At 43.2% G+C, this 71222-nt stretch overlaps 2 protein-coding genes across 7 annotated transcripts; one reads left to right on the top strand and one right to left on the bottom strand.

Moving 5' to 3' along the window:
- Positions 1-11066: 11066 nt before the first annotated feature.
- SEC22C (SEC22 homolog C, vesicle trafficking protein) lies at positions 11067-26234 on the bottom strand. Of its 2 annotated transcripts, none has more exons than XM_080974266.1 (7): positions 26100-26234; positions 22975-23184; positions 22021-22184; positions 20247-20426; positions 18494-18612; positions 16842-16907; positions 11067-16033 (listed from the first exon to the last, which is right to left on the bottom strand). In XM_080974266.1, the coding sequence occupies exons 2-7, from the start codon at positions 23154-23156 to the stop codon at positions 15833-15835; spliced, it is 912 nt and encodes a 303-aa protein (XP_080830392.1). In that variant the 5' UTR covers positions 23157-23184; positions 26100-26234; the 3' UTR covers positions 11067-15832. The 2 variants fall into 2 exon arrangements, with proteins under 2 accessions (XP_080830392.1, XP_080830393.1); XM_080974267.1 differs by lacking the exon at positions 26100-26234 and adding an exon at positions 24322-24913.
- A 7465-nt stretch (positions 26235-33699) lies between these two features.
- On the top strand, positions 33700-67842 carry NKTR (natural killer cell triggering receptor). Of its 5 annotated transcripts, none has more exons than XM_080973982.1 (16): positions 33700-33791; positions 38922-38996; positions 39568-39675; positions 41139-41183; positions 43116-43203; positions 51959-51988; positions 52604-52749; positions 54511-54736; positions 56832-56984; positions 57946-58033; positions 58869-59014; positions 60034-62886; positions 64048-64143; positions 64383-64442; positions 64788-64889; positions 66507-67842. In XM_080973982.1, exons 1-16 carry the CDS (start codon positions 33734-33736, stop codon positions 66583-66585), a joined length of 4353 nt encoding a protein of 1450 aa, XP_080830108.1. In that variant the 5' UTR covers positions 33700-33733; the 3' UTR covers positions 66586-67842. The 5 variants fall into 5 exon arrangements, with proteins under 5 accessions (XP_080830108.1, XP_080830107.1, XP_080830106.1 ...); XM_080973981.1 differs by having other exon boundaries at positions 64785-64889; XM_080973980.1 differs by lacking the exon at positions 33700-33791 and having other exon boundaries at positions 38819-38996; positions 64785-64889.
- Positions 67843-71222: the final 3380 nt, after the last annotated feature.

Below are 71222 nucleotides of genomic sequence, written 5' to 3'. Positions count from 1 at the left end.
AGCTGGTGTTGCACCTCTATAGGAAAGAATTCCCTGAACATAGAAAAGAAGCAGGTCAGGGTTCTAAACTAGCCATCTCCTGACACACAGAGCCAGTGTGATGTAGTGGTTAAGAGCAGTAGATTCGTAATCTGGGGAACCGGGTTCGTGTCTCCGCTACTCCACATGCAGCTGCTGGGTGACCTTGGGCTAGTCACACTTCTCTGAAGTATCTCAGCCTCACTCACCTCACAGAGTGTTTGTTGTGGGAGAGGAAGGGAAAGGAGATTGTTAGCCGCTTTGAGACTCCTTCGGATAGTGATAAAGCGGGATATCAAATCCAAACTCTTCTTCTTCTTCTTCACACTAGGTGTCAAATGATGATGACGATTCTGCTTTTCCACCAGTCAGTGGCACCCTAAAAGTGGCTTAAAGGTAAAGGGACCCCTGACCATTAGGTCCAGTTGTGACCGACTCTGGGGTTGCGGCGCTCATCTTGCTCTATAGGCCAAGGGAGCTGGCGTACAGCTTCCGGGTCATGTGGCCAGCATGACTAAGCCACTTCTGGCGAACCAGAGCAGCGCACAGAAACGCTGTTTACCTTTCCGCCGGAGCGGTACCTATTTATCTACTTGCACTTTGAGGTGCTTTCGAACTGCTAGATTGGCAGGAACAGGGACCGAGCAACGGGAGCTCACCCCATCGCGGGGATTTGAACCGCCGGCCTTCTGATCGGCAAGTCCTAGGCTCTGTGGTTTAACCCACAGCGCCACCTGCGTCCAAAAGTGGCTTACAACCAATAAAATTAATAAGAGCAACATGCCCACTGATTAAATTTCAAGGCACCTCTAATGAGAGGTATCTCCAACAAAATGTTGCAGGGTGAAGGCCTGCCTGTTTAGGATTCCAGACTCTCCATTCCATTTTCCCATCCCTCTCTTTTTCAACACCTTCCTTGCACCTGATTTTAAACTGATATTATTGTAACCCAACCTGGGTTCTAGCAAGGGGAGGGTATATCTAATCATAAACTATTTGGCAATAACAGCAGCAAGAATATTATTAGCCCAAAAATGGAAGCAAGAAGAACTACCGACGATTGAAGAATGAAGGATGAAGTTAATGGACTATGCAGAATTAGATAAATTAACAGGAAGCATTCGAAACCGGCGGGACCAGAAATTCATGGAAGACTGGAGTAAATTTATGGACTATTTGAAAAGTATTTGTGAAGACCAGACGACATTTGTTGGTTTGCAAGAAGTTCTGTGAGGAGTATTATTGGAAGTATTGCAAAAATAGATAAGGGAAAGGATAATTTGTTAAGAGACTTAAAGGCAATATAAAGTTAAGAAATGTATAAGAAGTGGACAAAACGGTGGATTATCAGAGGTGCTGATGGAAGTCTAAAAAGATTGTATAAGTGATAAGTTTCGTGGTGCATTCTATAATTTATATGTTAAAATCAATAAAAATTATTATTAAAAAAAAGAAAAAGATCATAAACTATTTGATTCACCCGGTTGGGCAGCTTACATGTTGCCCTGAATTGGGTCCTTGATGTTAAAAATGAAAACAATCTTGCAGGGAAGGAGGCCTTAGAGCAACCTTTTTTTTTTTTGTCACTGAATTAGTCAAGGGTTGCCGCCAAACGAACTTTAAAAGCAGAAGCCGTTGATCTGGAATGAGGGCAGAAATCCTGTTGGCTGCACTGTACCAAATTTCCAAGGATTCTGGGGCGGGGGGCGGAAACAGATACAAAAATAAAAGTTGACAGTGAAAAACATTGAACCCTGTGGAATTTGATGAGGAAGATGGACGACATTGTCTCTCAAAACCTAATTTTCATCATTCTTATTGGGGGGGAGGCCTCTTTCTCCTTCCTCAAATATGTAATGCCTATAGCAGGCAAAATAAATCCATCCATCCGAAAGAGGAACCAATTTTTCATTTTTCTAGGCATGCCCCAACAGGCATTTTTGGTCCATATGAGAATCTCTCTTAAAGTAACGGGTAATTTTTCCCCGTTCTCTTTCTCTGTCAGAAAAGAAGACGGAAGGATCTTCATTCTGCCATCGCAGGTTTTCCCTGACAAACGATTTTGCAAAGAGCAAAGCTACATGTTATGCCAAAAGGAGTTTGTTCTGCACTCTCGCGGAATCCATCTCTCAATGTGGCATCTCTGGAACTCACTGCCCATTGATGTTTGGCAGTCACCTTCCCTGTACGGTAGTAATAATAATAATAATAATAATAATAATAATAATAATAATAATAATAATTTATTTATACCCCCCAGCCACTCTGGGCGGCTTCCAGCAAAATATTAAAATACAATAGTCTGTTAAACCTTAAAAGCTTCCCTAAAGAGGGCTGCCTTCAGATGCCCTCTAAAAGTCTGGTAGTTGTTTTTCTCTTTGACATCTGGTGGGAGGGCGTTCCACAGGGCGGGTGCCAGTACCGAGAAGGCCCTCTGCCTGGCTCCCTGTAACTTGGCTTCTCACTGCGAGGGAACCACCAGAAGGCCCTCTGTGCTGGACCTCAGTGTCTGGGTAGAACGATGGGGGTGGAGACGCTCCTTCAGGTATACTGGACCAAGGCCGTTTGAACATCTTACACCAGGGGTCAGCAAACTTTTTCAGCAAGGGGCCGGTCCACTGTCCCTCAGACCTTGTGGGGGGGCTGGACTGTATTTTGGGGGGAAAATGAATGAATCCTATGCTCCACAAATAACCCAGAGATGCATTTTAAATAAAAGGACACATTCTACTCATGTAAAAACACGCTGATTCCCAGATCATCCGCAGGCCAGATTTAGAAGGTGATTGGGCCAGATCCAGCCCCCAGGCTTTAGTTTGCCTACCACGTCTTACACCGATTGTGGCCCAACTGCACTGGATATCACTTAGTTTCCAGGCCCAATTCAACCTATAAAGCCTTAGATACCGCAAAGGCCACCTCTCTCCATATGAACCTTTATGAACTTTCCCCGTATGAACCTTCCCCATAAAAACCTTTAAAGAATGTTCACAACGGCTCGTGAATCAGCCTGGGTGGGGTTTGGAACTCTGCTGTTTCTAAAGCTTTCCAGTAACCTTTGAAAAATATACTAGAAAAAGACTGGATGTGGCTTCCTCCTACGAAGGCCAAAAAAACTAAGGGCTTTGTTGATGTCTTCCAGACCTGAAAAGTTTTAGCTTTTAAAATGTCGAGCGGAAGACAGACTCAAACCGGAGGCCAGAAGGCAGGAATGTTGACCTTGTGTTGTTCATTCTGGATCTCTGAGAGCTGTGGGTTCTCACCATTGTAGAATCACATCTCATCATGAGTTGCAGGAGTTGCAGAATAGGAACTTAGCAACTGACCCATCAGAGGACCTTTTTCATATGCCTCCTCCACGAGAGGTCCAGAGGGTGGCAACGTAAGAATTGGCCTTTTCTGCATTGGCTCCCCGTTGGTGGAATGCTCTCCCCAGGGAAGCTCGCCTGGTGCCTTCGTTTCCATCTTTAGGTGCCAGGCGAAAACATTCCTCTTCAACCAGGGCTTGGGCTGATTGACATCTGATGCCCTTTTAAGTGTGTTGTGGCTGTTAGGATATTTGGTTTGCTTCGTTCTTACTTTTGTTATGCATCTTGCATGTTTTTATACAATGGAACCTTGGTTCTCGAACGGCTTAGTTGACAAACAAATCGGCTCCCAAACGCCCTAAACCCTGAAGTAAGTGTTCCGGTTTACGGACGTTTTTTGGAAGCCAAATGTCCGACGCAGCTTCTGCTTGAGTGCAGGAAGCTCCTGCAGCCAATCGGAAGCCGTGCCTTGGCAGACAAAGTTGGTGGAGTACGTAGAATTGGCAAAGCTGTCGGGGAAGATCCGGAATCGGCGTGACGAACTGTTTCAAAAGGCCTGGAGCAAATTTATATTTTACATGAAAGAAAATTGTAAACATTTGAAAACGTTTGTAGGTATGAGTTGAAATGTTTTGTAATGTTAAAATAAGGAGCTGTGTAAGGTGAGATGTTAAAAGAAGATAGAAGGTAAAAAGTGGTTATAGAAATGGTAAGAATTTATTAAAAGTTGTTTGGAAGTCAGAAAGAAGGAGGGAAGGAGGCCGATGCTCTGTCTGAGCATTGCTCAAATATTGCTTAAGCATTGCTTAAGCATTGCTCAAGGTTATAGACTTATGTAATAAATTGTGACTAAATATGGAAAACTCAATAAACATTATTATATAAAAAAAGGAAGCTGCGTCTCGGTTTTTGAATGGTTCTGGGAGTCGAACAGACTCCGGGAACGGATTAAGTTTGAAAACCAAGATACCACTGTACTATCATTTCACGTTGAGATCTACAGATGTAGGGTAATATACAAATTTAATTAATAATAATAATAATAGAATAAAACACAGCCACCTTAGCCAGTCGCTACTGATAGCCTTTACCTCCACGAATTAGTCTGATCTTCTGGCAAAACCATCCAAGTGGGTGCTTCTTGTGGAAGTGAGTTCCACCGTTTAACGACGTGCTGTGTGACTTAGGGGTTTCTTTTGTCTGCCATAAATCTTCTAACCTCCTTCATGGATCATTGCCTTGTCATGGCGAAGGGGCTTGAATAACTCAGAGAAGCTATGAGCTATGCCATGCAGGGCCACCCAAGACGGACAGGTCATAGTGGAGAGTTTTGACCAAACGTGATCCACCTGGAGCAGGAACCGGCAAGCCACTCCAGTATCCCTGCCAAGAAAACTCCATAGACAAAGACAACAGGTATATAAAAGTTCCATGATCACTGCAGATGGTGTCAGCAGTCACAAAATTAAAAGACGCCTGCTTCTTGGGAGAAAAGCAATGACAAACCTAAACAGCATCTTAAAAAGCAGAGACATCACCTTGCCAACAAAGGTCCATATAGTTCAAGCTATGGTTTTCCCAGTAGTGATGTATGGAAGTGAGAGCTGGACCATAAAGAAGGCTGATCGCCAAAGAATTGATGCTTTTAAATTCTGGTGCTGGAGGAGACTCTTGAGAGTCCCATGGACTGCAAGAAGATCAAACCTCTCCATTCTGAAGGAAATCAGCCCTGAGTGCTCACTGGAAGGACAGATCCTGAAGCTGAGGCTCCAAGACTTTGGCCACCTCATGAGAAGAGAAGACTCCCTGGGAAAGACCCTGATGTTGGGAAAGATGGAGGGCAAAAGGAGAAGGGGACGACGGAGGACGAGATGGTTGGACGGTGTTCTTGAAGCTACCAGCATGAGTTTGACCAAACTGCGGTAGGCAGTGGAAGACACTGGCGTGCTCTGGTCCAGGGGGTCACGAAGAGTCAGACACAACTAAACGACTAAACAACAACCAAATCTTCTAACGCTCGCCCTCTTCAGATGTGCACAAGCTCTAGAGTTAGGAGACAAAATTCCTGTCTGCTTTTCCCCCACCACGCCTAATTCTAGGTATCATTCATGCCCCTCACTCACCTTGCAAACCGCTACGGTGCCCGAAAGGCACTTTCTGATATTCGTAGGCCAGAAGCATAACTAAATTTACAGTATATTATTGTTATTAAATAACAGGGCCATCTGCCAACATATAAAGTGAGTTTCAAATATCATAAATGGAGAGAGAGAGAGACCCAGCCTTGACAAAAAAAAAGTGCCATGCCAGTTAAGATTGGGTGTGTGTGAATTTTATTAAATTCTAGAGCACAGAATTTTAATATGTTCTGCACAGCTGGGAAGAATGGGGGGAGAACTCGGCTTTTTAAGCTAATGAAAATAGAATTTGTCTCAAGAGCCCTGGAAGAAAGCAATATTACTTCTGAGGCCCATGGGGTGTACATTGCTTTTTTTAATCTTTCCCCAGACGTAAACGAAATCTTTTTCTACCCTCAGTCTCTCTCTCTCTCTCTCTCTCTCTCTCTCTCTCTCTCTCTTTAAAAAAGAACTTCTGTAACAGAATTTAGACATAAATGGAGCTGGTTGAAACAGGATGGAGGTCAGCATGGGTTGCCAACATTTTCACTGGCTCTGCTCCTGTGCCTTTGCTAGCATCCTAGGGAGCTGGGGGTAGTTGAACACCATCCGTTAACATCAGGAGAATATCCCTTGCAAGTGCAGAATAATAAAGAATGGGGGAAGTTTATAATTTAGTTGAAAAGCTATTGTAAAGAGTTACATACATTGGTAGGATTGACAGAAAACTTGTAGTAAAAATTTGAACTATGGATGGACAAATGATTTACAAAAGCAGAGTTATGGAAGGGATGCAGAGGGGGAAATCACTACATTAAGATGCTGCACTGGTTGGAGGGGATGCTAAGCAGCATGTTGGGGCTGCTGTCGTCCTGGCGCGAGGAGTTCCATCGGCCCTTCCCCGCCCGAGAGAGAGGGGGGAAGGGAGAGAGACTCTCGCCCACACCACCCGCGAGCCCGGCATGAGGTAGTTGTGGCGCCGTGGCGACCACTGAAGCGTCCCTCCCCATCCCCTCCACTTCATCCTCCCTCAGGCCGCCTCCTTAGCCGCTGCCGCCTCTGGCTTCCCCTGGCAGTGTGGCAGAAGTCTCGCGAGAGAGGGGCTGCCTGCCCGCCCGCCGCCACCCGTCTCCTCACGACGCGCCCCTGAGGGGGAAAAGGGAGAGACGGAGACACGGCAGCTCGTGCACGCGCTCTCTCTCGTGGCGGAGAACCCCAAGCCGCTGCTTCCCTCCCGAGCCGGGCGAGCATGAAACCCGGGAAATTTAAGGGACATCATCAATAAGGGACAGCAGCGGGACACGGTGCTGGGATAAGGGAGTTTCCCACGGTTGATAGCTATGCCAAGAATCCTGGCAGATGTAGTTTGCTAAGGGTGCTGGGAATTGCATCTACAGTTCCCAGGATTCTTGGCGGGGTGTTCTTTAAATTTATTATTTGTGTGCAGCCTTGATCTCCAGCCAGCTCCATTAGGCCACATCCGTACCACATATTTAAAGCACTACAAGACCACACTTAGAGTCATAGCTTGCCCCAAAGAATCATGGGAATTGCAGTTTGTTAACAGCGCTGAGAATTGTTTGGAGACACACACACACACACCCAATTTTGTTACAGCTGGTGGTGTCTGGTTGTACTGCTGCAGATGCAACCAGGCCTTCTCGGTGGTGGCGCCCGCCCTGTGGAATGCCCTCCCATCAGATGTCAAGGAAATAAACAACTATCTGACTTTTAGAAGACATGTGAAGGCAGCCCTGTTTAGGGAAGCTTTTAATGTTTGATGCATTATTGTATTTTAATATTGTGTTGGAAGCCGCCCAGAGTGGCTGGAGAAACCCGGCCAGATGGGCAGGGTATAAATAGTAAATTGTTGTTGTTGTTATCTGAAGGCAGCCCTGTTTAGGGAAGTTGTTAATGTTTGATGTTCTATTGTGCTTTTAATTCTGTTGGGAGCAGCCCAGAGTGGCTGAGGAAACCCAGCCAGATGGGCAGGGTATTAATAATAATAATAATAATAATAATAATAATAATAATAATTGCATAGGGGATATTATTATGGTGTTTCTTCTCTCGGCACTTCCTCCTCTGGCAACTGTCTGTCTCCAGACACTGCAAGGAAATGTCTGTAAGGAATTCATTTATTAATCAATAAAAATTTATACACCACTTAATCGGGACCTGCTAGGGACGGGTGGGTAATAAATGTAACAGGCATCAGCAAGCATCCCTATACCCATCCTCATATTAATAGCAGAAAGACAAAGCAGACTTCAGCTCCATCCCTTCTCTGCCCTACCTTGCCGTTGTGTTGATGGTTGGTGTGTCACTGCCCTCTGCTGCCCAAGAGGATATTACGCAAAAAAGAGTTCCCCCAGATTCTTTTGCACAAGACGGCTGTTTGTTTTAATCACATGTCATAGCTGGAGAGCTGGGGGGCAAGGAAAGTGGCTTTCCTGCCTTTTAGCCCATGCTTGTGGACAGGGTGGATAAAAAGCAATGATTAAAAAATATATATATCAAAAAAATTTTTTTATTGAAATTGGATTTTTTTATTTAAATCGGCTTTTTTTATTTAAATTGGATTTTTAAAATAAAATGCTTTTGGAGGGAAAATCTTTCTAAAGATAGTTTTCTATTTAAGTTACATTATAGTCCAAAGGCTATTCATCAGGAAATAAGGATTTAAGTTTTTCATGTGTGGTAGAACTCAGTATAAGGTGTGTGTTGTTGTTGTTGTTGTTGTTTAAAAAAAACAACTCATTTAACCACATCAGTTAACAAACAGATTCTATCATGGATGCTATAATGTTATTGTTTTAGTTAAATAAATTGTTTAAATTGTTATTAAGGAAACGATTGTTTTCCTCCTTCCAATAAAGTACAGCAGAAAAGCTGTCCAAATATAAACAGTTAACTTATTAAACCTCACAATAATTTCATAATTATTTGTCAATGTATTTCTTATAGTATAACCAAATCAGTAATGTTTGATATAATGGTAAAAACTACTCTGAAAATTTGTTATTCCAAAAATGAAACCTTCACCTGGTTGTAAATACAGTGGTACCTTGGGTTACATACGCTTCAGGTTACAGATGCTTCAGGTTACATACTCCGCTAACCTAGAAATAGTACCTCGGGTTAAGGAGTTTGCTCCAGGATGAGAACAGAAATTGTGCTCTGGTGGGGCAGCAGCAGCAGGAGGCCCCATTAGCTAAAGTGGTGCTTCAGGTTAAGAACAGTTTCAGGTTAAGAACGGACCTCCAGAACGAATTAAGTTCTTAACCCGAGATACCACTGTATTAAGATTATTCTGGCAAGAATTAGTTTTTCTGTAAAAAAAACACGATTTAAATCAAGTCTTACAGACTAGTGATTTAAATTGTGATTTAAATCGATTTGATTTAAATCAAATCCACCCTGCTTGTGGGTGGCACTGGAATGCACAGGTCTTTAACTGGTGAGTTGGAGCCCGCCAGCGTGTTACGGCCTGATCCCCAAAGGTGGGTCGCAAGAGGAGCACTTCCCCCCATGAAAAAAGGGGTCCCCAGATGCCTGTTTGGGTTAAAAGTGGGTCCTGGGTGGAGTTCACTGAAATAGCATTATTATATTATTCTGTGGCCTCCCAAGCTCTTTCCTCAGTAGCCAGTAACATATCTAATAATAATAATAATAATAATAATAATAATAATAATAATTTTATTTCTACCCCGCCCTCCGTGGCCAGAGCCTGGCTCAGGGCAGCTAACACCAGTAAAATTTCAATAAAAACATAATACAGTGGTATCTTGGGATAAGTACTTTATTCGTTTTGGAGGTCTGTTCTTAACCTGAAACTGTTCTTAACCTGAAGCACCACTTTAGCTAATGGGGCCTCCCGCTGCTGCCGTGCTACCGGAGCATGATTTCTGTTCTCACCCTGAAGCAAAGTTCTTAACCTGAAGCACTATTTCTGGGTTGGCGGAGTATGTAACCTGAGGTACCACTGTAGGGAGGAAAAACCAATTTACAATACAGGTTAAAATACAATTTAAAATGCAGCCTCATTTTAAAAGTAGCCCATAGATCAAAACCATAAGGGGAGGGAAACATAAGGGTCAAACCGAGTCCAAAACCAAAGGCGAGGCAGAACAGCTCTGTCTTGCAGGCCCTGCGGAAAGATATCAAGTCCTGCAGGGCCCTAATCTCTTGCGACAGAGCGTTCCACCAAGGCGGGGCCAGTATTGAAAAGGCCCTGGCCCTAGTTGAGACCAATCTAACCACCTTGCGACTTGGGACCTCCAAAATGTTGTCATTTGTGGACCTTAAGGTCCTCCGCGGGGCATACCAGGAGAGGCGGTCCCATAGGTACATGGGTCCTAAGCCGCAGAGGGCTTTAAAGGTCAAAACCAGCACCTTAAACCTGACCCTGTGCTCCACCGGGAGCCAGGGCAGCTGGTAAAGCACTGGATGAATGTGATCCCGCGGCAAGGACCCCGTAAGGAGCCTCGCCGCGGCATTCTGCACCCGCTGGAGTTTCTGGGTCAGCTTCAAGGGCAGCTCCACGTAGAGATAGTTACAATAACCAAGCCTGGAGGTGACCGTCGCATGGATCACTGTGGCCAGATCAGGGCGAGAAAGGTAAGGGTAAGGGTAAAGGTAAAGGTACCCCTGCCCGTACGGGCCAGTCTTGACAGACTCTAGCGTTGTGCGCTCATCTCACTCTAAAAGCCGGGAGCCAGCGCTGTCCGAAGACACTTCCAGGTCACGTGGCCAGCGTGACAAGCTGCATCTGGCGAGCCAGCGCAGCACACGGAACGCCGTTTACCTTCCCACTGGAGCGGTCCCTATTTATCTACTTGCACCCGGGGGTGCTTTCGAACTGCTAGGTTGGCAGGCGCTGGGACTGAACGACGGGAGTGCACCCCGCCGCGGGGATTCGAACCGCCGACCTTTCAATCGGCAAGTCCTAGGTGCTGAGGCTTTAACCCACAGCGCCACCCGCGTTCCCTAAAGGTAAGGGACCAACTGCTTAATGTGCCTTTTAATTTCAAAGCGGTGCAGCGTGCTTCAAAATTTCCAACCGTCCTCAGAAATGTTTTAATCTCCCCATTTCCCTCTGCGTGTGGCGCTCCACTTCTGACGGTTGGAACACGCCAAGGTCGCTTTTATCCACAACTTCAAAAGGGAAAGCAGCTCCTAATTGCTTCCTCTGCTGACATCAACCGGTGTCCCTGTTTCACAAGCTCAAACAAGAGAAGCGACAGGAGTGTTGTACATACAGATATCTGGAAGAACAAACCATTGAACGCATCCAGGCCTTGCTTTCTTTTTCAGAGTGACGGGAGGTGCAGGGCCAAGAGGGAAACAGATCAAACGCACGAAGGGCTTTGGACCAATTCATTCAGGATCTCATAAAGGAAAACTGGGGAGCGACGGTAGTTTAGTGGCAAAACACATGCTTTGTGTGGGAATGTTCAGGAAGGCAGGAGAGGGTATATTGTTTATTAATATCCTTCCTAACTTGCGCTAGCAAGTTCTATAGATCTACAGATCTTTCAGGACCCTGAAGAGTTGCAAGAGGACTTAGGAAAGAGGCAGGACTTACCAGCCCGATGCTGTACAAATCACAGGTCACAAGTAATTACAAAAAGGTCATTTATTCTTTGACTTTTAATTGTCCGTTAGTTTATATACATATGTACACCCATGCAAAAAAAATGACTTCGACAGCGACGAAAGATCAGTCTTTTTATAATACAGTGCAAAAACATCTCCAGAAAAATTGTACCTCTTTTTCCACACGCAAAAAAAGTATGAAGAATCTCTTTGGTTTGAAAATAAAAAAGGGATGGGAGCTTGCTTAAAATCCTAACCTGCCTGTTAATTGTACAAATCAAAATGTGGCATTAGCTGGCTGTTACTAAAACAAAACTCAAGTGTGAAATGAGGAAGCAGGAATGGGCATCGTTTACTAAAGAAGCACAAAACCATCCTATATGTGTCCTTTTCAAAATACATTCTTAACTCTGCCCCTTTTCAGCATGGTTTTAATCAATTTGTTGGATTGAGTTGTATACAATACCCAATGAAATTAATGGGCACGGCCAACTTAGTTCCATTCAATTCAATGGATCTACTTTGAGTAAAACTTGGTTGGATATAATCCCGTTACATAAACGAGATACTGTAATGGCACTGCAGTTAACACAGGGAAATTGTTCTAAACACTGCTGTAAAGAGTCAGCGTTCAGTAACGTGATCTACTCAACATCTGGGTTTTGCTGCTTCAGACCGTAGGTTGTGGGGCTCACAGGATAAAACATTTCATTAAGCAAAAGAAACCATCTTATCAAGTTGTTAGGAGAAGGGTTCTACTCTAGCCTTCTCCCTTACACGCTGGTTTTCCATGAGCAGGGAATTTATTTAGCATTGGGGGAATTTCCACCCTGAAAGCCCCCACCCATAGACAAACTCAGGGACAGACCACCTCAGTGAGACCTAGGCTCATAGAATCAAAGAACTGTAGAGCTGGAAGGGGTCTCGAGGGTCATCTAGTCCAACCCTGGGCAATGCAGGAATCTTTTCCCCCAGTGTGGGTTTCGAACCCACAACCCTGAGATTCTCATGCTGTCTCATTAATTTCCCCAATCAGCCTAGCACATGCCCTTTTTATTTTATTTTTAAAAAACTCAAAATATGTGAAATCAGCATATCAAACTTGCACTTCTCCTTTGTAAATGACACAGTATCAAAATAATGGTGGCCGTTATGGTCAAGAGGATGGGGCTGTGGGTTTCCGCCTGGCAATCCTTGGCTCGCCTTGAGGTTGGTTTGGGCAGCCTGTTAAAGGTAAAGGTAAAGGGACCCCTGACCCTTAGGTCCACTTGTGACCGACTCTGGGGTTGTGGCGCTCATCTCGCTTTATTGGCCGAGGGAGCCGACGTACAGCTTCCGGGTCATGTAGCCAGCATGACTAAGCCGCTTCTGGCGAACCAGAGCAGTGCACGGAAACACCGTTTACCTTCCCGCCGGAGCGGTACCTATTTATCTACTTGCACTCTGATATGCTTTCGAACTGCTAGGTTGGCAGGAGCAGGGACTGAGCAACGGGAGCTCACCCCGTTGTGGGGATTCGAACCGCCGACCTTCTGATCAGCAAGTCCTAGGCTCTGTGGTTTAACCCACAGCGCCACGCGCGTCCCGGGCAGCCTGTTACCCCATCTGTAAAACCAGGAGGCACTAAGCACACTGGGCTAAGAGGTTGCAGGGAAAAGCAAGACCATAAAGCACTTGCATTGTGTATGTGGCTTCCCTGCAGGTTGCAGATCACCAAAATGAAAGTGGCTGACCAACAGCAGTGCCAGCTTTGAACCAGCCAAGGGGGCCCAGGTGGAAGCACAGAACTAGCTGCGCAGTTGGTTACCCACATTGCACAAACTTCTGCCCTGCATTTGACCCTCTGGATTCCCCTATGTCCTGTGGAAATCTGTACAGGGATTGGCACTGCTGCTCAGCCTCATCAAAAACCTGAACGCCAAATATGTCGGCTTGAAAAGAAATCTTGCTGATTTCATGCGACGTTTCTGTGCATGACGTAATTACACAATTGGAGAAGGAAGCATGCGCGTGTGTGAATGCCCCACAGGTGAAAAGAAAAAAGCGCGTTCCTAAAAAGAAGAGAAGTGCACTTTCTGGCATACTAGTTTTCTATGCTGAAGGGAGTTTGTGCGTTGGTTCATTCAAAAACGCCATCCCCACCCAATCGCTGTACCAAGAGATTTTTCTGACTCTTTGGATAATCTCTAAGCTTGCTGAGGGTCACAGGCTAAGTTTTGAAGACCTTTCCTTTTAAGAAAAAAAAAATGAAAACACAGATGGAGCGCATTCCACTGATATGCTGAAATTAGAAGGGGAACAAGATGTATTTGGGATAGCTGGCAGAGGAGAGGCAATGGTTTTGGTAGTGAAGGGGAAGCAGGAGATGATGTGAGTTGCTTTTGTGACTTGAGGTGGGTGTCAGCTATTAAACACACAATGAAGTCTCAGTGTGAGCTACCAGCAGATTTTAGAGAATTATTAGTTTCTTCAGCTCGCACCTCAAGCTGTCTGCAGACTAAGAAAGTTAATTCTCTTCATCCTTTCCCCACCACTCTCATAGTCAAGAGAAAATACAAAATCCTGAGTAGGGGGATGAGTCCTGCAGGACATGCAGTAAGGATGAATGTGAGAATGGTTTGAAGTCCAACAAATTACTCTAACCCCAAACTACCACAAGTAAGAGAGTGTCCTGGAAAACATCTTAATCCGTCACCGAGAAAAACTGCATCAAAACTTTACACGACAAACTTTGTTCCAAAAGTTATCAAAAAGGGTTCACAAATGGTGTAAACGCTGGCATATTTCTACACGTTAAATACCGGACTGTACAGTGCAGCAGAGGCTGAGAGGAGCACAGGTTCTAGTTACTACTTTCAAAAGTGCATGCTCTTAAATTAAACTCTGTTCACAAATCTTAAATACATCCAATGAGCTGCAATAAGAGTATCAGGAGAGAGAGAACCTGCTCTAGTCTCAGTTAAAGGGCAATAGCTTCCATTAATATAAATCATATATTCTTACAAAAGTTAATAAATGTGCCTGAATTGTATCAGGGCGGACCATGAAAGGGAGATTCAAAGTTCCTTCGGGAAATTTTCTGCACACGGAAAGCTGCATTAGGGAGGCTATTGGGAGCCCCTGCCATAGAGCAAGTTGCTTTTTCTTTTTTAAAGGTGTGGGCTGCAAGACAGGAAGGCAGAGAAGCTGGAACTGGAGTCCAGGCTTGTTTCCCTTCTCTATAGACTTGTCAGAAGACTATCTCTCTCTCTTTTTAGTCTCATTTCCTCAGCCCACACGACTAGAAACATTTTCGTTTATTTAAGTGAAAGCTAGAACTCTTTAAGAATCACAACAGATGCACCAGTTGCCAGAAGCCACCCTAAACCAGTGCTGTTGCTGGCAGACAACTTGCACCCTGGTCGCTATTTAAAAGCTGTCCAGTTCAGCTGAAATGTTTTTATCTGCATGGGGAGCAAATGCGGGGGGCTCATTTGTGCTGCCTGATCCCCATCAGTGAGACAATGCCTAGTACTGATATCTCCCACTTGTCTGTTCTGCCAACGGACCTCTTTTTTTTACCCTGTTCTACCTTCAGTGCCTTTGTACAAACAACACACAGGCCAGGAAGAAAAAGTGCTGAATAGGATGTGCAAGGAACGTCCGCCTGGATGATTTGCAAAGGAACATCGACACCGCTGATGGGGGGTGCATGTTGGGACTGGTAGGGCAGAAGTCAGGGAGCCCAACAGCAGGTGGCGCCAGAGCCAATGACAGGCAGAACCAATCAACTCTATTTTTGCCCCTATCCTCCTTCCTGCCGAGTTACACAAGAGCAACACTGAGATGGAGGAGGAGGAAGCTGACAGACAGAGCCAGTTTCTGGACAGCTTGCGAGCAAGAAAGCAGGCAGGTGGGGCCTGGCTGAGAGCACACCTGGGCTGGTGGGGCACTGCCTATTTGCCCCAATGGACCACCTTCTACTGATAAACCTCCTATTCAGCTCTTTAGCCTTTTCCTCCTGTTACCTCTAATACATACAAAGCATTTGCCCAACAAGTCGTTCATTACTATTAATCTAAATGCATGCAAACGGCATCTATAATCTGCATTCGAGATTATATCAGTTGCTACTCCCCTAGCGTAGTCACAATAAGCTGCCTACCATTTAAAGCCATCTTTGCCATAAAAAAGCCACGAACCATTCTATTAGCTCTACCTGTGTCTTAAACTTGTAGGAGTCAAAAGCCTGGCCTTTGTGGTGCCATGTGGGTATTTGACTGACTGGAACGTATTTAGGGGGGGGTTTCAGCGTGAAAGCAACAATCACCATCCCTGTATGGCTTGCCTTCTCCAGTGGGGCATGGACTGATGTTCTGGGGTTGTCTAGAGCTCTCCTGCTCTCTGCTTGCAGGACACTACAGATCAGATTATTTGTTTTATGGTTGCTGGAAACTGCAGCCTATCTTTCTCCCGGAATCCCAGAACAGGAAGGACCTATCAGGCCCTCGGCTCTGCTTCACTCCGGCAAGGGCATCCAGATCATTCTCTAGATTATGTGCGTTGATCTGAAAAGGACTGGTGCTCAAAGGACCCTGCCTTGAGTTGAACACAGTATATGCCTGTTCCCTTGAGCTTCTATAAACCCACAACTGTGGGCTAAAACCCATTCTTCTGGGAAAGGCTGGGTGACAAAAAAAAACCCTCGCCATTTTACACAAGCTGGTTTTGACCAGCGTTAAACACCCCCTTTCCCAAACCAAACATTTTTTTAAAAAACAACAACCCGCAGCTGGTATTCCACGATCGTTTTCATACTCCAAAGTCTGGCTGTTTCTCCACAACTTGCCGTGTCAGTATCTGATGGGAAGAAAGGGAAGCCACTCCTATGTGGAAAAGTATCTGCCAGATGTTCCTTAACCCATACAGGTAGATGTTGCATAGACAGATTGTGACGAAAAGTACAAAGACCTTTATCTTCCTGGCTGAACTGTAGAACAGGTAAAGGCAGCACTGGAAAAGGAAGAAAACCAGAGAGAAGTTTAGCAAAGTTTAGCAACCAGGCTATGAAAGGAAGGGACATAGCTTCATATGCGAGAGTTCCTAGGTCCAATTTCTGGTTTCTCCAGATAACGCCCAGGGTGCAGGTTCGATCCCCATTTGGGACAGCTGCGTATTCCTGCATTGCAGGGGGGTTGGACTAGTCTAGGGGTGGCCAGCTCCCAAGAGACTGCGATCTACTCACAGTTAAAAACTGGCAGTGGGCTAACCGCTTTTGGGGGGTTCAGGTCAAAGTTGTTGAGCTTTTCTTAGGGAGGGGGAAAGCCCTCTACCTGTTGGACATGCCTGGACTAGACAATCCTTAGGGTCCCTTACGACTCTATATTCTATAAAGGTAAAGAGACCCCTGACCATTCGGTCCAGTAGTGACCGACTCTGGGGTTGCGGCGCCCATCTCGTTCTATAGGCTGAGGGAGCCGGCGTTTGTCTGCAGACAGCTTCCGGGTCATGTGGCCAGCATGACTAAGCCGCTTCTGGCGAACCAGAGCAGCGCACAGAAATGCCATTTACCTTCCCGCCGGAGTGGTACCTATTTATCTACTTGCACTTTGATGTGCTTTTGAACTGCTAGGTTGGTAGGAGCAGGGACTGAGCAACGGGAGCTCACCCCGTCGTGGGGATTCAAACGGCGGACTTCTGATCGGCAAGTCCTAGGCTCTGTGGTTTAATCCACAGCTCCACCCGCGTCCCCTGCCCCCCGCAAGACTGCAAATCATGTCACGTCTGATTTTCGTGGGAAGAAAACAGATAATATACTTACCAACAAAAAGCAGGCTACAAAGGGAAGGAGAAATGCTATCACATTTCCAATTCCTTTGCGGTCTTCCTGTTGGAAGATGACATTTGAAGGTCAAATTAACTCAGTCGGTGCAAATAAGTCCACAAAGTTATTAGACCATAGGAGGAAAAAATACTCTCTTGCCTGCCAATCTATATCTGTGTTAAGTCATGTGCATCTAAAAGGAGGGGGCACAAAGCATTTGGAAAGCCTCCCTGACTGTGTGCAAGCCTGAATGAATTTGTTTCAAGAAGGTACACAGTGGTCTTTATTTTATTACTTCAGCACTCAAAACAACAGAATCAGGAAGGAACTGAACTGGTATTTAACTTACAATTAAGACTGTGTACACAGTGAGTCATGCCACTGAAGAAACAAATGTAAACCAAAGTACTCATCTAGTTCAAAATTATTCCACAGCATTTAAATAAAAAAGGAGTTTGTAAAACAATATATTTTTATAGCTCTGAACAAACAACAGCCCCATTTAGTGGGAAATGGTGTTTGCACTCACATCAAACCCATCAAAGATGTCAAGAGCTCTTCTGAGATAGATCAGTTCATCTATTTTGAACGGAGTCTGGTTTAATTGGTTCACATTTGACCAGCTTTCAACTTGCACAGAACTTTGCAATATCTAAGTTACTCTTGCTCTGTTAAAAAGACGGAGTGGGGGCCCCCACTGGGCAAAATATGTAAAATAAGCCTAGATATTTATTTAACTCTCTTACTGGTTTCATTACTGTCTTGGACATTGATTCCACAGATGCTTCCCAGTCGAAATTTATCAGTGGCCAATTTGCAGGTATTAAGTTATTATTTTAATCTGTATGCCGCTCTCCCACATAAATGTGCCCAAAGTGGCTAATGACACAAAAGCAAAAATTGCAAATCAACGCATCATTACAATTAAGGTCTAAATGCCCGATAATGTCATATAATAATCCAAATAAACAATTCATGTTGAAAATATGGATATTATAACATTTTAAATTTATAATAAAGTAAACTATCAGAAAACTGATATTGGTGGGTTAAAATATATAAAGCAGAGTCAAATATGATAAGTGCTTCTGCTGCAATCAGATACTAACGAAAGTATAAACAGCAGCCAATGCCAAACAGCATGAGAAACAAATAAAGTGCTTACATTTTCTTTTCATAGAGGCTTAACATGCGCACAGTTCCTAGCAGGTTCATTGTGTACTAGAAAGTCTCAAAAATTGAAGTTGCTAACCTTGACATCTGATCTTAAGTAATTATATTTACAGTCACATGGCTGTTGTATAAGCAACTAATGTTCCCTTAACAAAGATCACCACATTAACCCAGCAAGATTAAATTACATTGTGTTGTTGATGATTATTATGATGATGATTATAGCCCACCCATCTGGCTGGGTTTCCCCAGCTACTCTGGGTGGCTTCCAGCAGAATATAAAAAATTATCATGTCAAACATGACTGCGGAAATCAACCCCGCTTGTGGGTTTCCATTAAGATATATATCTTGGCCGCTGTGAAAACAGGATACTGCACTAGATGAGCCACCGGCCTGATCTCGCAGGGGTCTGGACAGGTACCAAAGAAATTCCTACCTCCACCCTCCTCGTCCCCACGTCATCTCCCCAGTTACCTGAAATGAATACTCTGCAAGGTGGACGCCTCGGATGAGATTCAATGCTCCACACATAATGTTGAGAACAAGAGATAAGATTCCCAAAGCAGACACAGGTTGCATTCTGTGAGCAGGAGCTTCAGGCCAGTTCAAAGAAGGAAGGGAATGAGAAAGAGAGAGTGAGAATGGTGAGCACTGCTATGTCATTTACAGCCGTTTCTCATGTTTCTTACCTACCCTGGTGTCTGAATTAGTTCCACACAACATCATTTGCAAAGCACTTACAGTGGTGCCTCGCAAGACGAAATTAATTCGTTCCGCGAGTTTTTTCGTCTTGCGGTTTTTTTCGTCTTGCGAAGCACGATGTCGGAAAAGTTTTGGAAAAGCTTCAAAAATCACCAAAGTCTTCAAAAACCTCAAAAAAGGCTACCACACCGCGTGCTATGAGTTGCTCCTCGAAGTCAAGTCGCAACTGTATTAACTGTTTTAAGAAAAAGGAAACAAACTTGCAAGACGTTTCCGTCTTGCGAAGCAAGCCCATAGGGAAAATCGTCTTGCGAAGCAACTCAAAAATACAGCCAAAAATACAAGAACAAATAAGAGCTTGCAAAGGCATCCTATTCACTTCTGTAATAGGCCACAGAGAAGTTAGGCTGGCCTCAACTAGAGCCAGGGCTTTTTCGGCTGTGGCTCCGATCTGGTGGAACACTCTGTCACAAGAGACCAGGGCCCTGCGGGACTTGACATCTTTCCGCAGGGCCTGCAAGACAGAGCTGTTCCACCAGGCCTTTGGCCAGGGCACAGCCTGACTCCCTCCCTCGGCAATCTTCGCGGAGCTCTGGCCCAATAGTTGCCAGTGGCTTGAATTAATTAATTTTATAACGAATGATTTTAGACTGTTGTTTATGCTGTACTTTTGTACTGTTTTATTGTTGTTAGCCGCCCTGAGCCCGGCTTCGGCTGGGGAGGGCGGGATATAAATAAAATTTATTATTATTATTATTATTAAAAAACCAAAAACCCTTTCGTTTTGCGAGCTTTCCTCTTGCGAGGCACTCGTCTTGCGAGGTACCGCTGTATTCCTCTTGGGAGGAATCCTCTTGGGAGATCAAGATCTGGGTAACAATACTGATCTACCCAACAGGGTTATTTAACAAAACAAGTCACGTGAACCACTTTTAGTGTGCTTAAAGTTTCACGTAAAGTTCTGATAGTACTATAAAGTAAAGGGACCCCTGACCATTAGGTCCAGTCGTGACGGACTCTGGGGTTGCGGCGCTCATCTCGCTTTATTGGTCGAGGGAACCGGCATACAGCTTCCGGGTCATGTGATTAAGCCGCTTCTGGTGAACCAGAGCAGCGCACGGAAATGCCGTTTACCTTCCCGCCGGAGCAGTACCTATTTATCTACTTGCACTTTGACGTGCTTTTGAACTGCTAGGTTGGCAGGAGCTGGGACCGAGCAACAGGAGCTTGCGGGGATTCGAACCGCCGACCTTCTGATCGGCAAGTCCTAGACTCTGTGGTTTAACCCACAGCGCCACCCACGTCCCGATAGTACTATAGCATCCAAATAATATGCCACAACTATTACAGAAGTGAATAGGATGCCTTTGCAAGCTCTTATTTGTTCTTGTATTTTTGGCTGTGACTATGGCCTATCAGCTGGAACTATTAGTGAACTGCAGTAAAGTTAATTAGCAAGTAAAAGTATCCAACCAGCTCCTGAGTATGGCTGACAAAGAATCCACCTTTGTGGACTGTGACTCACCAGATTCCGTGTGGAGCTCCGTGTGGCCGTTCACAATCCCATTCCTCAGCTCCGCATCTTCCAACTTCACAAGTGCAGGAGGCCGTAAGAGGAGCTCTTCCTGGATCTTTTCCAAGTTGAACTTCGTCTGTGCGCAGTTTGTGTAATTGAAACGGCCTTTGACTTTTTGAATGACATTGTCTGCATCAGAGAAGCAAGAAAAGAAATCACTGAAAGTAGGAAAATTGCCATGGGACTGGCTGGATGCAGAGGAGTGGCAGGAAGCACACGTGGGGAACTGCCCCCCCCCCCCAAGAGAAGAAGGCTCAGAGCAAGGGAAGAGGTGGTGGGATGAAGATGGGAGAGAGAGAGAAGAGGAAGCAGACTGGGAATAGGAGGCATCAGAAGCTGAAGAGGTAACAGGGTTTCGTGAGCAGGGGGAGTCTGTGGTAGAAAGCAGCCCAGAATCAGAGACAGAAGCGGAGGCTGGAGTGGAGTGGGCAAGAGGCAAAAATCAGGCAGGCTGCTGAAAAAGCCGGGGGGGGGTTCCCCCTCCTGTTGCGACCAGCTCTCCTCCCCGCTGGTCTCTCAGAACCAGAAGAGGTGTGAAGAGGGCAGAGCAAAAGGCAAGATGACAAAGTCTCAGATTGCTTGGGAAGGACACAAGCAATCGGTGGGAACGGTGGGAAGGCAGGACTTTCTGTCCTCACAACTGCCTCATTGGGGCAAGGTCTACCAGAAAGGGTTGCTGTGCTCACTAGGCCTGGCCTGCTGAGCTGTTTTGTTTCTTTGGATAAAGAGTTAACTTCACTGACGCCACGTGAGTCACGCCTGACCTGCTCCTGACAAAATGCATGCAAATATGCTCCCTTGGTGAAACATATGCAGCCAGTGAAACTAAACTTTTCCAAGTGCCAGATTTGTACAGAATTGGCATTGGGCACAGAATAGATGCAGCCTGGTCAAATGTGCCACAGCTTCCATGGAATAAGTACTGGCTGCTTGCAAGAGAAAACAATAAGGAATGTACCTTCCCAGGGGCTGGCCAGGGTGGGGGGAGAAGGAGAAGCACTGACTGCTTGATACTACCATAGGGCTACTGGAAGTACACAAGTACATCCATCAGAAATCACTGGGAGAGGGTCTTGTTTGCCTGGTGGCAATGACCTACTTCCACCATTAGAGGCAGTAGGCCTCTGAATACCAGTTCCTAGGAAACACAAGTGGGGAGAAAGGGCTGTTGCACTGAGGTCCTGCTTGCAGGTCTCCCACGGGCGTTTGGTTAACCACTGTGAGAACAAGATGCCAGACTAGGTGGGCCACTGATCCAGCAGGGAACTTCTTATGTTATTATGCAGAGGAGAAGGACACACAAGGAGTTTCTACAAAATTAAGAACTGCTGCTTTCAGCTGAACAAGCAGCTTATCTGAAGCAAATGGTCCTCATCCATAACCTAACTTGGATGGGCTTAAGTCCTTGAATACTCCAGCACCACATATGTGGGCAAAATGTTCAATGCCTTCTACTTCTTTTACCATCAGCAGTCTCCAAGGGCAACCCCAAATAAGTATCACAAATAGATTATTTCACTGTTTGGGCAGGATGGTTATCGCTATGCTTCCTCTCTGGCAGATACCATCAATTGAGGTTAGGGCCATTAAGATATATCAGCTAGTATAAGGCAGAATGTTAGCCGGGCTTCTTGATTTATTTGAAATGCGATGCTTGCTACTGATTCCTGAAGAGGAGGAGGAGGAGGAGGAAGAAGAGAGACAAGGCAAGCATGGTACGCACCAAATTCTAGAAAAGCATACGGTCTGGAAGCCAGGCCCACACTGGTGGCATCATAGGTAGTGGCAAACTCCCACTGGAGCTCTTCCAGAAAGCAGAAAGCCATGGCAGCTGGGAAACTGCTGGTGCAAATCCCCATGCAGGCCACGTCTCCAGAAGAATGAAAGCTGAGAAGAAGAAAAACCCAGGATTCACTACAAGCACCAGACACAAACTTAACTAAGGGACCAGAGCAGCAAAAAACAAACAAACACCCAATAGCTGTAGTCACAGCTCTGCACCTAGAATCCCAGCAATGTAGGAGATGGGTTTGTTTGCTGTTCAAGCACAGAACTGCATCCCTTGCCTGAAACAGACAGACTGTGAGCCTTACACTTCCACTGATTTTAAAGAATATCTCTCAATATGCAGGGGGTAGGCTGCTGCCCAGAGTTGTAAAAACACTACCCTTTGCTGAGCTTGCTGCTATCAGAGACCACAGCTATGGATGAGTGCTTAACTTGCATGTTATCAGGAAGTAACCTTGGACAAAGCAGAAAGAGGTTACAGAGAGGCTTGGCCAGACGCCCTACTTGACTTTAGCACCCCTCAATTTTTGGAATAGGAAAAATCTAATATGCTCTACGAGTCTTACATGTCATCTAAGAGGCATCAACTGTGGCATGTTCATCCACTTTAAAAAAAAACCTGTTTGTTTATTCAGGCTTTCCCTAATGGCTCTAGGTTGTTGTTTTGTTTTGTTTTTCAGATTGTGACACTATGCATCTCTTAAATTTTAGCTGGGATTTTATTACCATACCTTTTCTTATAACTGTAGATATATATTTTAATGAAGCAAAGTACAAATTGTGTAAACACATAAATAAAATGTTACTATCAAGGGAACACACATGAAGCTACCCATAAAGGCAATTTCAGGGAAAACCTACATTTCTGCCAAGCTGAAACATGACTTACTGTATACTGAGGTCACGTTCTTTGGCTGTCCCACGCTCTGGATACTGTGTCAGAATGGATGACAAGGTCTTGAGCCTCTTCCTGCATTCCAAGAAGTCCTGGTCTAGGTGGAAGTCCGTGGAGGCAGAGAGTGGAAGTCCATCCCTCACCCGAACCACGCAGGCAAAGAGGATCATGGACATCCTCCACAGGAGAACTCATGGGGGCAACCTGGAAATAAGTATTTCGTTTACTCAATGTATTCATTTGCTCCTCTTTGAGCAAAACCTCCCACCGAGGCTAATACGGTTTAAAATGAAGAGTTACAATACATACATACACACACACAATATATATAGCAGCATAAAACAGCAGCAGCAATGTGTTGCTGTTTTTCCCCAAGCCTGACTAAAAGTGGAACTGTCTCTCTCAGGAGGTTGTGAACTCTTTTTCCTTGGAGGTTTTTAAGCAGAGGTTGGATGGCCATCTGTCATGGATGCTTTAGCTGAGATTCCTGCTTTGCAGGGGGTTGGACTAGATGACCCTTGGGTCCCTTCCAACTCTACAATTCTATGATTCTACGGAAAGCAATGCAGAGCTCCACACTAGAGAACCACGCATGGCTCCTTGGACTATAAGAGTAACACTAGATAAAATAACTAATGTATTTTTGAACACCACGCAGCAGCGAAAAGACATCACCAAGCTGTGGAGAGCATTCCAGAGTCGGTGTAACACAACTGAAAAGGGGGGTTTTAAGTAAGCAGAGGGATTCAGTGAAGGACCCGTGAATATATTCTATTTAGTTACTTTTACACATCAAATTTAAGAAAATATATCGAAAAGGAAAGAAAGTTCAGCGACAATAAGCGTGGTGCGCTCACACTGAAAAATAAAAAAATGTGAATATCTTTATCACCAGGGAAGTTCAGGAAGAAGTGTCTTTTCTGAAAGTGCAACAGGGGTGGGTTTGATTTTGTTTTTAAATTCAAGTAGGCTGTCATTCCAATTGAGAATAATATTCTGTTGGGAGCCGCCCAGAGTGGCTGGAACAACCCAGTCAGATGGGTGGCATACAAATAATAAAAGTATTATTTACTATTATTATCAGCATCAGCATCATCAGCATCAGAACTATCTACTCCTCTCTGCAAGTGCCCTAAGGCTAAAGAACACAAGCAGCACTATCAGTGGGTTGGGTTTCTCATATTTTGTAATAAAAAAAAAGGAAAAGAAAAAGAAACCACATTACTTAACCACACATCACAGTCTATAGAACAGAAGCATAACTGTCTAATCTTAAATAATCCACCACGTTGCACAAGACTTCAGCCAGGTTCCAAAGGATAATTCCAACTATGAACTTGCCTCAATGAATCTCAGTTGTCTGCAGCGCTGTATTGAACAGGTTGAACAGGCCGTTCCTAACAACTTAACATGTTAATGTTCTGTTTAGAGCTTGATAAGCTCTTTAATCCTGCAGACATTGAAAAGCTCTTTAATCCCAGCAGGTTCATATATATCCAGTTCTAAATGGGCACCGAATGCATTGTTATGAATACCAGGGCATACAGGTAGCACTAAACTAACTCATTGCTTGCCCGCCCTTTCCTTCCAAACATCAGCAGTTCTGCAGCAACAGGATCCCTCCTCAAACTGGATTTCTACACACACTTTATCCAGAACAAGCTGAGCTACACCTTAAACCAATACATTTTTCCCCCATTTTAAGCCACTCTTTCCCCACCTACAGTTCAAAACTATCTAAATACCCTTTCCATAGCTTTGCCTTGATACTGTAAACCAACCCATGAGCTACTGAAAGTAATGGGGCCCTTTATATACCCAGCTGTCCTTTTTCAAAAACAAATTGTCATTGTTTTTTGTGTTGAGTGTATCTGGTAATTTGCGGACCTGATAGGTATCGAAAGCCATTTGCACATAACAAAATAAGTATTTTATCAAAGTAATTGTTGAACTGAAATACAATTAAGAAGTTTATCTTAGCGTTTGGAAATGTACATTCAGGTGTGTTTTTTCCTTTAAATTTTGGGGGGGCCCCCAAGAGAGTGGGGCCCTAAGCTGTAGCTTGTTTAGCATAAATCCGGCACTGCATTTGCTACACGTGCAGAGTGTGTGTGTGAGGGATTTATTCATGCAATTTGTTTCACAACCTTCACCCAGGGCCGGATTTAGGTTTGAGGAGGCCCTACAGAGCCTAGGACTTGCCGATCAGAAGGTCAGCAGTTCGAATCCCCGCAACAGGGTGAGCTCCCGTTGCTGGGTCCCTGCTTCTGCCAACCTAGCAGTACAAAAGCACACCAGTGCAAGTAGATAAATAGGTACCGCTCTGGCAGGAAGGTAAACGGCGTTTCCATGTGCTGCTCTGGTTCGCCAGAAGCGGCTTAGTCATGCTGGCCACATGACCCGGAAGCTGTACGCCGGCTCCGTCAGCCAGTAAAGCAAGATGTGCGCTGCAACCCCAGAGTGGGTCACGACTGGACCTATTGGTCAGGGGTCCCTTTACCTTTACGCTACTGAAGGTAATGGGACCCTTTCTAAGTGATATTTTAGGGAGCAGGCTAGCAGGCAGGGCCCATGGCTTACATCATAGGAGCCTACACAACACAAACACTGCTGCTGTATGTAGGTTTTATTTTATTTGTTTTTCATCTTATATTTTGGAAATGTACATCCAGGTTATTTTTCCTTTAAATTTGTTTTTTTTTGGGGGGGGCAAGAGAATGGGGCCCTAAGCTATAGCTTGTTCAGCATAAATCCGGCACTGCATTTGCTACACGTGCAGAGAGTGTGTGTGTGTGTGAGGGACTTATTCATGCAATTTGTTTCAGGCCTTTCACCCCCAGAGTGGCGCACGCGGCCCCTCCTTTCTCCCATTCAGCCTCACAACAGCCCCGCGAGGTAGGCTTCGCGGGGACAGAGCGCCACCCGGAGACCTCTGTGGCCCAGAATTGCGCCCATTCCCCCTTCGGTCCCAGCCAGGTCCCTCTCTCTCTCTCTCTCCTCCGCTCGCCGCGCCCCCTTCCGACGGTCACCCCCGCTGCGTGACCAACGCGCTTCCTTCAGCCAACGGCCCCATTCCCCGAGGCCTCCCTCCCCTGACCCTCTCGGGGCTCCCGCCTCACCTCGCCCTCTCCCCTCGGGGCCTCGCCGTCACAGCGGCCGCGCAGGCAGCGGAGGAAGCGGCGTCCACCACAACAAACGCGCCCGGCCCGTCCATTTCCGGCTACAGAGATGGAGGTGGCCGGAGCGGATCGCCATAGAGGCGCCGGCGGGAGAGCGTCGCGCGGCGGCCGCCTCCCGTTGCAAAGTCCCGCGTGCCCTAAGAGGTAGAAGCCGAATGCGCAACCTGCACTTCCGGTTGTGAGTCGAGGACACCTCCACCCGCATAGGATTATAATAAGACACACAAAGACGTTGTTTTAGGTTAATGGGCGAAATTAGGCCACAACTTTTATTGGTTACAGCATGTGAGTTGTATTGGTTTAGGCCGCGGCAGCGGCCGCCTCCCTTTGCAAGTCCCGCGTGCCCTAAGAGGTAGAAGCCAAATGCGCAATCTGAACTTCCGGTTGCGAAACGGAGGGGCGCCTCCGTGAGAAGAGTCCCTGCGTAGACAGAGGAACGGCGCCTCTCCAGTTGTAGTCCAACATGTGGACTACAACTCCCATCAGCCTTGGCTGTTGGCCGTACTTGTTGGGGCTGAAGTGTCATCGAATCATAACACTGTAAGGTTGGGAGGCATCCCGAGGGTCATCTAGGCAAACTCCGGCCCTCCAGATGTTTGGGACTACAATTCCCATCATCCCTGACCACTGGTCCTGTTAGCTAGGGATGATGGGAATTGTAGTCCCAAACATCTGGAGGGCCGGAGTTTGCCTATGCCTGATCTACCCCAACCCCTTGATGCTCCAACTCTTGGCAATCTCTCTGATGGAAAACGGCATAATGCGGCGCCGTTACGAAAGGCTGCTAGCTATTTTGTGGCATTTGGGTTGGACCTCATAAAGGCCATGCGCCGCTGAGGATTTTGTCATCGTCCTCCCTGTCCCGCGCATTTGTTTTCTATGGGCAAATGAAGGAAAGGCCAGGGCTGTAAGCAAGGCTGCGCATTTTGGACAGCGCCCAAGAAATGAAAAAGCCAGGATCAAAGGGGAACGGGCCAAGACCATTGCAAGGGTTCAGATACTCTCATCCCGTCCAATATTTCTCTGATGAAAACTGGGACATCCTAAGGAAAACTGGGACATTGCGGGATCAAATCAAAAACCGGGATGGCTTCTCTAGGGTCACCATAATTCCTGGAGCTGATCTCTGCTCCTCCCAGTATTTCCCAGTGGTCACCATGGACACCTGGTGGTACTGGAAAGGAGGAACAATCCAGGGCCTGGGAGTGAAGATCCACCTGGGGAGCGCTCCAGAGAAGCAACCACCCACCCATCTTAACTGCAACACAGAATAAATAAATAGCATACTTGAAACCACATTTCCTAAATATCATCATGTCAGGGTAGCAATATTAACTAGGGTTTCACATACTGTGGTTGAAAGACTTGCTGCAAGAGTCAGGCTTCTTATGGAATAAGGACAAAGTGAAAACAAAGGTATCAAACCCTCAACATTGCTCAAATTTTGTTATATTGTGTGATCAGGTGCAGAAATCTACTAAAATTGTTGGGGAGTCATGGAATCAAATGGCTTTGTATAATTCTGTGGGTTAAACACAAAATGAAACGTGAAACATTCTAGTGGAGAGATGCCAAAAATTAAGACTTCTCTGGTTGTCCCGTGTTTGTGAAGTGCCCCGTGTATAAGGATGTTCATAGCAGATTTCTGGTCTAAACGTCTGTCAAAATTAGGGCACTAAACGGGGTATTTGGAGTTAGATCTTGCCCTTAAAAAACAAACCCATTGCCTCTGTCTTTTTTACGTTGAGCAGCTGCAAAGCAGTACTGTCAAGCTGGCAGGGCTGATGGGAGTTGATGTCCAAAACATCTGGAGGGTACCAGGTCAGTGAAGTCTGAAGTGATGCAATGCCACATACTGTATACTTCTTAAGCCAGCTGCTGCCTTTTTTATCTCTATAAAACAAAGCAGTGATTAAAGGGGAAAGGCAATGACCTTGGTTGCCTAAGCCTTTGAGAGTCTCCTGTAGCGCAGTTAACACATATAAAAGCATTCACTGGGAACAGTCTTTCTTTGTCTCTCTTTTTTCCTGGCTTGCAATACCATTTCTCTTGGCTTCCACCAAGTGTCACTCTCTATGACACTAATCCTCCTCCATCTGCAGTCAGAACAACAATAACAGTACTTAACATTTATTTAGCTTATCTGAAATGTTCAAAGTGCTTTTCATCCGTTATCTCTTAATGGATCTACCTACAGCAAAGTACTCAAGCTTGCTTTGCAAAACAGAAGGCCAATGCTTTTCCTTGCAGTGAGGCACTACACTGAGTTTTTTCCTTATAAGTGATTCCTTTTCTGCTTTACACATATGCAAAGAACTGGGCAGGAACATACTGTACAATAAGAGGGTTTAGAAGAAGAAATCCTTCTCCCAATCAGATCTTGGTTGAAATGCCCATGTTCTCTTCTTGAAGAGGTTTAGAGGAATACAGTGGTACCTCAGGTTAAGTACTTAATTCGTTCCAGAGGTCCATACTTAACCTGAAACTGTTCTTAACCTGAAGCACCACTTTAGCTAATGGGGCCTCCCGCTGCTGCCACGCAATTTCTGTTCTCATCCTGAAGCAAAGTTCTTAACCCAAGGTACTATTTCTGGATTAGTGGAATCTGTAACCTGAAGCGTATGTAACCCGAGGTACCACTGTATTAGTGAACTGCAGTAAAGTTAACTAGCAAGTAAAAGTATCCAACCAGCTCCTGAGTATGGCTGGCAAAGAATCCACCTTTGCACTATTTCTGGGTTAGCGGAGTCTGTAACCTGAAGCGTATGTAACCGGAGGTACCACTGTGCTCCACTCATGTTGGATGGTACAGCATGGGATAGTCCAGCTTCTAACAGTCATAAGATTTCTTTTAAATTATATGCAATTTTTACAGGCGTAGCCAATGTGGTGCCCTTCAGATGTTGTTTGATTCTAACTTCCATAATCCTTTACTATTGGTGATGCTGGCTGAGGTTGATGGGAGTTGTAGTTCAAGAATGTCTTGGGACAGCCGTGTTGGCTACCTGTTTTACAAGGTAGACTCACAAAATACTGCAAGCGTGTGTGTGTGTGTGTGTGTGCTAGTTGTGTTGATTCTATGAAACAATACCAGTCACAGTTCTATAGAGGCCTGTGATACTCATGAAAACATTGTCCAGTGTCCACACAACAGTAGAAGTTCCAGCAAGGTGAAATAATGTATTTCCTGATTGCAAAAAAAATACTTACAGTGGTGCCCCGCAAGACGAACGCCTCGCAAGACGGAAAACCCGCTAGACGAAAGGGTTTTCCGTTTTGGAGGCGCTTCACAAAACGAATTTCCCTATGGGCTTGCTTCGCAAGACGACAGCCCATAGGGAAATCTCCGGGACAGCGGGGAAGCGCAGCGCGTCTTCCCCACTGTCCTCGGACCTCCTCCCCCGCCCGGCATCGGAACGAAGCTCCGATGCCGGGCGGGGGGGGAACGCCTCCTCCCCCCGCCCGGCATCGGAACGAAGCTCCGATGCGGGGGGGGAGGAACGCCTCCTCCCCCCGCCCGGCATCGGAACGAAGCTCCGATGCCGGGGGGGGGAGGAACGCCTCCTCCCCCCGCCCGGCATCGGAACGAAGCTCCGATGCGGGGGGGGAGGAACGCCTCCTCCCCCCGCCCGGCATCGGAACGAAGCTCCGATGCCGGGGGGGGGGGGAGGAACGCCTCCTCCCGCCGCCCAGCTTCGGATGGCTTTCCTGAAGACTTGGGGTGGGAGGAGGGTTTTCCTTCCCACCGCCAACATTCAGAATGCTGTTCTGAATGTTGGCGGTGCGGAGGAAAAACCCTCCTCCCACGCAAGCCCCGGGAACAGAGGGAAAGCGCTGCGCACCTTCCCCTCTGTTCCCGTACCTGTCCTGAAGGCTTGCGGTGGGGAGAAAAGCCCTTCTCCGCACCGCCAGCCTGGCAAGCGGTTTGCCAAGGAACGCATTAATTGATTTTCAATGCATTCCTATGGGAAACCGTGCTTCGCAAGACGAAAAACTCGCAAGAAGAAAAAACTTGCGGAACCAATTAATTTCGTCTTGCGAGGCACCACTGTATTATGGTTTGAGTTGCAAGCCTTTCTTCCAAAAAGAGACACAATCTCGAATGAAGTCATCTGGCAGTGCCAGCATAACTGGAGGGCAATGATTTCTGCTGCTACTGCAGAAGCAGAATAAAAAATACGGGAAGGTCTTGGCCATTTGGGGTGCGTATTGGGGGCCAACTAGCTACAATGGGTTTGGGGCCCCCGGAATTCTGGCACCAGTCAGGCTGGATCCCCTGCAACAAATTGCAGAGTTGCACAGAAGGCCAGTAACCAAGTAGTGGCAGTGCAGTTTGTCAGAAAAAAGCACAATTTTCTGAAAAAGCCCTGCCACTTTACTTTCACCCTCCCTATTCGTCAGCAATGCACAACAGTCACCTGGTGTCTGGATTTGTACCAATGTAAATCCTTGAGATGAATGGTTTAGTTTCCGTTTCCACTGAGTTGCCATTTCCCCAGGCTATTAGTGTCCTTTTGAGATTACAAAACTCTCAAGAGATGGCAAGGAAATGTTTTAAGTCCTCTTCACCTTTTCAAGATATCTTTAAGACATGCCTGGAGGCTTTTTGCTCTGACCTGTCTGTTTCACAGCACTGAGCTTCATAATCAAATTAAGATAAGATGTGCTTCATATATACCGTAGTACAGTAGCTGTTTTAGTAAGCTAGTATTATATACTAACTGAAGTTTCTGAGATGTCTTCAAAGGCAATAGTACGTGCATTTTAAGGATGCCACGTCTTTACCTAGAAATGGCAGCCGCTCATTTAAAGCTGCAATCCTGTGCACAATTACTTGGGAATAACTCCCATTAACTTGCAGCTGGAATTCTGAGGGTGCATCTAAGATGGTTGCTCATTATGGGGTGGGAGCAGGTTTTTTGCAGTGTCCTGTATTTTTCATAAAATGTGTACCCCACTTAACTGGGGGACAACTCTCAAAGCAGTTTACAATGCTACACTGGAAAGCAGGGTAAGAACAAGAACATGAACTTTTTAACATTTCCAGGAACAGAGTTTTCGTGGCCCATCTTGGAATTTCATTCCAGAATGGAAAGATATAAAGCCAGCACTTTTTTTGCATTTAGCATTAATGCAGCAAAGGCGTAAAGCCATGGCCAGAGGTTTGCACCTAAGCCTTGCCCTTTATGTTGGGAGCAGGAGGGGGCACTTTGCACATGCTCAGAGGCACGCAGGCCACAGAATGCATTTTCCTCCAAAAATAAGGCTTTTGACCTGCGCAACCTCCACAACGTTCAGAGATAACTGACATTTCTAAAAAATCTTCCTGAAGGGAACTCTGCACACGCCCAGAAGCAATGACACAGAGGAAACAGTTTGCACGCATGTGTGAGAGGGAGAGAGGGCTGTAGGAAACAAAACATGCCAACCACTCTGGCGAACCTAATTTTAAGCATCTGGTTTCCTAAAGAAGACAGCATTTGAAAAACGAAATATAATTTTCAAAGCTATCCCCCCCCCTTGACGTATTTGCCACATCCCCAAAAAAGGCGGGAGGGGACAACCGCGAGACTAGACTTTTTATCGCGATATTACAACGTGGCCGCCGTCGCCGCCTGCTTATTTATTTATTTACTCCTCGCGCGCTCCCGCCAAGCTCTCTGCTAATAGGGAGAGCAAGGTGGGCGGGGGGCGGGGCTTGCCAAGCGTCACCTCGCGGGGCGCTGCTGCTACTGCGGCTGGGAGAGAAATAAAGCGGGCGCCAGCGATTGGAACCAGGAGGGAAAGGGGCGTGAACCTTTTGCAGCCGGCCAATGGGATTGCGAGAGGTGGGTTCGGGAGGAAGGCGCTCGCGCGGGCGCGCGGCCTAGAGGCGGAGTGGGCGGGGCCGCTCCGTTTCCTCAGAGAAGTCCGTTAATGGCGTCCGGCGGGTAGCAGGGCTGCTGCTGCTGCGTCTCCTTGTGGAGTCCCCCCCCCTTGGGTGGTGAGGGGAGGCGGGCGAAAGGGTCGGGCAAGGGGGGCGTTTTGGGGTGGGGAGCGGGAAAACAAAGAGCAGGTTCCCTCAACGCCAGCGCGGCCAGGTAAGAAACGCCGCCCTGACTCCCCGGCGAGGGGCGGTTGACTTCCCGGGTGCCTTTAATCTCCTCAGGGAATCTCCACACCACCCGCTTTTGCACAATGGCTTCCCGCCCCGCCCCATTTTTTAATTTTTTGCTATTTACTCCCCAGGCCTTATCTAGGCTAGTGTTGTCGGCTCTGGCTGGCAGCAGCTCCCCAAGGCCTCGGGTTATTGTTGTTTTGGTGGCAGGTGTGGGGAGCTGGTATGGTAAAGGCCTTGGGTTTCAGCCTACTGCCTGGTTGCTCTTTGCCTTGCTTTGGAAACGCCCCATGGTCCGTCCCCCCCCCCCTTGCAGGGAGCCCTCCTCTTCTCCGAGGATGACGGGCAGCCCAAAATATAAACATTTAGCGGAAACAGCTCCCCTTTGAAACGATAGGGACTCCTCTCCTCCCCCACTTGTACGTGGTTTTGTCCGTTTAATAAAAAATTATACGCTGCTTGAGGGCTGGAAGCAAAAGCAAAGTAAAACAGTAAGATCAAGGGGGTGGGGAAGGACAAACATACTTTAAAACATGCAGAAATGCTAAAACATAAGATTAAAATTTCTCGAGAAAGTCAAATTCTGAATGGTATTTATAGAGGAGGAAGCCTTTTGGGGCTTACAGTAATATATTTCCGTGTGATCTTGAAAGAGTACGGTATTTAGTCCTTGGAACAAATCGCATCCTCCTTAGGATTGAGCAATCTAAATTTTGCTACTGTGTAGAAATTAATTCAGCTCTCATGGAGTTCGTGGTATGCCAAGCAGTGAGGCATATGTCTCCTTCATATGCCCCAGAAATGTGCTGTCTGTTATTAAGAAATGTGCTGTGTGTTTTTAAGTATGTTAACTGTGAATCACCTTAAAATGCTTGTAGGAATAGGTTGTAAATATTGAAGGACTAGGAAGGGCCTCTGTCACATGCAGATTCCAAAGAGAGGAGAGCAGTATTTTTTATCATCCTCTTTCTAAGGTGATGCAAGGGAAATATAATTTGCCTTGCAAACTCCCTCCTCAAACAAAGTTGGGGGTGCAAGTGTTCGCTTTTCCTTTTAGCAGATGAGGAAAGCTAAAATAGTACATCTCCACTCATAAATTCCTTAAGGGGCTTGAGTGCTTGATACTCTGTTCCAAAAGCTGAATAAAGCTCATTGTTCTCTACCCTGGAATCCTTAGTGCTAGAATTAGCAGGCTCTTCTTTCTACTTCCTAACAGAATGTGGGAGCTTGTCTCCTCCCTTGTTCAATTTTTCATTAAAAATAGAAAATGTAATTTCCATGTGGCTCCTGCGAAATCTGCGGTACCCCTTATCATTGGCTGCTACGTCATGTGGGTGGAGGATTGTTTTCAAGCTACAATAAATAGCCTTCAGCTTCTCTGTGATGTTATGTACAACTATTATTGAGCAGCTGGAATTCTGAAATGCTTCTCTTTTTCTCAAGGTGGTGAGGAGAGGTGCTTGGGCTTCCTGCTGCCATGGGGGCGCAGGATCGGCCTCAGTGCTTCTTCGACATAGAAATAAATCGGGAACCAGGTAAGAGTTGGAGGGGTTTAGAGATTGCTGTATGATTGAAAAGATGTCTGAATTAGGTCAAGCCCTGAAGCAGAAGTATGTGCTGCCAGTGTGTGCCTTTAGGTTAAATGTCTAGATAGATGACTGCCATATTTCACATTACTGTGGAATTGTCTTTTCCCCCTCTGTGTAGCACTCTGAATATATAATAGGCTTTGTTAATTTTTAGCTGTGTATAGTGACTTGGCGAATTGTTTCGGTAGTCATATGTGGTGTCTTAAGCATTTTAATATCAATAGATAAACTGAACTGGTGTTATAGGATAGTGTAGTAAAAACCTGTCTGTAATCCCTGTGAAATGAGAGAGCTTTGTACGCGGGGTGGGGGATAAAAATATACATCAGGATAAGGAAGGATTTGAATTTGAGAAGGGTTGATAGGGTAGGGTTTAAACACTTGTATGATAAAAATTATTTGTGTGTATTGTGAGAGGCAGGAATTAATTTAGAGAACTGCTGGGGGTAAACTCTAGAACCTCTCAGTGTGATAGCATGAACAAATATTGTAAATTGATGTGTAGGTGACTCCGCACTTACATGGGGCTTAGTGGTTTCAGTGGCGGGTGAGATTGAAAAAAAATAATTTCCTGGATGCCTACTTCTGTTCCACTTGCATTATTATTTTACCAAGTGCATAATGCTGAACACGCCCAAGTTGAACACAGTGGGGGATGCCTGTATTTGTAATTTTGAGGATGCATGCTAATCCCTAAAGAGTTTGTGTTTGCTCTCATGGCCAGAAGGGAAAGCAGAATCATGGAAAACATTGACAAGGGATTCTCACTATATTTATACCCCATTTCTCAGGCAAAGGTCACAAAAAGTAAAATTTAATTTTTTTTTTAAATGATATTTATTAAAGTTTCAAAAAATACAAAAACAGAAAATAAAAATAGAAGAAAATACAAAATACAGAAAAAAGGATAAAGTTTTTAAGGTATAGCAAAAAAAAGAAAAAGAAAAGGAAGCATACAAAATAAAAACAATTAAAAACACATCGTTAGTTTTCCATAACATATCCTCCTTTCACTTATTTCCCCGGACCTCCTCGTACCTCCCTTTTTTGTATTCCAGTTCAGTTTGTTAGTTCAGCAAGTCCTTACCATTAAGCTTTTACCCATTTATAAAACCTTTTTTCGTATCTCTTAAAGCATTACAGCTGGAAACCACTTAGTTTCTATCCAACATACTTCTAAAATTCCTTAAAAAGTAAAATTTAAGGATATGTGGTCATGTTCTCTTCTGGTCTCTGGCAGTCAAGTTTCTCGGTTGTTCCCTCTTGGTGGGAGGCGACAGGGGAAGCTGCTGATATTCCATCAGATGGAATATTATTACTATTTTTTAAAAAGGCACACAACAGGCACTGTGATATTCATGGTTTTCTAACCACAGGAATCTCCATCCAGGAACTGTGATTTTAACACTTCTTCACATCTGTCATTTTTCTTATTAATCGGAACTGGGATTTTACTGTTTTTAAATAAATGCTGGGATTGTCATGATTCGGACAAAAACCCAAAATGCTAACTATAAAGCTATCTTTTTCTTCATTTTGTATGTCATCTTATCCTACTTGCCAGTAGTTGTTGTATCAGAGAACTTACCTCAGTGTTTCCTATCCCTAGAACATGCTTACCTGTAAGAACTGGTATGATAAATCACTTGTAAGAGATCATATGCCCCCCTCACAAATAGTTTGATGAAGAAGTGAAGAGGAATTTCATTTCAATAGGCTATTAATAGTGTAGTGTGTTTTTTTCTTTTTAACTTGATCTTTCTAACACTTGTCCTTTACCTGTCTGCAGATTCTGAATTTGCAATTTCCTTTCATTTTTCAGGCAGAGAAGAAATTAGTGAGGTTCAGTACCACCCCAAATGTGTGGTAATTCTGTACTATTCATTCTCCTTCACACAGAGTGCTATAGGAATGGATGAATGATCTGTTCTTAGTCAATATCTTTTGGACCCTGCTTTTAGTCACATCTGTAAGGCAGTCTTGAGCTGTCCTTGTTGAGCAGCTGAAGTTAGTAGTGCAGCTTAGGGAAATGGTGATAACCAGTATGTGGGGAAAGTGGGGGTCATTATTTTTTATTGGTGACCCCCAACTATAGACACCTCAGCTTGCTAGACTGCCCAGATTTCACAGTAGTGAAAATGGTATGTGCAGTGTAGATTAATGATCTATGCAGATGTCTGAAAAATTCTTGCTAATCTTTAAAAGACAAGTGAAAATTTACCAGAAATATCAGGTCTTCAGAAACATCTATGCTGCTCTGGATTCTGTTCAGTGTCTTGTTTTATTGTTACTACTTTTAAAGTATTTGGATATTGATTTGATTTTTTTTATGGTTCTTTTTGCCTTATGTGGTTGCAGTAGTTTCTTTTTTTACTGCTTCATGCACTTTTAATGGATCAAACATTATACATTAGAATAATAAAACAGCACTTTTTCTGTTTGGTGATAACATTCTTTCAAAAAACATTGGTAAGTTCTTCAGTATGTAGTGATTTAGGGTGGAAAGGGAAGCATCCTGCTCAAGGAGCAAGAAGCATTTGAGGATAAGAAGCAATATTTATTGACGTATACCTGACAGGAAATGTTAAGTAGGGTAGGGGAAGGGACAGATTTCAGATGAAACTGTCCATCTCTCCACTTTGACGTGCCTACAGTAGAAAATAAATGGATTTTACCAGCATGTAAAATGTTCTAATTCCACAGTGCTAAATTAGGTCCTTTAGGAGTAGTCTTAGTGGTGTTAGTACCTCATGCCATCTGCATGTCATTGTAAGAAAATTAAAAGATATAAAAGGCTACTTCTAAATTGTGTTTTCTCAGACTTCATGTGGGTGCCTAGTATAACTTTATTATAGCAGCAGAGGGAAGTGGCAGAGTGCACAGGGATTCAAATTTCGGAATTGTAGAAGCAATTAGGTGATCAGGGTTTTCTTAAAGACCCTCATGTGCTTCGTAGTCATTCTACAGATTACTGTTCTGAGTCTGTTCTAAGAGTATGCCACATGAACTGATTAGAACATGTATTAAATCTTTTTACTTTTTTTAAAAAAAGTAAAGGACACTGTTTCAAATTAAGTTATAAAGAATGGCCTCGCTAAAATCAATAATGTAGTATAGTTGATGTACTACATACTCCTCCACCTACCCTCACATTTACTTTGATGTTCAAAGTATTTCTAAGACTATACGGTCAGTAATTTAAAAGTAGTGGTGTGAATTTTTTTCCAAGTAGTGAGAAAGGCTTTTCTGTATTTGGTGCATAATACTGAGGATGCGGGTGGCGCTGTGGGTTAAACCACAGAGCCTAGGACTTGCCGATCAGAAGGTCGGTGGTTCGAATCCCCACAATGGAGTGAGCTCCCTTTGCTTGGTCCCAGCTCCTGCCAACCTAGCAGTTTGAAAGCACATCAAAGTGCAAGTAGATAAATAGGTACCGCTCTGGTGGGAAGGTAAACGGCGTTTCTGTGCTCTGCTCTGGTTCGCCAGAAGCGGCTTAGTCATGCTGGCCACATGACCCGGAAGCTGTACGCCTGCTCCCTCGGCCAATAAAGCGAGATGAGCACTGCAACCCCAGAGTCAGCCACGACTGGACCTAATGGTCAGGGGTCCCTTTACCTTTTTACTGAGGAATAAAATATTGCTAAGTGGAAAGTTCCTGATCTTTGTTGGTGGAGAAGAATGATATGAGATGGGCAACACCCAGGCTTAGTTCGCACAAGCGTCAGATGAAAAAAAATGAGGCAAAATACCTTGTCCCTGACATGTGTTTTCTGTATGAATGGATTTTGTTTGTCATTTGTTCTTGGTGTGGAGAATATTCAGTCTTGCAGTCTGAAGTGTTGTAACTTATAAGAAGTTACCTCTGCATCAGGAAGGACTAAGCTTTACTTTTCTCTTCATATGGAGGTCTTTTTTGTGAACAACTTACCTTTTTAATATACACTTGATATGTCTATAATTCAGATTTTTTTTTAAAAAAACCTTACCTTTACTATACACCTGAGATCCTGAGATAGTATGGTATTTTTTCCACTTACTTTCTCCAGTTGAAAATGCCTATGATGTTACTCAAGTCTTTGGGGGGGGTGGCATTTCACTTCCACATAGGTGAATGTTTGAAGCTGTAAGCCTGCCTTCCTGCCCCTTGTGAAAATCCTTTAACCCTCCTCTCCTTGCTGCCAGGAACCTGCACAACTGGGGAGAGATAGAAGGGTAGAATGAGTGTAAGCTAATGGCTGCTGTTGGGGACAGCAACACGGAATCAGCCCACTCTTCACAGGTTTATCCAAAGTTCCACTGCAGTGTAGCAGTATGAGAAGTCATAAGTGTCTTTCCCTTTTTAATGCCATTATGCTTACTGGCAGGGAGGTGAGGTTATAGAGGAGCCAATAAAAGCAGGTCCTAGGTCACGAATCCTACTCTTTCTTACCGTGCCCTGACTTGCAGGACACACAAAGGCTATAGCAGGCTGTGCAGTTAGCTACTGTTACTAACATTCACTGAAGCACTTACATTTGCATTTTTTCAAGCTTCAGGTAATGCGCAAATGAAAAAGTTGCTTTGCTGATAAGTACTACAGTACCAAGGTCTCTTGAAGGCAACCTATATATTAGTGAGTTCTAAAGGAAGTGAAGATGTTCTGGGGAGACGACTTTGTAGTAGGTGCTTACCTGGGCTCCTTTTCCCTCCACTGCCTAAGCCTGTTGTGTACTAAAGGATAACAGATAATAACTTGGATCAATATTAGCCCTGTATAAGAATCAGGCTTCCTTGATCACCTGTGGAAAATAAAAATGGTAATCAAGCACATCATTACTCTCTGGTTGTACATTCCACTCCCCACCCCCACCCCGGCTATTCCTGACAGAGAGACAGAATAGGTGTCCATTCAGTCTTCTGTTTTTGCCAGTGCATTTAAACTTTCCAAATAATTACCTTTTAATACAACTAAACTTGTATTGTGTTTTGTTTATCTCCAGCAAGAATATATGGAAGTACAATCACTGAGGAAATGTGACTATTTTATCCTGGATATTACAAAATTGCAAAGTAACTATATGTTTATTCTTATTACAGTTGGTCGTATCATATTTCAACTTTTTTCTGATGTGTGTCCAAGGACTTGCAAAAACTTTCTCTGCCTATGTACAGGTAATCTTTTCTTCCATAATTGAATAATTTCCATCATTGAATAATTGTTACTATGTTCAGGTAACTTGTGGCTTCTTCATTCCAGTGCCCACAATTGCTGACAGGTGCATTTGACAGGAGGCTTCTTTGCATGTTTTGTTACCCCTTTTTACTGTCTACTACTCCTTGCACTGAAAACCAGAGATCGGCCAAATGGGAGTTGTTGTGGTAATGCGAATGTGATATCTCTCTTGAGCCCAGGAGATTAAATCCTATTTAAACTCTCCTAATCTTTCTGAAAACAACCCTGGAGGGAAACAACATCTGCCAAGTGATAGAAGAAGAAAATGCTGATGTGATCATTAAAAGCCTCATTTGCAGCGTTAAAGCTTGAGGGAAGAGTGGAAGAATTGGCAAATCTCTAAATATCTTGGTGTATATAGTAGAAATGTGCCAGTGTTCCTTTTATCTGTAAACCCAGTTATTTTGCAGTGTGTTAATGCTTGGCTCTGTATTTCTGTTCAACTTTAGAACAAGATTCTTACTTTGGGAATTTTTAAGATAGTAGCTTATATATGTTTCCTCCCTGCAGGGGAAAAAGGAATTGGAAAAACAACTGGGAAAAAGCTCTGCTACAAAGGCTCCACATTCCACCGTGTGGTTAAAAACTTCATGATACAAGGAGGAGACTTCAGTGAAGGTAGAGTCTGAGAGAGATTATGATCCCCCCACCTACCCCTACCCCACTCAAGTAGTGAGGGAATTTGCCTTGTAGTGTTTTTTAGAATTAGGTTTTTATTTTTTATATTTTTTATTGGAAGTTTTACTACTGTAGTGTTTGCTGCAATGGGCTCCTTTGGGAGGAAGAGTAGTATACAAATTAAAGAAAGAAATAAATAAAATTAATCCATCTTCAAAGCAATATAATAGTAAGATGAGAGGCTAATTGTTAATAATAATAATAATAATTTATTATTTATACCCCGCCCATCTGGCTGGGCTTTCCCAGCCACTCTGGGCGGCTTCCAACAAAATACTAAAATACAGTAGTCCATCAAACATTAAAAGCTTCCCTCGACAGGGCTGTTGCATTTATCTGAAATTTAAAACATTGGCATGTCAGTCATTTATGCCCAGACATGATGAAATTCCTTCATGGAAGTCACAGGCGTAAGAAGTTTATTGCTCCTGAATGTTATCATGTAGCATTCTTCATGCATGAAGAAGTTCAGATTAGAATTTGGGCACAGATGTGTTTTGACTGACAAGACAATTGGTTTAATTTCAAATGTCGCCAGAAATATTCATATGGTTGTGCATAATCTGCTGAGTGTAGATCTAGTGGATTACATACGTGCAGTAATCATATGTGCCATCTCACAGAAAGTTCACACAAGTGAGATGTGAAGAAATCTTGTTAGGCGAAGTGACCTGAAGTGGCGCTTAGACATAATATGTTCAGAATTGGAGTGTGAATGTCCACTGCTGCTCTGTTCGTTAAACTGCGCTTTGGTTGCTGTGGGTTTCTTCACCCCTGCTTCAAAACGCCTACATTTATCCTGCCCTTTAGGCTTACTTGGAAAGTAAATGTGAAGTCCACCCATGCCAGATGGAAAATATAGGCCTCATTTCAATAATATTTACAAAGGTTCCCCCTTTGCCTCTTCTAAGGGGACTTGTAGTACTTCCCTTCAAAATCGTAGGCTCATGCCAGTTAGCACACTTGGCTGCTCTTCCGTTCTGGCCTGAGTCTACCACTGCTGAGAGTTTGCTTGGTGTCAAATGAATTTAGGGCAGGGATGGAGAACCTGTAGCCCTTCAGGTGTTAGACTCCATCAGTCTCAGTCAGCATGGCCAGTGGTTCCCCTGCAACAGCAAGCTGTGAAATACATGGTTCTGAACAAAGTGTTGGGGCAAACTTTCCATCCTTGTATGTTAGCTTTGTTTTGGGTAGTCGATTTAGCTGTAAGCTTTCTGTAATTGAGCTTTACCATGAGGTTGAATGATAAACTATGCAATTAAAACATTTAACTAAGCTGGTCCTATTTAATCTTTTACACATCAAGAGTTCAGAATTATACCTATACACAGACCTATCACTATACTAACCATGTGAATAATTCCATTTTGACATGGTTTAATTCATACTTTTTAAATAACTAGGTAATGGAAAAGGAGGTGAATCTGTTTATGGAGGATATTTTAAAGGTAAGGTCTAATAATTCTTGATCTCTTGCTTCAGTTTTGAGAGTTTTTATTCATGATGCATTTAATGAGAAGGTCTACTTAGATCACCTTTGCATGAAAGTAACGTTGCATGGATACTATCTATGTGCATGACTTGTAAATGAATATATTGTAATGTTAGCATTAACTGTCAAAACTTATTGCGGCTAATGTAGTGGTTAAACATGACTTCAGCATGGAGGCTAGGCAACTTGATTCATGACAACTCCTATCTTCCTGCCTAAAACTGTCAACATATTCTTTTGTTTATAGAGAATGTGGTCTTTTGCAAAATGAAAAGGTAAGAGACAAATGCTCAACACAAATTCAAACTGTTCCCCTGCCCCCTTCCTAATAAACATTTGGACCACTGATAATGAATTTGTGGCTGGGTAAATATAGTTTGGAGAAAAGCCTAAATATAGTTTGAGAGACTCTAAGGTGGTCTTCTCCTTGGCAAAAGAAATAATTGGGATTCGAAATACTTGTCTTGAAACATTTCCCCTTCCCCTATCCCCCACCCTTTCAAGGTTTGTATGTATATTGAATTCTCAAAATATTTTTCAGCATGTAGCTGTTTTTCATAGGAGCAATACATTTACGTTTGTTCTTTACTAAACCTGTGAATGAACTGTTTCCAAGAGCTTCCTATTATTAGTCATTGATTCTTAAACAGAAACTGGATGGTTCTGGTTGTAATATTGGTTGCAAACTTGTGTTGAAAGTGGTTGGTTGGAATATGCACCAAATCAAAACATGCTTACCAAAGCTAAACTCTAAGGATGTTTAAATATAGTTAGGTGGCAACAGATACTGGTCTTTAAGAGTAGTGCATCGACAAATCCTTATTCTAAAGGTTTTTGGTTCTTTTTCTCTAAGATTTTATGATGGGTAAGTACAAATATTATGGTACTGTGTATTTGCAGCTTTGCTGTTTAACAGTTCAGCCATAATTATACTTTTGTGTGCATATGAAAGGGATTATCTGACTAAAATTAGTTTTGCTCGGCTCCTCTATACCCTTCATCAGATTAACGTTTTACTCCTAACGACGTACTCAGACCAAAGCTTGAAAGGAGGGCACAGGGCTTTCTCTTCTGTTTTGTGGAAATTATTTTCATTCGCTTTTGCAATTGGTGGAAAAACTGTACTGAAGTGGGTTTTGAGAGATAATGTGTTTTGGGTGTTGTTTTCTCTGTAGATGGTCGGTATTGCACTCAAGGCAGGTTTTATAAACAAAAGTATCCAACCCTCACTGCAATTATGCAGTTCAGCCTTTTAATATGCTGGTCATTAATGGTCTGTGAATTACTACCACCCAGCACCATTCTTACTCTGTTGCTAATATATTGCTAATTTATTAGTTCTCCAGGGGGGCTGGAATGGAAGAGGGCTATACTTAGAGTCAGCCAAATATGTTGTCTTATTTCACAAAGGAAAGGGGGCATTAAGTGACCATTGAATTTCTTAAATTGTGGAAAGCCGCCCTATGGTATTTCCCGACCCCCTTCTCCATAGTCAGTAGGGTTGGACTGAACAATCCAGGTATAGTTTGGTGATAGTGTGCATAGTTTGCATGTCCAAGATACCAGTATTTGCAAGAGATCTGTTTCCTGTCAGAGCAAACAAACCTAGACTGAATGGACCAATGTGCAGGCTAACAGTCGAAGGCAGCTTGATAAAATCTAATTTTTTTTTAATTGTAAAGCTGTTATGACTAACAACAAAACTCCTAAGTATTATTTAACGAATTTGTTGATTGTACAACCTATATCTGCTCTTATTATGTGGTTTTCAAATTTCCCTGGTGAACAGCTGGAGAATTCCTCCTTGTTAAGCTGCTGATCTTTTTTGAAGTACTTCATTCAGCCCAGAGAAGCTAACTAGCCTGTCTTTTCTTCTTTCTTGAAACAGATGAAAACTTTATTCTGAAACACGATAGAGCATTCCTTTTGTCGATGGCAAACAGAGGGAAACATACCAATGGTTCCCAGTTTTTCATGTAAGTAGATGTAATGTGAGAGCTGAGTTTTCTTAAATGAAGAAGCGCTGTTCATGAGAAAGATGGTATTGCCAAAACCAATCATCAAAAGTATTTGTTGCAGAAAAAAGCAAAGGGCAGTCAAAAACTCATTCATCTCACAAATTACAGAAAACAATTCTTTTTTAGATATGTTTTTTCTAGAATAATTGAATTTGCTTGGCATTTCTGTAGCATAAAAATAGTATTTTTTGAAATAATTCAAGTAAATTATCTTTTAAATCCCACTTCTGTGACAAATTTTGTCCCAGTTCAGCTCAGAACTGTTAAAAAGCCTGTATCAGAAGTATCCCTCCATTCTCTCATTTGCCAAAGGTCTAAAAGGGGAATCTGTACATGTACAGCTAGATACACAGAGGCTGTTTTTGAGACCTTTGTTTGACACCCATAGAGGGGAGTTGGATTAGATGATTCTATATAATCAGGAGCAGAGCAAGCAGGAATGTTCATACTGGGCATGGGACCAGAGGGTCCTGCTCCCTTCCATGGATTCCCTGAATGCATAGGGAGAAACATCCAAAGCAGACTACTCAATACAATATACATGTATACTAGCTGACTGATCATCTTGATGACAGTTTTTACAATCATTTTATTGCATTCTGAAGATAACAATAAAAGGGAAGAGAAGACAAAACAAAGCATCTTATTGACCAGAGTTAATTGCAAAACGTAAAATAAATTTTTGAAGGGAATTTTTCTTTTGACAGTACTTTAGGTTTATCATAAAAGATTTCAATATCATAACATAGTACAGACATTCCAAATGGGTTATCCTGCACATCTTAAATCGCTTAAAGTTTGGACAGATAAACTGAACGGCAAAGTAATGTACTTCACAAGTTTTCGTCAACAGACTTCATCCCTGATTCATAAAAATATTGTGAGTACCGCACAGCTCTTAAGCTGAAGTGACTTCCCAGTCATTCTGTTTTCAATGTGCCCCTTCCGGTATTTAAAATACCTTCCATTATTTTATATTAACATTTTTAGAAACGCAAGTTTTATTCACTGTAGACTTGTGTTTAGGAGGATCTGGGTTTTTTCTTTTGTTTTCAAGCTGGTGTGTTTTCAGAAGTGCTTTAGAAGAATTGCAATCCAGGTTGCGCTATTCAAAACTTTATAAACTTTGCCATCTTTCTTGTTGGGTAAGAATGAATGGCGCTTCACAGCCGAGTTAAAGGAGTATCTTGTCCAGGACTAGACTCTTCTTGTTTCAAGATATCTCTGCCTTCATGAAGTTCAGATAAGAGGCATATTTAGGTTGTTTCCTTTTCTAAAAAAAAAGTCCGAAAAATGGAAATTGAATATAACCAGAAGAAGGATTGGAAATGGATTTCCTTCATACTTCATTGGGCAAAGAGATGTAGGTTTGTTGTGAATTCTGTTTATCTAGTCTGGCAGAAAGATGGCTTCTCTTGAAACTGAACACTTGGATTAATCGTATATTTAGTCCTGAGCACAAGCAGTTTGTTCACTATCCTTGCTACCTTCTCTCTTGCTCACACTTTTTCCATTTTTAAGCTTATCTGAACTAGAGAAATAACAACTGATAGTACATTGATCAAGAAGCTACCAATGGGCTCTAAAGTTTCTTTCATATTACCTGCAGGATTGTTTGGTTAATAGGCAAACTATTAGGAGCTGGATCTTAAAGACCAGCTTTTAATAACGGCCAACACCAGAGTTTAAATTGTCTTAATTCTGTAAAATGCTCTTAATAAATAGGTTTATATTTCACTCTAATCCATGAGTTCAGGGAAAATTTAATTTTATGTAGACACGCTTCTCAGGTTCATACATATAGAAACTGATCCCAGTAGCTGTCATATTTCTAGGACTGTAATCATTTGCTATCTTTTCTGGGGGCTCCTTACACATTATTGATATTTGAACTGGAAAGGGTTGAGTGGCTTAGGCTCTATGAGTTTAAAAAAGATGGATGCATCTCTGGCACAAGGGGAGCAGAGTGACCTCTGTATTACCTCTGTGCAGCTATTGAAAGCTGTTAACTTCGAAATCAGGAGTTGAGTGCTCTGGTGTTGAGCACATTGCATCCACAGGGAAAGAGCAAGTAGTTGGTGCAGATGAGGTACAGAAGGGACTTCCCAAGAAGCCTGCTGCATCAGGGTCAGCAGTGTTGCTCTGAGCAGAGAGGCAGCATGGAGCTACAACAGCTCCTGTACATCTTGAGTTCCATGTGCACAGAATTGCAGCTGAAGCTCCGAGCCTTCATGGATGCAAATGATTATAATTTAGAGGTGACGCAGGTGGCGCCGTGGGCTAAACCACTGAGCCTAGGGCTTGCCGATCAGAAGGCCGGCGGTTCAAATCCCTTTCAACGGGGTGAGCTCCCGTTGTTCTGTCCCAGCTCCTGCCCACCTAGCAATTCAAAAGCACGTCAAAGTTCAAGTAGAATAATAGGTACCGTTCCAGCAGGAAGGGAAACGGTGTTTCCGTGTGCTGCTCTGGTTCGCCAGAAGCAGCTTAGTCATTCTGGCCACATGACCCAGACGCTGCAGACAAACGCCGGCTCCCTCAGCCTATAGAGCGAGATGACCGCCAACTCCAGAGTCGTCCGCAACTGGACCTAACGGTCAGGGGTACCTTTACCTTTTAAGCGCAGTGTGCTAACATTATTTTTAGGTGCTTCCCTCTAAGTAGCTACCTCCAGTGAACTCCCCAAACAGTAATTTTTTGCATATGTGTGTGTGTGTGTGCGCGCGCACACACACTCCAGAAATATCTCTCTCTTGAATTCTGTTTTAAAAACAAACAAACAACAACACACTTTTTGGAAATCTAGGAAACTTCTAGGAAACACTCTGAAATATTTTCGTGTGTTCACACCTCTCCTCTGTGCCCATAGAATTAACACCCCTGCTTTGCAGTCTGAAAGGACTATGTAGGAGGATGCAGACTGACTTTCAGCACACACTAGATTGTAGGGGTATGCATTGACTCTGTGTAGTTATTGAATTAAGAGATGAATAGGGATGATTCAGGTAAGGTTTTCAAACCCCTGAGTTATATTAAGGCCTTAACAAGATGTCTCAAGTTGGATCAGACAGAGATCCCTAATTCTTGAGTTGCTGTGTAAACTTTGAGTGCCTCTCTCTCTCTCTCTCTCTCTCTCTCTGTGTGTGTGTGTGTGTGTGAGAGAGAGAGAGAGAGAGAGAGAGAGAGAGAAACCAAGCTGAATAGGTTAACACTCTGAAGTCAAGAGGAGAATTGGACAGGTTGGAGGATATTGTTGACTGACAAGTCTAGTTCTTAAAAACTGAAATATTTTTGTAGGGCATTCCATTCACAATGATTTGAGGGAAGACCCACACATCTGTGCAAATCAATGGAGAGAAACCTCCCCACACGGGTGAAGACTTGGCAGAGCAGGGGCAGAAGCCCCTCTAGCCAATGGCCCTTGGGGTAACAGAGAACTCCAGAACAGATCAGGCTCCTTCCCAAAGCCATGGATAAAAAGTTGGCTCTTGTGACCAGTGCACAGCCCTACTAAGTGATCAGTCTTAGGCTATTAACAAAACTACCATTTATACCAGGAGCCCCACACATTTTGTGGCTTTGGTTTTTTAAATAAAGTAAAGATATATTTTCTAAGAATTAAAGGAGCACATGTGGGACTCCTGCATACAAGGGGGGGATTTTGTGGAAACACCCCTCGAAAATCTCTTGCTGAAGATCAGGAACACAGAATGAAGTACTGTAGTTGGAACAAAAAATCAGCAAGCTTCCCCTATGAGTGGAAGATATTCTGCTTACGCTATGAGCTGTTAGGATCCTGGTCCAATGTTTTGTAAATATTTTCATGAGTTACTATTCTCATAAGGATGTGTTTAAGTGCTGTATACTGAGCTACAATGTTTTCAATCAGGCCAGGAAGTACAGCTTTTAAGCCATATTGTCCAGGTTCCACAGTACCTTGCAGTTCTGGAATTGAGTCGAGTTCCAAAAGAAGTTTTGTGATATGCCCTAGAGGAAGATCTGCTGTTAAAAGGGAGGTGGTGGAGGGTGTTAGAATATTCAGCTGGGTGCACACAAGCTCAGGGGATACCTAAAATAGATTATAGCATGAGTATGTGAATGCACATTTTTCCTTACCGCTTGTGCATGCACACACACAGAAAAAGTAAATATTTGGCCTTTAAACACTTAAGAATTCAGTGTTTGTTCAAACATGCAACTGGCATGCAGTTAAATCTGCTGAAGCTTAGTTTATTAACAGCTGCAAGTATTTGGAACAGTTCTACAGTTTTTTCTAAAACGTAGCTGGAGGGTGGGGAGGTCAAATTTTTAGATGCTAGAGCTATGGTAGACAGGGATTGTGTTTTGGGAGCGGAGGTTGGGTGTTCAACCTTGTGACTTTTCTACTTTGTGCTTTCATTTGTGGACGGTGGCATTCTACTAAGAGAAATCTAAAGCAATGGATTTTACAGCTGGTGTACCTGGTCTTGCTTGTAATGAAAGTTGCTGTGTATGTACAGTAGTGCATTTCTTGGAGCAGTTAATTTCACGGTGCAAGGTCTTTTAGTGTAGCTCTCCTACAATATTTCTCACACCATTAAGAAATTATTGATTCCTACTTTCTTAACATCTAAACAGTTCTGTTCAGCTCAACTTAAATGTGAATAACACAGCTGAATTGCTGTAATGAGTAAATTCAAATAAAACTGACCCAGTGTGTTTGGTGTGACACATGGGCCAATACACACATCACAATAAACCATGGTTTGTGGCTTAATGCCTTTCTGTGAATAAGCAGTCTGCTAGTACATAATTCTGAATCACTCCTGTTTCGTTTTGCTCTGCCTCGACTGGAGACCAGAAGAACAAACCACAAGCCTTGGCTTAGCGTTACGTGCAGGCCAGCTCTTATTCTCCCCACCCCCAAGAATCAATGAGTGCTGGTTCACAACACTGCTTATTCACAGGAAGTCCTTAATAAGGACTTCCAGGCCTGTAAGTCTTAGTGAATTGTATTTCAGGTAAACCGCTTAGACGTTTTTACAATTAAGCGGTATATAAATTATTTTAAATAAATATAAGTGATAAAGGATCTCTTCAAAAATGCTTGCTGGTAATCTTTGAAGTATTGAAAGAATAATAGTAACACCTCCAGTACAAAATGTTAAGTTTAGGGAATGCTGTCTCTTTTCATATGATTGGCTTTTTTGTATGTTAAAGCTTTACTGCCTATAATGTTTTCTGTACTGCTAGAGTTTCTTTCTGTCAGGTGAAAAAGACTTTAAAATGAGTGTCCATAGTTACTCAAGAAAGTATGGACTTTTGTGTTTTTAACATTCTTCATTAGCTTATCTTCCTTTCGATGGTCTCTTATAACAGGGGTATAGGGTTGCAGCTAACTTAAATTTAGTAGACCTAAGGTAGTCATGTATATTAATTTCAGTGGGTTTACTTGGAGTCTGCATTGGACACAATCCATAATATCCTGTACAATACAAATTCATCCTCAGATGTCAAAATCACTTACACTGAAGTCTACACATGTGCATTGCATACTCTTGAAAATTTTCAGTAAAAAGTTCTTTTCTAGGCAAAGGTTTAATAGAGTATATTGTTTGTAGTGACACTTCAGTACATAAGCAAGACATACCTTTACTGGCATAACCCTCAACTTACTTTAACCTTCTAAATATGAACATGAAGAAAATTTAGAGCCCTTCTTTTTAAAGTGTTCTTGGTTTTGCATACACTTTGAAAACTGCATTCACTTGAAAAATATTTTAAATTTGTATTAAACATAGACTCAATTTTGTCTGGAATTGTACTACAATTTATTTCTTGCCATTTTTGTGTAAAATTTACAGAAACAGTGTTACATCGTGCGCTCCAAAGGTAATGTCTCATTCCTCTAAGGCTGTGTTCTTTCTCTTCTCTTTTTTTCTGTCTTTCTTGTCCTTTTCTGATCATATGTGCATTAAATCTTGTGGTATTGAAGTTCTTCTTGGGGGGAAGTACCAGTTTTGAGCAGAGCAGTTTGGTCTATATGACAACACTATTTTAACCCCTAAATAAGTATTCATTCTCTCGGCTTGGGGGGAAAAACCCCAAGGTGTTATTTTGTGATAGAATATCAAAATATGTTAATTACTTGTAGAAAGCTAGTTGCTTTGCTTTTTGGGGGAAGAGGAACAAGCAACATTCTCTATGCAGTGCTTTTCACTAGGATGAAATTATGCTTACACCTTTGAAAATGTGTGGGATGGGTAGATCACCAGCTTGTGTTCTTAAACTGCAATTCTATAATGGACTTCCAGAGGAAGGAAGGAACATTGGTTAAAACATTGTATTTACAGGCACCTGCCATCTTATTTAACAACATGCAAATACAAAGTTTCAAGTTTATCAGAATATCTAAAGCACGGGGAGGGGGATAAATAAACAAATAAAAATTATTCTAATTGTTGGTCAGAGCACTTCTGTCTTCCTCAATACCTTCCTGAAAATGTTAATAATGTCTGTGTAGTGAAAATATTCTAAAATCCCTTAAACATTTAGATAAGAAATACTATTTTATGGTGAAATATTCAAACCCTTAATAGTTAATTATCAGACTTCCATTTGGAAGCTGGTGGTGTTTGGACTGTAGTTTCTGGTAGCTATTTTATGAATTGTAATCAAACTTGTCTTAAACTTCTGTTTTAATTCATAGAATGTGGATTTTTTCACAGTGTGCATTATTCATCCTTGCAGCAGCTCTTCTAGATTGGTTCCATTTTATTGATAAGGGAACCGAGACTGAGTGACTTGCCAGTAGCTACCCAGTGCATCCATTGATGCAGTAAAACTTGAACTTGTAATTCAAGTTCCTGTATATCACATACTGCACCATTTGAGCTCTGTAAAGAATCAAATTATCAAAATGATCGTCCCTTTTACTAAAGGGCGGTTCATACATACATAATATTGGTGGGATGTTGGCTGCGCATTACCAACATAGTTGGAACAACAGTAATCATAACAGGATGCCCAAAGCCAAGTACCAGCAAGGTAATACTTGGTTGCACATTGTGCTCCTTCGCTAGTTTTTCAATGTTCTTTGGTGTCAGGAACACGTAACCACCTGCTTAATATTCACTGTTCTGGATAGTTCTCTGAAAGGTAAGCATTTGCTCAGGGGTAGCCAGACGTCTTTCAGGACGTATAGCAAATCACAGGTTTAGGTTTGTGCGGTGCAAAACTTTCTGTCCTTCCCTCCGCATTTCTGCTCACCATGTTGTATACCACTGCTGTCTGGCCACTGAGGGTCCCAGTATTGCTGTACAGCAGTCTTGCCCCACCTCCCACAGTGCAGGGCCAGGCCAGTAAGTCTGCCACCCTTTATTACTCCAGAACAAATGGGAAGAGTCCTTGGCTGCTAGTTGGTGACAGTGCCTTGAGCAGCCTGGTCAAGCAGAGACCAAATGGGCAAGCTCCGAACCTCTCTTTCCTGTAGGGAGGTAGAGGGCTCCTTTGGCTGCTGTTCAGGCAAGGCACTCAAACAAGCATTGCTTTTTGACTTGGTTACCAAAGCCAGCCAAGAACAGTGGACCCTGATAACGAACCTGCTGGTTTATAGGAAACTTTTAACAGGAATATTTGATTATCTTGAAGAGTGGAACATAAGTTAAGAGGACTTAGGAGGAGGGCTCTTAATCAAAATAATGAACTCAGCGGCGGTTCTTGCTTTTTGTGACAAAAATTCTCTGCGTGGTATCCAAAAGGGGGTGTGTGCTATACTTGGGTTATAACTTTCCCCTGAAATCTTTTGTATCATCCTCTTACTGAGCCGTTGACAGATGGGAACTGTTGGAATGTATGACTTGAAAGGGTTTAGTAATGACCGGTACGGTGTTTAGAGGGATGAAATTTCAAATATAGCATTTACTTCCTGATTATTTTTTAATCTCCTTAAAATACAAGCCATTGTAGTAGACAGAAACAGGACTTGGAGTTCAATAAATAAATTAAGATAAATTAAGAATTGCAGTCTTATGCAAATTTACCTGGATGGAAGCCCCATTAAATCAGTGGGACTTAGTTGTGATTAGATATCAACAAGATTTCAGTGCTAGCCTTTGGTGTTACTTGACTGTCTATAAATTTTACCGATACTTTTCTAGAACAGTGGCTGTAGACCAGTCTCTAGTGAAAAGATTTGTAGCTGATTTGCAGACCCAGAAGAATAGTGGGAAACCAATTTGTTTTGCAGAAACTGATTTTACCCCCTTTTTTTGTCTAATAATTAAAGTTTTGTGTAGCATATGGTGTTGATACAAGCACCTAAATTATTATTGCCGCATTTTAGTGTCATTGGTAAGAACCAGATGGCAATGCTGTGCAGTAGAGCAGTATGAATCTTGTTGCAATAGATGAAATTTGTGCACATGTACAGTTATTTGCCCAATATCAGCCACGGTGAAACTGAGCTGTTAATGTATGTGCTCCGTCTGCATGCATATCGCCTGGAGGAATAACTGAAGTGTGGCTTTATGCTGTAGTAATAGTAATTATTTAAATATATTCCATTTCCTGAATTTCATATGAATCTTAAGCTTTGTATGCAAAAATTATTAACTTGGCCCTGTTTTTTTCCTTCCTTTTTTGTTTTATGTGCCACTCTGCCTTTTTACCTCCTCATCTGAACAACTGATTTTTTCCACACACCCCAAAAAAATCATCTTATGTTGATGTTAAGCAGAACTACAAAGCCTGCTCCTCATCTTGATGGGTAAGATACAGATATTTGTATTCTTGCACTTTAAGGCCATTTGGGCCAAATCAACTGGATATTTCTCTTGAACATGGACTTTTAAACCAGGAAGGTTCAAATCTCTGCTCATTCCAAAAGTTCAGTGGATTCTGTAAATTATACATGGTGGTTCTGCTTTTCCACCCCACTTTTTATCCTTGTATCATATAAGATCATTTAGAGTTGTTATTCTAAAATTAAAAGGGCAATAATGCCTCTCCTATTCTCTTTACGATATTCACATGAGAAACATATTGGTTGCTGTAGGAAGGACAGTCTGAACACATAAAGAAAATGAGCAGGATAGGCAAAAACTGCTTTTTAAAAAGCCCAATTTACTTCACCTTAAAAACAACCTATGTGTGTAATTAAAAGTGTGTAATGTGTGACTCCATATGTGTCTGACATAAAACATGTAACAGGGCATAGCATATTGGCTCTGCATTTTGCCAATAATTTTAAAGCTTTCTTAACACAACCTCTTTTTAAATGAATTTTCTGTGTTAAGGATAACATTTGTTGCATGAAGTCACTCCAAGCAATTACTGCTGGCATATAAACCAGTGCACTTTTTTGCATCTTCTGTTTCTGCAGTGTACATGTTGTCTTTGGATTGGTTATTTCTGGCTTTGAAGTAATAGAGCAAATAGAAAATCTGAAAACTGATACTGCCAGTAGGCCATATGCAGATGTGCGAGTTATTGACTGTGGGTTGCTGGTTACAAAATCGGCAAAGGATGGTAAGCCATTGCATACTTCCTCGAAATCTATGAGATACTCTCATAATTTGTATTAGATCTAGGTATTCTGCAAGTTAAAGAAACCCCTTTTTATGTCTTTTACTATGTTTCCATATTGCAACATTATACTGAGTTTGGTCATATTGTGTTGCTACATTTGGGAGAATGTGGGCTACATATTGGAAAATAAGCATATTGGAAAATACTAATTTGTTAAACCTAGGATAATACAGGAATATTAGAAGTGTGCTTCCTTATTAAATTTTAAATGGATCAAATTTTCTAAGCTTAAATCATAGTAAAACAGGACATTTTCATGATAAAGTTGTCTACGTAGAATGAGTTTACTCTCTAACCTGAATGGCTAACCGTTTTCAGGCCAAGAGCTACATTGGCCCATGGTCAGTCCTCTTGTGGGCCAAAGTATAGATGGGTGTGTGGTCATTTTATTTTTAACAATTAAAAACAAATCTTGGGGTATCTTGGGATCATAAACCTTTTGGCATCATTGAATAAGTGCATGGGACCTGTTGGAATGGTCAGGGGTGTGTGTGTGTGTGTGTGTGTGTGTGTGTGTGTGTGTTTAATGACAAAATGGACTGGGGGCACATCCTTTAGGGGCTACAACAAACCTTAGGGCATCATGACAGGGGACCCATAGGAGCAGTAATAATAACAGTAAGACAGTTTGGAGTAGGGGACCACAGAAAATCCCTTGGAGGCTAGGTGGAGCCTCTGGGAGCGCATTAGCCACCCTTGCTATAACACAATGCATCTGTAAGCACCCTACTCTTTATGATTTTGTTTTTTAAGATGGCCTGTTATTTTTTACTCTGCATAAGACCGTGATCCATCCAGACGTAGGCATAACGTTTCCCACAGGAGAGTGTGGTGCTCATTTTCTCCCCAGTGTACCCTTGGCCTCATTTGTACCACAGCCATCACTACCAGTGGCATAACTTGTGGACCAGGTTGCTAGACAGAAGAGGGGGGCTGGCTGTGTTGGAGGTGCACACTGACCCCTGATGGAAGTACTGGCCAGAGAAAGAGATGTTATGGAGGGCTTTGGAAAGAATAGGACTTCATTGATGCCTGTGCAGAAACTATCCAGTGGGCACTGTTAGACTAGCAAGTGCAGATAAATTGCATCCCAGAGTCTTTTATATTGTGTGCGCGAACCCTCAGCAGCTGCAGTTTTTACATTAAACAATAAAGCACTATGAGTATCCATTGTTATGCCATCTTTAAGAAAGGAAAATGAAAGCAGGAAGGAAAAGTTAAGAACCTGGATGAAAGAAGTCTTCAGGGCTATTTAAAAAATAAGGCAGGAATTAAGATGTATATTTGCTGGGGGTGACGTTGAGAGTTAAATACTTTTACAATATCAGTTGCTGACATATAGCACAATGTCTGTCTTCCCACAGATAACCAGCATGTTGATTTTATATGAATGTATCTGGATGCATTTTCTCAAGGCAAATGGCAGTAAACCATGGCTGCATTGTCCAGCATTAAATTGTCTAGCATTTGGTTAATGCCAAATTGCCAGTGTAGCCTTTTTATGTCTGCCCAGTGGTCAATCCGTATGGCTAGAACTAGCATACTATCTCAAATATTTAGAAACAAACAAACAAAAAAGTGTAATGATCTAATCATGATCCCCAGAGTTCGTTGTGTTTGTGGTTTTACCCACCATGCTGAATGCAAATCCATATGTTCCAAGTGTGAATTATCAAAATGTATTAACTTTCCCATCCTAAGCATTGGAGAAGAAGAGAAAGGTGTCTGCTCACTCAGAAGCTTCAGATACTTCCAGCAGCAGCTTGTCTACTTCATCAGAATCATCATCTGACAGTGAATCTGAAAGTGAGAGAAGTAGGAAAAGGAAACGCAAGCGGAGAATGAAAGCTAAACAGTCAAGGAAGCGACGAAGGGAAGAGAAGAAAAAGGAGGAACCCAAGAACAAACGGGCATCAAGCCAAAGAAGGTATCTAATACATTATCACAAGAAGAGATGAATAAGCTTTTTTATCAAGGTTTTAACGTTTTATTCACTTCTGTTCGTAGACCTGTAAGCTTCTCTTGAGCACCAGGTTTTAAGATTCTTGGCTTGCAATGAAGATAACTGTCTCACTGCCAGACTTTTTGCATTAGGAAATAATATTTCAGGGCATAATCTGTGAAGTTGACTTTGACATGTTACATAAATTGATGCTGACATTTAGGACTGAGGAACCAGCTCTAACGATTTAAGCTAAAGCTCATCACAGTAAAATGAGTAGGGGTATTCATGGGTCTCAATATTTGCCTTGTATCTGTGCGTTCTTAAATTCTTCTGTTTCTAAGTTGCTCTGTGTTCTTCTGCTTTGACCTATGTGTGAGTTTCCAAGCTACTCTGTGTAAAATCAAACACCTGTGTTCTCCCATTTGCTATAATGGAGAATCTAAAAAGTGCCAACCCCAAAACTTTTACATGCCTACAACTAGGTCTTACAACATGAAGCTCTTTAGAATGTGGCTGCTGAATTCTGAAGGGCTCTGGTTTGGTTTTTTGTAAAAGCAAAGCATTGTGAGGTTTTAAGAACAAAAATGAAGCTTTCAACTCTTAAAAACAACAAAACATCCATTTCCACCAATACTCGTGAGCTCTTCTGCGCTCCGCAGTTATTATTTTGGACAGCCTCGCTTCTTGCAAAGCCCATGAACTTGGAGCTGGAGGGAAGACCACAGCTCCAAGGGCTGAGTATGCCCCCCTGACTCCCATATATAGCTTCTGTAACTCTTCCCCAGGCCACACCCTTCACTGAACCTGCACCATAGTGTTTTTTGCTTGGCTGCAAAGCATCCTTAAACTCTGATTATTCCTTTCACTTGTCTGAATGAAAAATAGAGAGGGATGTGTGAAGATACTGTATTTTTCGCTCTATAAGACGCACTTTTCCCCTCCTAAAAAGTAAGGGGAAATGTGTGTGCGTCTTATGGAGCGAATGCAGGCTTTGCGGGCTACCCCAGAAGCCAGAATAGCTAGAGGGAGCACTGCGCAGCACTCCCTCTGGCTATTCTAGCTTCTGGCTTAGCTGCACAAAGCCGCCACAGGGCAGCGGGGAGCCTTCATCCTGCTGCCCTGCAGAGGCTTCGCACGGCTATCCCTGGCCTTTGCGGGAGCAAAAAGAGAGCCACGCGGAGTGTGTGTGGCTCTTGGGGGCTTTTCCCTGAGGAGGGAGAAGGGCAGCCCGTCAGTGACATGCTGCCCTTGTCGGGGAAAAGCCTGCAAGCGCCGCACACACGCTCCACACGGCTTGTGAAAGGGAGCGCTAAGCAGAGCCTGGGATGCATACAGGCTCTGATCAGCGCTCCCTTTAAATAATATTTTTTTTCTTGCATTCCCCTTCTAAAAACCAGGTGTGCCTTATGGTCAGGTGCGTCTTATGGAGCAAAAAATACAGTACATCCCTACAGTACAAAACATTCATTCCTCCACCCACTTTTGCCCTCTGGTCCTGCTCACCACGGGCATATGGCCCTTGGGGCAAAAAAGCTTCCTCATCCCTGACCTATGGAAATAGAGGAGAAACAGCACTATATGACACAGAGTAACATAGAAACAGAGTGGGGAGCAGGGGAGAGTTATTGACACCACACTTTGGTAAGAAGGAGCCCCTCAGATTGCTTAGTTCTTTAACCTACATACAGAGCCATTGCATACCCTGCCATATGGGAATCTATGTCACTGCTGGAGCTCTTTGAATTCCACTTTTTGCCCTCGAGTAAATTAATGCAGCTTATCTAAAGGAATAGAAGCAGATAACCTGCAGGCCTTAATTCTCTGCTTGTCTGGAGAAGTAAATTGTGCTGACTTAAAGAAATTCAGGAAGTGAAAAGTTTAGGAGTTTGATTCATCATCAGGCTATTAAGTTTGAGAAAAGCTTCTTACAATGCAAGGAAACTTGATGTAGAAAGTTGTCACATACAGAATTTAGTCTGACACATGCAGTTCTCATTTGGGTTTCAAAAATTGTGTGTGTGTGTGTGTGTGTGTGTGTGTGTGTGTGTGTGTGTTCTAAATTGCTCTTTCTATTCAGCCATCCTAACAGAAGCGAAGAAAATGAAAAAGCAGTGGACTCAAATGCGAAGAGGGACAAGCCCGTGGTCCGTCCTGAAGAAATTCCTCCAGTACCGGAAAACAGATTTTTGCTCAGAAGAGACGCACCAGTTATAAATACAGAGCCTGAGCCGTATGCAGCAATTTTCTTCTTGTTGTATTTGTTCCTTCTCTGTGGGACTGCTCCTTTTAAGCAATCCTTGAGCCAATTGTGTATTTGCAGTTAGGGAGTTAGTGGAGGATCGTTGTAACTTGCAGTAATACCTCAGCATTGCAGGGATTCAATTCATATGCTTGAATTTCGATGGGATGCTTGTGTACTCCCATGGCTGGAAAAAAAAATGTATTTTACATGTAGGAAACCAAGGTCTTTATTTTTTGATGGAAGAAATGTCTCATCGAGCCAGCTATTGTACCAGTTGCCATTAAAAAAAAATGGGACAAGGGTGCAGAATAGTCACAAAGTATGGGATTCCAGTTTTTGTTTTCTCTGAATGTTAGCCAGCTTTTGGTTTAGAAAGATCCTCATCATGAACTCTCTATGTCCTGACCATTATAACCTGGTCCCCAGATACTACTCTCATACCTGGTGGGGTATATGCAGCAAAGGGTGAAGAAATCCTACATGCCCATTTCATTCTTGGACCACGTGGTGTAGGCCCCTGGTCAGGTTAGTCTCATAGCAATTCAGCATCTTTGGGGAAACTCCTTTCAGGAAGAGTCAGATTCTTCTCTATTGGATTCCTTAAAGAGGTGTCTTTCTTGGGGGTACCCCAGTGAAAACTTTGATGTCCAGGTGATCCAGCTGGGGAGCCAGATGAAGGAATGCTTTTACAGTATGTGATTCCACCTCTCAGCTAGGAGCTGTAAAGACTCATTTGCCTTGGGTGAAAATTCTGTAACTTTGGGGAGGGGAGGGAGCGCCAGCCAGATGGTTCTGAACTGTGTCTTAGCAAAGATAAATCTATGCAATTCAGTGTGTGGCCATTTGAGTCACTTGCTCAGTTTGGGCTGTCTTTAACATTTGACTGTAAGAAACATATATTATTGCCAGTGCTGTTTTCCTTATACCTGTATAATTCTTAATATTTAAGGAAGCTGCTTGATGTAGCCCCGGTTTTGAATGACCAGAAGCCTTCAGTATCTAAATCTGGAAGAAAAATCAGAGGGAGAGGCACAATAGTATGTTTTCCATATTTTCCCCCACCCTTCAAGCTTTGTAACTTACATGAGAGCTTTATTTTGGCCAGTGTTTGAAAGCTACCTCTGTTTGCTGACCACTTGCATACAAAAATTCATACTTGTCCCTGGATGCGGAAGCAGGAATGAAGAGGTTAATTGCAAAGTATTATTCTATTTCTCCTAGTGTGGGATCCAGGACAGCTCCCAACATGAATAAAGAATGAGTGGAGCTAAAAACACACCAAATGGTTATAATTTCTTTTTAAAATAAACAAGTTACCTTATAAAAATAGCACTGAATCAAAACAAAAAATAGTGATATAGGCTTCTCTTCTAAATGGAGATGGGGATTGATAGTAAGGCATTATAAATTGGCTGAGAATGTGAGACCTCAAAAGGTGGAGTAGCAATAAACAACTGAAAAATGTTATCAAAATGTATTGCAGTGTTTGCCTGTTGCTTGCAGAACCTTTATATGGCAAAGAACAGAAAGAGTAGAAGTGGAGATGATTTTTTAAAGCCCACTAGGCAGATGCTGTAGTTTAGCTTCTTGTGGGCTCTATGTTCTCCTGTCACAAAAGCTCTTTCTCCAAGTTGAACAATGTCCCCGCTTGTACCTACATTTTCTCTTCCTGCAGAGTTCCTCTGGCAAGGTTTGCTTACCTGCACAGAAAATCTGCAAGTAATCTCCAGATTTGGGTGTAACATATGCTCAGTATACGGTTGCCCCCAGATATTTGTTTTTAATCGTGGATAAGCCTTGATGATTGTGTACAAGCGCTACTGTATTATGGATTTTGTATACAATTCTGCTTCTGCTGTTGTATTTTTCTAGCGATACCATACACCACCTCGTTCTCGCTCGTGTTCAGAATCTGATAATGATGAGAGCAGTGAAACTCCGCCACACTGGAAAGAAGAAATGCAGAGGTTAAGAGCCTATAGGCCACCCAGTGGAGAAAAATGGAGTAAAGGAGACAAGTAAGACTAGCTCTCTTAAATTATTCTTGTCCCCTAAAATAGTCAGTCGATTACATATAGGCACAAGATGAATAAAGAGAGTGGTAATAGCAGATTCTGTAAGGCATCTATTGCACCGCAGTTTAGATAGGCTTTGTACCTGGTAAGAGAGTTTATTTTTAGATGGCTACAAATAAGAGAGTAGGGCTGATTGGGTAGGGAAATTTTACTTGGGTGCTTTGCGTCTAGTTTACATCCTGTTATCTGGAACAGGGCGACATATGTTAATCTTACTCACTTGCAGAAACTTATTGAGTATTAAAAACAGTTCGGTGCTGCATTGTAAAAGAAGTATATGAACAGGCTAAAAATAATTCTAAAATGGAACGATTTTTGTTTATGAAAATCTGTTGAGTTTGCCCCAAAATATGTTTCATGAAACTTTACTTATTTGCATTTTGTGAAGCTCCTTTGCCCCACCCTCTGGGCTGTTTTCATTCCCAGTGAACAACCATCGTAGCTTTAACAATGTTCCCCCATGGGACTGCTTTTGGAATGAATTCCATGGATACACACTTATGCAAAAAACCCCGATTCATCTGAACAGTCAGCGAAGTTGGTTGCTCTGAGGACATGTTCCTGAGTATTAACACAATTTTGTTGGATCATATTTGAGCAACTCCTTTGAGGCATGTGAACTGAGGCTTTGTTTATCCACTCAGATGTAGTTCTGTCATTTTGGTTTTCTTTACTTGAAGTAGAGATACTGCTCTCAATTTCATGTGCACTAATTGTTGAGGGCCTTTGTAGGAAGATGTCTGTACCAGCCCAGTACTTCCAGGCATCTGCAGATCATGTACCCAGGTCTTTAGACCCATGCTGTATGGATCCTGAAAACTCTGCTAGAGAACTTTAGAAGCCAAGCAAGCATAGTCAAGGAAATGCTTATAATTAATTAATTAATTTAAATTTATATTTCATCCAAAGATCTCGGGGTGCTCACAAGATACAGATAAACATTTTGTTCATTTTTTTCTTAGGTTGAGTGACCCAGGAAGGTGGGATGAAAGAAGTCTGTCTCAGAGATCAAGGTCATGGTCACATAATGGTTATTCTGACCTAAGTAGTGTTAAATACGGTCGCCACCACAAGAAACACCGGAAAGAGAAAAAGGCAAAGCACAAAAAGAAGGCCAAAAAGCAAAAACACTTAAAGAAGCAGAAGCAAATTAAAAAGAAGAGGTTATCTACTTCAACAGAGAAAGAATCTTCTCGTTCTTCTGCTAGAAGGACAAAATCGCCTTGTGATCGGGAGAGGGTGTCCCGCTCTTCCTCACTTTCTTCTAGAGATGACTCCTCCAGAAGGGACTGGTCTAAATCTGATAGAGATAAGCAGAGCTCATTGTCCCCGTCAAGCAGGGACTCCCGGTCATACTACAGGTCTAGAACCAGGTCCAGAACCAGATCCAGATCTTATTCCAGAAGAAGTTCTAGGTCAAGAATGGCTTTTAAGTCTTCTCAGTCTAGGAGCAGATCAAGATCTAGGTCCAGTTCCAAGCATCTGAAGATGGGGTCCAGTTCACCAAAAAATGTCGCAGCTCGTTTAAATGAATTGAAGCCTGTTGCTGTCGAACCTGTCATGGCAGCATTGCCACAAAATGACAAAGTTGTGATACAGCCCGTTGTTGCCGAAAGCATTCCAGTCATATCGCTTAGTGACAGTCCTCCGCCTTCTAGATGGAAACCTGGGCAAAAGCCTTGGAAACCATCCTATGAGCGAATTCAGGAAATGAAAGCAAAGACCACTCACTTGATGCCTCCTCAGACTACCTACAGTTTAGCAAGTGTCAAAGATGCAAGCACATCCTCTTCATACCGGAAGCGGCGAAAAAGTTCAGATAGTGACCGCAGTGATTATTCAAAAAATCACAGTGATAGAAGTTCAGAGAGTTGGCGAAGGTCGAGGAGCAGGACATCTCGAAGTAGATCCTACTCCAAGTCTTACTCCAGATCAAGAAGTCCATCCAGCTCAAGATCTCGGTCAACTGTTAGATCCCATTCAGTGCATAAATTCCCCAGTGACCGGTCGTGCTACAGTGGGTCGTCATCTTATTTTTCTCTAAGTGAGGATGAACGACAGAAAAGCAAAACGAAAGAAAGTGGGCACTTGTCAAAGAAGAGACAAAGCAGTTCTGAAAGTACTCTTCTGTATGCAAAAGATGCAGCTTCTCAGAAGCACAGGGAGAGCGTGAGTAGATCCTCTCTGGACTTCTCCACAGATAGTGAGCAGGTGACAAAACCACAGCCAGTGCAGGAAAAAGGGCCATTGCAGCAAGAAAAAGCAAGCCGGAAGCGAAAGAAAAGCAGCTCTGCTTGCGATGGGAATGAAGAAAAGCCCGGGTCTGAGTGGGGCAGTGACCATTCAAAAAAACGACTTTTGGAGGAGAAACTGAGCTCCCCAAGAAGCGGTCGAAAAGCAAAAAGGAAAACGCGTGCCGATAGTAAGTGGGACTCTGAATCAAATTCAGAAAGAGGCGGAAACAGGAACTCTAAGGAAGATTCAAGATTGTCTTCTAGCAAGGAGGAAGGTGAAGCCACATCAGACTCTGACACAGATCTCAGCCTCGCCAAGTGCAAGACAAAGTTGGATTCCTCCTCAGGTACACTCAAGACGAGCAAGCAGTTCTCCCCTTCTGAGACGGAGAGCTCCCATTCCAATTCAGGGGCCAGGGGGAAATCCAGAAAGCAAAAACATGGCTCCAAAAAGAACCTCAAAAAGACACATTCCAAAAAAGCGAAGGAGAAATCCAAGGGTAAAAAAGAAAAGAAGCATAAGGCCCAAAAACGAAAGGAAACATTTCACTGGCAGCCGCCTCTGGAGTTTGGAGAAGAGGAGGAGGAGGAAGAGGACATCGCTGTAAAGCCACGCACCAAGGATGAGAGAGAGAAGCCAGTCGTGACAAAAACAGATAAAAAGCAGGATCAAGATTCTGAAAACGATAAAAAGCTCCAAGACCAAACAGAGAATGACAAAAAGCTCAGGGAAGAGAATAAAACTGGAGGCCAGACATCACCTGCTGTTAAGAACATTTGTAAAGTTAATGGGGAAGAGGCAACATCAGCACATGCTCTAAATTCAGAAAAAAATACGGAAATTTCAGAAAGCGCTGGTGCTGCCAAAGTAAATAATGAAAATGAGGTGGATGTTACCCAGATGGATGACATGGAGATTTGTACTCCCGAGCATAATTCGCCCATGAAGGTTGATGTGGAACTTTCTCCAGTAAGTCTGAAGGTGAACCTGCAGGACATTAAAGTTAGTAAGAGCACAGATGTGCCAAGCAGCTCTGAAGCAGAGAGTGCAAAACCAGGACTTGATGCTAGAGAATTGACTGGTAGCAAAGAAGGCAGCACACAGATAGAGAAACAAAGACCTAAGCCTGTCACAACCATTGCTGCTGTGGAAAGTGTGCTGAAGACTGAGCTGGTGGAAAACCCTCAGAGCAGCATAGCTGATAATAAATGGAAACCGTTACAGGGAGTAGGGAACCTGCAGCCTGCAGCTCCGGCAGCTGCTAGTAATCCTTCCGAAGCCAAAAGCGTGGCCTCGTCATCTGAGTTAAAGCCACAAGGTTTAAGAATAGAAATTAAAAGCAAAAACAAAATTAGACCAGGCTCTCTGTTTGATGAAGTTAGGAAGACTGCCCGGCTGAATCGGAGACCAAGGAACCACGAGAGCTCTAGCGAGGAGGATTCTCCCACACGGGAAAACAGCCAGTCAAGGAGCCATAGCCGGTCACGAAGCAAGTCGGACCCCAAATCCAGGCACAGAGCAAGATCTCATTCCTACAGTCACTCCAGAAGTCGATCAGGAAGTTCCACGTCTTCTTACAGGTAAGTAAAATTACTTGCATTTTACAAATAGGCATAGCTATTTATGGACACTCATTGGGGTGCACATATGCCCGTTCCATCCCTGTTCCTCCCCCTTACAGTGTCAAAAATGGCATGCATATCAGTGGTGTGTGCCTTAAGTGCACGCAAACGCTCAGTTGCCTGTATTTCTTTCATGAAATGATGGCAAAGAATAAAACATAACAACTGGTAAAGGTAAAGGGACCTCTGACCATTAGGTCCAGTCGTGGCCGACTCTGGGGTTGCAGCGCTCATCTCGCTTTATTGGCCGAGGGAACCGGCATACAGCTTTCGGGTCATGTGGCCAGCATGACTAAGCTGCTTCTGGTGAACCAGAACAGTGCACGAAAACGCCATTTACCTTCCCGCTGGAGCGGTACCTATTTATCTACTTTCACTTTGACGAGCTTTCGAACTGCTAGGTTGGCAGGAGCAGGGACCGAACAACGGGAGCTTACCCCGTCGCGGGGATTCGAACCGCCGACCTTCCGATCAGCAAGTCCTAGGCTCCAGTTTAACCCACAGTGCCACCCCCGTCCCAACAATTGTTAATAAAAACAATTAAATTGTTCAGAAAACTAGAACCTGCAATAAACCGAAACCATATCAGCATTGTAGGCATCTATGTTGTTGTTGTTGTTTAGTCGTCTTAGTCATGTTCGACTCTCCGTAACCCCATGAACCAGAGCATGCTTTGGAAACTCACTTTCTTCTCAAAGCTTCTCCTTTTTTATGTCCATGGAGTTTTCTTGGCAAAATACTGGAGTGGATTGCCAGTTCCTTCTCCAGGTGGATCACATTTAATCTAAACTCTCCGCTATGACCTGCCTGTCTTGGGTGGCCCTGCACGGCATAGCTCATAGCTTCTCTGAGTTATTCAAGCCCCTTCGCCACGACAAGGCAGTGATCCATGAAGGGGAGGTATCTGCGTAGGCTTGTGCAAACAAATATGTTTTTAGCATGTGTCGAAAAGAGTGCAGTGAAGGCTCCTTCCTGATACCCGTAGGCTATTTCAGTGTTCGTTCTCAATGGGGCTAGCCTATTGGTCACTGTGTGCTCTGAAAACCATAAAACGAACCCCTGTGATTAGCTGGGCCTTACTTTGCACAGATTTTAAGTACATGCACTTGAAATCTCTAGGTCACGGAGTTACACAAGAAGCCGGAGCAGAGGATGGTACAGCAGAGGCCACTCAAGAAGTCGAAGTAGTTCTTACGACAGTTGCAGGAGCCACAGGTTAGTACCAGGGAAGTGCTGGAGAGAGGAGAATAAATTCCTGTAAAAATCTGCTTGAAGCCTCGTTTGGTTTCTTACCAGAGGCACTCTGTAGATTTAGTATGGTTTAAAAATAAACACATATTTTGTCACTTGGGGAAATAGTTATAACTGGCTTTAATGCAAAATAAGCAAGCACAATACTGGGACATCTTTCTTACAGTTTAAAAATGTCATGTCATTCTTTTCTTGTTTAATAGTCGCACTTATAGTAGAAGTCGGTCCAGAAGCAGCTCTTACGATCACCACAGTCGATCAAGGTATGCTAAGAGATCATTTTTTAAATATGATTCCAGTATATAATGGGTTAGTAACAGCAAATTTAAATGATGCATTGATAATAAGGTGCTGTGGCTTACTTTTCTAAACAGGCTTTTTTTACTTCAAAATTGAAAGAGAATAATGGAAAACATAGCTACATTGAATGGGTGCCTTTTATAGATTTTTTTTTCCATTTGAGTTTAGTTTTTAATTCTCTAGCATATTGTATTTAATCCAGATATATTTTCTGTGAATAAGAAAGCTTTGATGCCTCTAAGTTTATTGAGGGAGATTCAGTGTTAAACAAAGTAAGTCATTGCTTGGTTTTTCACCCATAAAAGCAGGTCCTATACCTATGACAGTTACTACAGCAGGAGCCGTAGCCGAAGTAGAAGCAAAAGGAGTGACAGTTACCACAGATCTCGCAGTTATGACAGACGGTCCAGGTATGTGGTTTTTGGCAGCTAGACTGAGGAACTTACTATAGACAAATGCAAATGACATTTGCCTCTCACCTTCTCTGTTCAAACTACTTGTGTCCCTAGCAGTAATGTGAATCGTTTACGAATCTTGTGCAGTTGCCAAAATTCCACAAAAATAGGAGCGACCCAAGGGCTCCAAACATAATTATTATATAAAACAAAACAATATAAATCAGAGCACAGTAAAATATTAAAAGTCCAAAACCATTAATAGTAGAGCAGTAGAGCAAAAGTAAAGTACCACGGCAACATAGCTACCCAATACCAAAAGCCTGGTAGTGCCACAAGTTGTGTGTCACTGCAGAAAAGTTCTGTGTCCCATGCAAGCTTCGGCTACACGTGTGACAACAGCAGAACACAAAGCAAGATCATTTCTAATTACCTTAACAGGCGAGCTGTTTCCTATTAGAAGAGGTGTTCCTAGTCACCCGAAGTCAAGTCATTTAGGGCTTTGACAGTAATAAGCGCCTCAGACTGTACCCAAAAACTAGTAATGTGATCACATGTTCCACTGTGAAGCTAGTGTGATCACATATTCCAGTGACAACAGTTTGAAGTGTCCAAACACTTCACACTTCAGAATGCCTCACCTAGTAGAGTGTATTACAAGTAAGCCACTCTGCATCTAACCAAGGCTTGTGCAACAGTGGCCATATCTACTTTCTCCAGAAACCATAGTGGTGGAAGGGTCCTCCTAGCTACAACTACCACGTTGCACCCCAGGGGATCCCAGGCTACACACGTGATCAAAATAGCCAAAACAGATCAACTCTCCTATTGAACAAAGACACGTCTGTCTTGTCTCAATTAGATTTCAGTTTGTTAGCTCACATCTAATCCATAACTGATTCAGAACTTACTCTGCCTCACTGGACTCATAGAAGAACAAAGAACTAGGTTATTACATTTGATTTTTATCGGTAGCTAGTACACACAGCAAAATAGGTTACCTTTGGTGACAACTGTTGAACTTGAGAGGTGACACAAGCGTCTCTTCATTTTCTGTCTAAATGTTTCTGAGAACACCTGATCACTGCTTTTTATTCCCGGTAGTGGTCCTGATGTGTAGTTTTCCATTAACAACCTTGATAAGTGTTAGATCTCATTATGGTGCCAACGCATCAGCTTTCCACCACATTGCCTGAAAAGGTGTAATTGCCCTATGTTTGGGTGTTGAAGAAAATCAATATTTTAAAAATTGTCCCTTCTTACTCTCTTACGCCAGGCTTTTTGTTCTGTTACCTCTTTTTTACTATGCTTTGAATCAAAGTAGGTGTTGGCTGTGTACCAAGTTAGGTGGTAGGTTCAAAACTGGCCAAAGACAACCTGGGTGGGGAGAGTCCTGAAATATACCTCTAATTAGAGTAGTTGAACTTTCATCCATTTGAGAGTTTGAGAAAATCCATGCTTGAAATAAGCAGGCTTTTGTGGGGGGAAAGCATATTTAACATAATGAAATGTATTTCATTTCCTTGCCATGCCACTCTGCTCGCAGTGGGGACTGCTGCAGAATTTTGTACTTGAAAATGTTACACTTCAGCAGTGTAGACCTTCACTTGTGTCTTGGCTTTTTTTCTCTAGATCCTACGGCTCAGACAGTGAAAGTGACCGCAGTTATTCTAACAACCGAAGCCCCAGTGAAAGCAGCAGATACAGCTGAAAGCCATAACCATTGGAAATACGGATTGTATTTAACAGGGGTTTCCCCCCATCAGTACTGTCCAGACCCCTTTTTCTCAGTATTCCCAAGTAAAACTGACAGATGCCTAGTGAGGTGAGGCCTTACAACTTCTGAGCACAACTTTTTCATATGCTGTCTTCTGAATCCTGGAGTTACATTTATCAATCATGAGAGATTTGGATCTGCAGATATCCTTGTGTTGAGAGAGGCCTGATGTGTCAGAATTACCTCTTGGGACTAACAAATGGCTTCTAGCCTTTTCTCAAAAATACGCTGGCAGCCATGAGACTGTGAAGGAGGAGGAGGAGAATACTGTTCCGAGACTACCTTCTTTATAGTTACCTAAAAAGCTTGTATTATTTCAGTGGTGACCTGGTATAAGCCTTTACACGAGTGGAGGTAGATAAAAAGATTTAAGGCAGGTATTTCTGTCTTTCTGCAGTACAATATGTAATACTTAGGTTCAGGTGCAAAGCTTCGCATCTCTTTCTTGGAAAAAGTTAAAAAATGTATAAAGGTGTATGTTAAGCCTCAAAAGATGGTAGTCTAGAGTTCTATTTCAATTCTGTATCCATGCTATAAGAATGTAGGAATAATGTTGCACCCTGGATTTGTAAAAGCTGACCTAAAAAGCCTTTGACATTCTTAGTCATGTCTTTGAACACTGGGAATAGTTTCAGGGGGGACTTTCTGACCACCCACCCTTCAGTGAATGAGACTTGTACAAGATAATTTGGTGTTTGATTTTTCCCACTGGCTTCAGAATACCACCAGGTATTTATACTGTTAAGATTTTATACTGTAGCAAAGGAAGACATGGGAGCTCATTTTCAGTGTTCAGCACCAAAAAGAGTCTCAAAAGTGACAGCAAACTGTTTGTAAACACTCATTTTCAATTCAAAAGCACTGTATTTCTTCCAGTGCTTTGATTCAGCAGTTAAAGAATTGTTTGTAAATGAACATTTCAGTGTAAACAAATTTTCATATGAAATTACGATGTTTTCTAACAGCAGAACTAGCCCTTCAGATAACTGGGTGTGACAGCAGAGGGGAAAATGCTGTCTGTAACTGTAGTCGTGATACTGAATTTAACTTTCTATTATTTTGAAATGCTGTAAATTTCTTAAATGTTATCAAATCCGGATTTTTTTTTTGTCAAGAGCTAACAGCTGTACATTTGAAAATGTGATTCTCCCCCCCCCCCCATTGCAATTAAAAATATAAACCATTTAAGTATATTGGATATTGGTAATTCGGTGCTCATCACACTCATGGTATCCTCCATTACCTCAAATGCAAACCTGGGTTGATAGAACTGAGATTGTTATCAAGCTTTTTCGACTTAGAGATTGGGTTACATCAGTTATTTAATTCAGTCATTTAATTCAAACCAACTATTTTATATATTTAAATAATAATTATCAACTTGGCCTATATGTCAATGGCAAAACAACTATTTTATTTATTATTTTGTAGGCTGCAAACATGTTTTAATTGCTATAATTCCCTATACTAATACTCATGTTGAGCATACTGAAAAGGTAAGTATCTAATCATCCCAGTTAGCCTCCACATATCTTGAGCAATCATTGAGTATGGTGTTGCTTCTCGCTGTAAATCATTATCTGCAAGACTTAGCTCAGTACAGATCCTGGGAGCTCGCGAACAGGGGTGATTGTGAGGGCATTTAGCAGGGGAGGCCCAGATTTCTGTCTCTTGGTTGTCCATTGCAGGAGTCTAACTGCTGGAGGAATGTGATGCACAGAAGTAGGATCAGGCCCCCGGGCCTTAGTTTGCCTACCCATGTCTTAGAAGCAGCATAAGGATATGTGGTCAGAAGGGAAATGGGGAGACTCCCAGCATTTTTGCCCGTAACTGAATGCACCAAAGGTGTGCTTTAGATCCTAGCCCTTCATCATGAGATCTCGGGGTGCTTCACAGGATAAAATGCAAGATGCAAACACAAGTAAATAATTAAAACAAGACAGTTAAACGCTAGCAGCAGATTCCAATCTTGTCCTTCTGAGTACCCACTGTTTTCCCCCAGTAGCTGTCATCCTCCAACAGCAAGATAGAGAAGGAACCACACTATAAGCAACAGCCCTGGAAAGGCAGAGCTGTTTCATATGCCATGTGGAACAGGATGTTAGGCCAAGGTGGTCGAATTCTGGTGGTACCACTTCATTCCCCATCTGGAGGGTTGCATTTTTGAATGCTCCCATGCCTATAGTAAAGCACCAACATCGGAAAATGAGGTTTGTCTAGCCCAGGAGTGGGGAACCTCTGGCCTTACGAAATTGTTAGACTCCTGAGTCTCATCAACCCCAGTCAGCATGGCTCCAAACCTTTTCTTAATGTGCTAGATGATTGCAGTTGATGCTTTTAAAAAGGATAATAAAAACCTGCAGAAGTAAAACCCACCACCACAATCTGGCCTGAACGCCAGGTTTTCCAAGTTCTCAGCTGATGTTTACAAGCACAGTGTGGCAGAACTTTAAGCTTTCAGCCAGGGTTCCACATGGTTGGCTTGCTTTAATAATTCTGCACCACACCTGGTTGCCTTAGTCATTTGCTCTTTTATTCTGAATGTAGCCTGGTGGATCCAATCGTGAGGGTGGAGAAATGTGAATGCTCCATATGGCACGTCCCTCATTCTCCAAAGCACTTCTCAAATCCGTTGAAAGCTTCTGCCCGCAAATGAAATATTCAGTGTGGATTTGAACAAGCCTTGTTATGCTGTTCAATAACCAAGCAACACTGTACAATGTCTCATCTGCATTTGTTTGTTGAGGTTTGCAGCCTTTCTGCTTTTCCCAAGAGCAGCCCATATGCTAGCTGAAACTATTTAACATGCATTCTCCTTCCCAGAGTGGTTATGTGGAGAGCCTGTATGGTGTAAGTGTTCAAGAGTGCTTGGACAAGGTCCAAGGAAACCCAGATTAAAATCCCAACTCGGGCACAAAACTTCCTGGGTGACCTTGGGCCGAATGCCATTTCTCAACACATCTCAGGAATGTTTTGCATGCAATAGATCCCAGGTTCAGTCCCTGGCATCTTGGGAAAGATTCTTAACTGAATCTTAGAGGTAGCCGCCTGTCAGCGTACATCAGGGGTGAGGAGCTTGTGTCCCTCCTGATATTGCTGGGTTACAACGCCACAATGCCTTCCACATATGCTGCATCAGGAATATTTTGAGCATCACGTGGCAGGACAGAGTCTCAAACACAGATGTGCTCCTCAAAGCCCACATTCCCAGCATGTTTGCACTCCTCTCAACGACACCTATATTGGCTTGGTCATGTTCACAGAATGGAAGACAGCAGGATCCGCCAAGGATGTGCTCTATGGGGAGCTGGCTTTCGGCACCAGGCCCATTGGCAGACCAGCACTGTTTTACATAGATGTCTGCAAATGTATGGGACGCGGGTGGCGCTGTGGGTTAAACCACAGTGTCTAGGACTTGCCAATCAGAAGGTCAGCGGTTCGAATCCCCACGACAGGGTGAGCTCCCGTTACTCGGTCCCTGTTCCTGCCAACCTAGCAGTTCGAAAGCACATCAAAGTGCAAGTAGATAAATAGTTACCACTCCGGCGGGAAGGTAAACGGCGTTTCCGTGCGCTGCTCTGGTTTGCCAGAAGCGGCTTAGTCATGCTGGCCACATGACCCGGAAGCTGTACGCCGGCTCCCTCAGCCTATAGAGCGAGATGAGCGCCGCAACCCCAGAGTCGGTCACAACTGGACCTAATGGTCAGGGGTCCTTTTACCTTTACTGCAAATGTGATGGGAGGACTGGCAACTTCATCCCCGCCATGTGGGAATCCCTTGCAGACGACCTCCTGGAGACAAGACAGTCAGGTTGTGTATCCATAGCAGTGATGTTAGAATTCCTGCACCATGATTGCAGTCATGGGATTTTTGTCTATCACATGACGGTGTATGTTTTGACTCCACAAGGTGGGAAGTGACGGAGACAGAATGTTTGTGTTACTGTGTTCCGTGAAGTGGGACTATTGCCCTTTGTTCTTTTTCTCTTTGCTGTCTGATCCTAGAGAGAGAGAGAGCCATGTTGCAGTACTCTGTGTGTGTTTATATGTAAATAAAGTAGATTAGCCAAAATGCTGAGTTGCTGAGGTCTGTCACGCAAGCTGCGGATCCCTAAGTGTGCTGATGTCTGTTGGCATCAGTCGCTGTGATGTTTGGGCAGAAGAAAGCTTTTGAAGCTCCAGAACGATTGACCAGGAGGGAGAGAACATGCCAGTCGGGCATGTGTGTCTGCCATGGTCCTACTCGAGAGTAGGACGAGCTCCTGACAGTGACCAGAGGATGAATTACCGCTGGGAGGAGCGTAGAGAAGAAATGCCATGGTGCATTTCATCTGCCCCAACTGCAACAAAACCTGTCTCTCCCATATAGACCTCTAAAATCACACCAGGAGCTCTAACTTCAACGGTTTGATGGATGCCAGTGACTCTCTCATCCTTCAGTATTTGTGAAGCTGTCTAGATCAGGTCCATAGCCTGTGGGGAGGGATTGCAGTCAGAGGAGCTCACAGCAGACCACGTTGCTTGTCTGAAAAAATATGTGTCCTTTTTAAAAAAACCACGCACAGTATGCTT

This window comes from Podarcis pityusensis (assembly GCF_964106645.2).
Source record: "Podarcis pityusensis genome assembly, chromosome: 12".
Classification (NCBI taxonomy): Eukaryota; Metazoa; Chordata; class Lepidosauria; order Squamata; family Lacertidae; genus Podarcis; species Podarcis pityusensis.
The sequence above is the reverse complement of the archived record's forward strand: the minus strand, read 5'-3'. Positions and strand labels throughout refer to the sequence as shown.

Bases quoted from the DNA above. Each gene is read 5' to 3' on its own strand.
- NKTR (XM_080973980.1), top strand. From the start codon at position 38,834: ATGGAAGTACAATCACTGAGGAAATGTGACTATTTTATCCTGGATATT. The intron at 41,184-43,115 runs GTAAGGTCTAAT...TTCTTGAAACAG, and splicing joins TTATGGAGGATATTTTAAAG to ATGAAAACTTTATTCTGAAA. The intron at 64,144-64,382 runs GTTAGTACCAGG...CTTGTTTAATAG, and splicing joins GACAGTTGCAGGAGCCACAG to TCGCACTTATAGTAGAAGTC.
- SEC22C (XM_080974266.1), bottom strand. From the start codon at position 23,156: ATGTCCATGATCCTCTTTGCCTGCGTGGTTCGGGTGAGGGATGGACTT. The intron at 20,427-22,020 runs GTGCGTACCATG...TCTCTGATGCAG, and splicing joins GTATGCTTTTCTAGAATTTG to ACAATGTCATTCAAAAAGTC. The intron at 16,034-16,841 runs GTAAGTATATTA...TTCCTTTTCCAG, and splicing joins TTGTAGCCTGCTTTTTGTTG to TGCTGCCTTTACCTGTTCTA.